Source organism: Nansenia antarctica (genome assembly GCF_963989245.1).
Source record: "Nansenia antarctica genome assembly, chromosome: 15".
Classification (NCBI taxonomy): Eukaryota; Metazoa; Chordata; class Actinopteri; order Argentiniformes; family Microstomatidae; genus Nansenia; species Nansenia antarctica.
In genome coordinates, this window is record NC_137685.1 from 31,124,562 (window position 1) to 31,177,821 (window position 53,260).

The following is a 53,260-nucleotide window of genomic DNA, read 5'->3' on the forward strand; positions in this document are numbered from 1 at the left end:
ATCAACACATGCCTGTAGAGACACCTACCTCGCCCGTGACTCGTGAAGTGGTGAAGATGGGACTCCTGAACGCCAGATCGGTGAAGGAGAAAACATCCGTGCTGAATGACTTTATATCCAAACAAGATCTCTCTTTCTTTTTCATCACAGAAACGTGGCAAACTCCTGGGGATTATTCCTCTCTCAACGAACTCTGCCCAGCTGGCTGGAAGTACCACAGCATCCCGAGATGCGGTAAGACGGGAGGGGGCGTGGCCTGCCTATATAAGGACAAATACACCTGTTCTCTGCTGAACTGTCATACTTATTCCAGCTTTGAGGTTCAGTTGCTGAAAGTAGGCATAACCCTCCTCATCATGATCATCTACCGCCCGACGGACAGCAAGACCTTTAAGGAAACCAAGAATTTTACATCCCAATTCTCTGATCTCCTTACTGAAATCATTCCCAGCCATAACAAGGTGCTTATCATGGGGGATTTCAATATCCATGTGGATAATCCCACCCGGGCTTTCGAGTCTGAATTCCTGGACCTGATCGAGTCATTTGGTTTGACTCAGCATGTTTCTGTCCCCACCCACAGTGGAGGACACACATTAGATCTGGTCCTCTCAATCAACATCCCCATCAGTGACGTGGAGACCATGCTGGCTCATGCTGACTGTGACCATAAGGCAGTTCTGTTCACCTCATCTCTGTCCATCCCTCCCGCTACCCAATCCTCTGCTCACCTCTCTCGATGCATTAACGCCCAGACAGCCCCAAGGTTTTCCTCTGCCTTCATGGCCGCCCAAAACACCAGGGCAGGGGAGGCACCATCTGACCCAGAGGAACTCACTTCCATGTTCAACACCTCCTGTCACTCCATCCTCGACTCGATAGCCCCGCTTACCCTGAAAAAGCCCAAACCCAGGGTCACGGCTTGGCTCAACGACACCATCAGATCTCAGAGAAGAGCGTGGAGACAGGCGGAACGCAGGTGGAAAAAGGACGGGCTGACCATCTCACTCGATATTTTGAGGGAAAAGCAGAGGACCTATCAGAAGGTTGTAAAGACTGAAAGGGCTAAGTACTTTGCCACTCTCATCTCCATTAACTCACACAACCCCAGAGTGTTATTCAGGACGATCAACACCGTTGTTCACCCCCCCCCCTACCGTCATCCAGGATCCATCCCCGGCTAAGTGCGAGGAATTTTTATCCTTTTTTTCTGATAAAGTCACCAATATCAGAAAAAACATCCCGCACTCCACCAAGGACTTAGCCACCACACTGGGATGTTCATCCACGTTCTCCAGCTTCTGTCCCTTCACTCTACCAGCCCTATCCAAGATGGCCGCTGTACTGAAGCCGGCCTCATCGCCTCTGGACCCCATCCCTACCCCCCTCCTCAAAGAGGTGTTCGACACAGTAGGGCCACACATCCTCTCAATAATCAACAGCTCGCTGGCCACTGGCATTGTTCCGCCCACCCTCAAACAAGCAGTGGTACAGCCTCTCCTTAAGAAACCCAACCTGGACCCTTCCAACCTCAGTAACTACAGACCCATCTCCAAGCTCCCAGTCGTGGCCAAGCTCCTGGAAAAGGCTGTCCTCAGCCAGCTATGGCCCTACCTCCAACAGAACAACATCCTGGAGAAGTTTCAGTCTGGCTTCAGACCTGGCCACAGCACTGAGTCGGCACTTTTAAAGGTTTGGAACGACCTCCTCCTCATCGCAGACTCCAGGAAATGTGCTGCCCTGGTCCTCCTGGACCTCAGCGCAGCTTTTGACACCATAGACCATGCCATCCTCTTTAATCGACTCCAGCAGGAGGTTGGCATCACCGACACCGCCTTGTCCTGGTTCAAGTCTTACCTCAGCAATAGAACCTACGCCGTCCACATAGCAGACAGCTCCTCCAGACAAGCCAACCTCACCTGTGGGGTCCCTCAGGGCTCCATCCTCGGTCCCATCTTGTTCTCCCTCTACATGCTCCCCCTCTGTCTAATCCCTCAACGCTACCAGATCTCATTCCACTGCTATGCGGACGACACCCAGCTTTACTTATCAATCAACACTGACGACCCCGCCGATCTGATGCGCCTGATGGACTGCCTCCACGATGTGAAGGAGTGGATGGCCCAGAACTTCCTACAGCTGAATGAGAGCAAGGGGGAAATCCTCCTCATCGGCAACACCACCGCCATCACTCAGCTCAGCACCAACATGGGAAGCCTGTCCACCCTTGTCAGACCACATGTCAAGAACCTCGGTGTCATCTTTGACTCCGAGCTCAACCTTAACCGACAAGTGAGCTCCGTCGTGAAGTCATGTTTCTACCAACTACGTATCATAGCCAAGATCAAGTCCTTCCTCACCCCCAGTGACCTGAGGAGGGTCGTCCTCATGCTAATTTCATCTAGGCTCGACTACTGCAACTCACTCTATGCTGGACTTCCTGATAAGACCATCTACCGCCTGCAGCTAGTCCAAAATGCCGCTGCCAGGCTGGTGTCAGGCACTAAAATGAGGGACCACATCTCCCCTGTCCTCATCTCCCTTCACTGGCTCCCAGTAAAGAAGAGAGTGAAGTTCAAGATCTGCACCTTTGTCTACAAAGCTCTCAACAGTCTCGCCCCACCCTACATCAAGGACCTCCTGGACCTGTCTTCCACCTCAAGGCCCAGGCTCAGGTCCGACGCCCAACTCAGCCTGAGGGTCCCCCGCACCAACCTCAAGAGGAAGGGTGACCGTGCCTTTGCGGTGATAGCACCGACCCTGTGGAACGCGCTCCCTTCCGCCATCAAGTCTGCCCCCACTCTGGACTCCTTTAGAGCCAAGTTAAAAACCCACCTCTTCGTCAATGATGTTCCCTAAGTCTACTCCCTATTTGTTGTAAATTGTATCCCTTGAGATGTTCGTTTAAGTAGTCTGTGTCTGTTTGCTTTCTGTGTTCCTTGTCCTTGTCCTTGTCTTTATCTGTTCCTTTACCCGGGCTGCGCCCCGGGCCGATGTAAAAGTTGGATGGGGGGCGCATTATAAATACAATTAACATTAACATTAACATAACAGTCGAGAGGACATTTGACGTCACAATCAAATGTCCGCTATAGAACCCCCGCGCCAGTTTATCAGGCCAGTTTAACTTCGGTATCAGAAGGAGCAAGACGTGTGACACAAGGTAAGCGCCTGTGTTAGCTACTTGAGGCCGAAGTTAGCTAGTTACCATTGTGTGTGGTGGCGCCGGCAGGATTAGATTTTTATGTAATGTTTCAAACTAACGGGTTGAGTGATTGGCTGAACGCAACGTGAAAGAGTTGCGTTAAGCGCGTTTATTACAGAAAAAAAAACAACCTTTAAAAAAATGTGTATGCACAGTGCGTACAGGATTCCGGCTGCCGGCGCCACTGCACTCCTATGTCCTCGCCACTCAGTGGTCAACAGTAAAAATGACATCCAGCACAGACATAATGGCTGCAACAGCTGACATTCCCTGAGACAAAATAGCAAGCAATGTGTATGCAATCATGCAGTGCCATGGAAGTTGAGCTCAGCTCTCACAATGTGGCGTTCTTCTTCAGATTTGTTTTAGGTGCTGTAAAACCATACCTTCAGCTGTAAAGACATGGGAGAACCAAATAAAACAAGGTTCGCGTCCCTTCAAGAAGAACTGTGTTTCTGGAAAGAGCAGGCAGAAAAACACCAGCAGAGGTAAGGAATTCCATCAGTGAGACAGAGTCTGGATTTTTGCCAAGCACATGGTTTGAAAGCACCTTCTTGTGATGAGGTAGCCCTGTCTGAGACCTATAAACTGTGACTTTGAGGACGTCCTCTTGGCTTAATGGGAGAGATGCTTGAGTCTTTCACGTGGGAGACCAGGGTTCAAATTCTGCCAGAAACACACAGATCAAAGAATCAACTTCATCTTAGCTATGTTGAACTGTAGGACATCTTTGACAGTTTTGTGTGTGTGTGTGTGTGTGTGTGTGTGTGTGTGTGTGTGTGTGTGTGTGTGTGTGTGTGTCTGTGTCTGTGTCTGTGTCTTCAGGGCTGAGGAGTCTCAGGAGGAGCTGCAGGAGTTTCAGCAGATGAGTCGAGACTATGAGGCGGAGCTGGAGATGGAACTGAAGCAAACTAAGGCACGAAACAGAGAACTGCTGTCCAACAACAACCGCCTGCGTATGGAACTGGAGACTATCAAGGTAGAACACACACACACACACATACACATGACTCACATTTCACGTTTACCGTCCTTTCGAGAGGAGGCTCCCAGTGACACAGAAAAGACACAGTCACAGAACCAACCCCCCCCCCCCCCCCCCCTATGCTCTGCTGGCTATTAGCTAACCTCTAGTCCCCCTGACCCGTGGGGCTCACGCTGCTCAGCAAGACCAGGGCCCACGACCCCGTCTGACCTCTCCTGCGACTGTGTGTGTGTGTTGCCTAACATGGACTCAAAAAAATGTATGATCGATTTATTGTCAGGACCTAAGGATCACACCTTTTTCGCATTTTAATATGACAAATATTATGACAATTGCATGTTTGTTAGTTTTTTTCTTCGTTGTATGTGTTCTGGAGTGACTATAGAGCAGAAAAAAAAATCTCATTCTCTTAATGTTTTCTCTGTCAGGTATATCATGGGTTTTTAATGAAAGCCGTGACCAAATGTATAATGTTGTATGTCTGTAGTTTGTCGGAAATTGTCGCATTGTTTTGTAAAGGACAAAAGTCTTTATAAGGTGGCCAGATGACTGTGATATATGATTTATATACATGCTGCAAGGATGCCAAGTAAATGAACATACACCACACAATCATTATTCATGACGCTATGTAAGTACCCTAAGAGTAGGCTGAAGCTACAAAGATAGAATCGATTGCCTCAGACAAGTATCCATCCACGTTGTGGTTCAGTCTGATCAGTGAATAACTTAACCGGCCCTCGTTTTCACATTGAGAATATCTCTAGAAGGTCTTCAGTTTAGCCATTTTAGCCACATTGTCAGTGTTGCTACAGAATTGTCTGTGTTTCATTCCAGAAGGTACTACCTTCCCACCCAGTGGCGGACTCAGGCTGTTCGAAGGGCAGGGGCGAAAAGAAAAAAAGGGCACCTACTGCACAACATGGGACCCCATCAGTGCACATGGTCAAGTTTAGACCATTGGAAGGGCAGCTAATAGGGCACATCCTCTAAATTTGCCACTCAAAAGGGCATTTTTGCCACTCAAAAGGGCACTTAAGATAGACGTTTTTCAAATGTGGGGGCACCAGGAGGGGCACCAGGAGGGGCCCCCCCCCTGAGTCCGCCAGTGGTTACTGAGATAGGACAAACAAATGTAACTGAGTATCTGGTGATAATATGTTCCCTGTAGGAATGAGTTATCGGGTCTTCAGAATGTCTCCTAAACAAGCAAATTGCCATTGGGGGCTTCAGAACTTGAGTAGAAAGCAACCAAATCAGGATATAAGTGGTCGATAGAAATACTATTTAGTGTTTCAACACAACATGCAATTCTGGAAATTTGCTTTTCAATGCTTTTCATGGTCTTTTCATGGTCAAATATATTTATTACATTTCCATTTTTTCAATTGTGTTACAAAAAAGTGCAACCGCCGCATTTTGTAATAACCTGCACAATATGTAATACATTACATAATGAGGCTAAGGTTATTACATTTTGCGTTCAGGCGATTTATTACATAATGTGCAGGTTATTACATAATGCGGTGTTATTACATATTAAAAGTGACTTTTTATTACATTTTGGGATTTTATTACATAATGTGCAGTTATTACATAATGAGGCTTAACAAGCCTGTTGAGGTATTAGCCTTTCCCGCTACCTGGAAGTCTGTGCAGAACTTTGTCGAACCGCCCCAGCCTCTTCCCTGTGGTGTTTCCACAGCCCCCAGAGCCTGTGGCCATCCCCTCCCACAGGTGGCTGCTCACTGTGTATGGCAGAGACATGATGGACAGAATAGACCACATAAAGGCGAAGATCACCTCCACCTACGGGACCATTTTAAAAATGGACTCCACAAAGAAGGTAAATATTACAAATGTTAACATTTATGTTATGTTAATTGTTAATACCAAAGCAGAACATTTCAAAGCCTTCTTCACTACTGATGTGTATTCTCATGATGGTGTTTATTATGTGTCATTTCAGATCACCAGGAAGCTGGCTGGAACAGCGAAGGGGACCGCGTTGTGGATGTCCTTAGTGAGCAATGAGGTGGGAGAGGTCCTGATCAGTGTCCTGACTGCCCAGGAGGGACCTGGGCTGGACCTGATGGTGGCAGGCCTCATCCAGCGCTACAGCCAGGCCGGTGTGGCTCCTCCACACCTTCTCTATGTGGATTGTGGCTGCTGTGTCGACACAGGAGAGTCCAAATTGAAGGCCAGGTTCAGCGGATGGCCAGACCTCGTCGCCCAGCTGGACATTTTCCATTTTATGCGGCGCTTGGCAAACGGTTGCACAACCGATGCCCACCCCCTTTACCCCATCTTCATGTCCCGTCTGTCTGTATGCATCTTCGAGTGGGACCCCACGGATGTGGCTCTGTTGCGTCGGGCCAAGAGGGAGCAGCTGCGGCAGGAGGGTCTGCCAACTATCACAGACGCTATAGTAGACAGGCAAATCACCAAGGCTGACCTGGGACTGTACTGCAGGCGGAGGACCCGTGGGGAGGAGGCCACCATCCGTATGTTGGACCACCTGCTGCAGGAGCTGATGGGAGACAAAGGGAGGGACCTTCTTGGTGTTCCTCTGCTTGACCGGGTGCGAATGGAACACATCTGGAGAGTCCAGAAGAGGCACGTGAAGTGCATACAGGACCTGCCAGGCGTGCCTCTCTACACAGAGAAGGGAACCACAACTAAGGGGGGCATCGTGCTTACTAAGTACCAATGTGCACGAGGTTCCAACTCCCTGGAGTCCTTCCACCTCCACCTCATCAGTGTACTCCAAGTCAATCGGCACTGCTTTACTGCTTTTCCTTGAGGTTGTCTTGCGACCGTATGTATACTGAGGTGCCATCCTGCACCCCTCTTGGGTCCCAAACTCATCAGTCTGACCCAACTGAAAGGGCAACAAGTGTCTCTGTCAAACACATACATACACATAAGAGCGCAGTTGGAAACTTTGTTAGGAGGCTGTTCATGTAATTATTACACATGTTGGGCATTTCATGAATTCAAAGATACCATGAACATATCAATATGAATGCATGCAAGGAAATTCTAAAATGATTTAAAATAAAAAAAACATACCAAATACTTCTACTACAATCATTTAAATACTTGTGGCACTTGTGATTTCTGCATAGACAAGCCCAAGTTTGGAGGCAGCAATAAGAAGAGACAGAAATGTCGTCTACGTCAGTGTTGGAGACAAGCCATGGTGAGGGTTGAGAAAGCACCGTTGTTTAAATTATTGTATGTGTTATTGATTATAGACACAATTCAAGCTGCGAGTGTATGTAGACACAACACAGGTACAGGTGAGAGTGTACCTGTCCCTGTAGAATCTTTACAGCTTCCTGCTTCCCTTCCAGGTGACGATGTGCAACCTCCAGCTCACAACGCAGCAGCTCCGCCTCCTGCCAAAACAGTTAGTGGAAGTGTTGATTTAAAAACAAATGTTTATGACACATTTACAGATGTCGACATTGAAACTGTAGTGTATGTTGCTGGTAAGATGTCAATATGACTATCACATTGCACATGTCTCCTGACCTAGCTTCTTTCATACTCTGCACATTAGATACTGTATCTCACTGTACATAGCTCATAACTATATTACCTCTAAACTAAATCATCTATATATATGAGCATATTAGGCATAATATCAACAGCATATTAGGCAGGTGGTCATAATGTTGGCTCATCAGTGTATGTGCTCTATGTGTATACTATATACTATAGCATGTGTTCATAAAGTAGGCTGTTTACCACATGAGAATGGAACACACAATATCAAACCCTCTGAATTAACCTACTGTGACACACTTACACAATACTGATTTCTCAACCATATATTTTTTCTGACTAGTGGGTGTTTTACTTGCAAGTGTTACTTGTGAATGTTTTACTTGTATTAAAACTAATTAAACCCCCCCTCCAAAAAAGATAGATAGATTTAGATCTCACCTTAAGTCAGTCTTGCTATAGACTCTAAAATGTTCCCATAATAGAGTAATATCTTTTACACCTGAAACTGTAGAGAAGGACGATGTCCCAGCCAGACGGCGTCCTCCACAGACATCGGTGCTGACACCACCCTCTGCTGTGTTGTTGAAAAAAAAAGGGTCAGATTTCTCCCAAATCCAAATGGAGTCCTGCTGATCTTCAGGGAAGTGGGGCGTGGGGAGCGGTATGATATAAAAACTGTCTAAAATAAAAAAACTCATGGAAGCTATTCAACTGGGCCCTGCTCTGTGTGTGTGTGTGTGTGTGTGTGTGTGTGTGTGTGTGTGTGTGTGTGTGTGTGTGTTTCTAGGACTGTCCATATAAGATGACCAGTGAGCCGCGAGGTGTCTGTCTGATCATCGACAACGACCAGTTTACAAAAGAGTCCAAACTGAAACCCAGACCTGGATCAACCCAGGACAGTGGTGAGCAGACCTCTTAATCAAAGGTGTGGATTATATTGATAATAACATGAGGGGATTTAGGAGAATCATAGCAACTAGTTTGAAACCTGAACAATTAATTTAATTATTTTAATTTTTAAATTAATAATAAAAAAAGTTATGCCTGTTTTGTGTAACCACGAGGACATCGATGAGGACATCGCCTTAACTAAATCTATCAGGGCAAGAGAGAGAATTCTGGAGGAGAAAGAAATGGAGGTGAAGGACAAACACTGCCAAGAAGAGCCAGGGAGGTGGCTTCAACTTTGACTAAGCTTGGCAGCTTGAAAATGAGTCGGACGATGACGACATCGCCGTAACTAAATCTACCAAGGCAAGAGGTCAAGAGAGAGAATTCTGGAGGAGAAAGAAGAATACCTTTACTTGATAAGATGCAGTGGAAATGAAACTGTGAGATAGGACAAACAAATGTAACTGAGTATCTGGTGATAATATGTTGCACCTGGTTGCAGCAGTGAATCACTGGGCTCTTTAAAGCAGACAAATAAACATGTTTTATGCCACTTTTAACTAAATAATAAAGTGAAACCTTACTTTAAACATGGTATGAACAAATTGGCTACATTATCAGAAGTTGTCAAGCTGCCTTTTTCGTGCCTCCCGTCAACACACCAGGGTGATGTCGTGGCAAATGTGTGGCCATGCTCGTACGACTTTCTCGTTGCACAACGCTTAAACACTGTAACTTTTTTTATCGACCACACTTCCAATGACACTGTCCGTCATTGTTATAATTGACAGAGAAGCCAAAGTGCTCCCATACATGGGATTTAAATGACGAGACAGGCATTTCGAGTTCTTCTCTGTCGCCAACATTAGCAACACTCGCTGGGCTGCACACTTGGGCTGCGTTCGTAAATTTGCTCTGAGAGCGCCGGAGAGCACACTGGGTCCGACGTCATAAAGGGACAAAGTAATTTGATTGGACAAGAGGCGTTCCATGAATGCTGATCAGATTTCAGAGCGAATTTACGAACGCAGCCTTGTTGTTCTGGATTGTTTTCTTCCATTATCAACCTATCATTGCGCTTTAGAGTAAAACAGAGCACGCAACTGTCGTCTATCTTTTCATGGCAACTCACATTGTGATTTACAAGGGATATTAACTAATATTAAGTAATATTATTACTTGGTTACATTTTGCAATTGATCCGCGGTACACATGCGTGCCGACCCGTGGGGAGCGATCCGTTACACCCCTAGTAGGGCCAGGGGAGGGATATTACTATCTACCCGCTAGCAGTGCGTTATAGAGATAAAGTTATTTCTACTTTAGTCTCTCACACTCAGGCACGCGGGAAGGTATTTTGACTGGGGGTGCTGAGGTGCTGTCTATATACGCTACAGGGAAAAAAATTGCCAGGGGAAAAAGTATAACGATTTCTCTCCCTCCCTCCCTCCCTCCCTCTCGCTGATTGCTCGTTCGCTCACACGCACACAGTGGCATAACGACGGGCCCCAATGCACGGGCAATAATAGTTAAGCACGCACGCACCCGCACACTACAAAGACGTAACGTTAAATATTTTACCAACAATGTGTTGGAATTTACAGTAATTTCCACTCAGCTCACAGTGTCCCACAATGTCCACAAACATGATGTTGACCATTATTACAGACAGCACTCCATGTCGATTGTTATTGCCTCTTAACGGAAGCCCTTCGCTGCCGAAGAATCGGATGGATCTGAATATCAGTTCTAATACGTTTCTGGCCGTCTGTTGCTCTTTCTCAACAACGTCCGACAGTAGAGCATTAATGGGAGTGTTGTTAAGCTCAGCATCTTCTTCCAACTCCACTTCAATTGTTCTGGCTGATTTAGCATTTTTGCTAAAGAACTCAGAGATTCCCTAGCAAGATATGACCATGTGATCACTAACATTAAAACGAACAAACACATTTTTACATTTATTACAAAAAACACATTTATTTTTATTCCCAAAAGCAACAATAGTTATTATATTGTTTTAAATTATTGTTTGAATAATATTTTTATTTTTTAAATTCAGGCAGGAGGAGCTCCTTCTGCCTGCCGCTAGGGGGTGCTGCAGCACCCTCAGCACCCCCCTTCCCGCGTCCCTGCTCACACTGGGTATTGCTACCCGTAACCGTTCGGAGTATTCCTACTCGCAGAACAGGGAGTATTACACGCGTCGTTCAGAACGAGGAGTATCGCTACTATTTTCGTTCCGAGCAAGGCGAGTGTGGCTACTCGAATCGTAACACGGGGTATCGCTACCCCGAGTCAGAGTATTCCTACTCTTCAACAGAAGTATTTCAACTCCTGTGAACGTCAACGAAAGTGCAGTTTAGCAGCAGAGCGCCCGTCGGCACGAGTTTGGCCGCTCGTATCTGTGGACTGTTTAGCTCCAGCCACCCGCACAGTTGTTGTCAGCTCCAGTGAGAAGCGAGAAAAGGTTTTTGAATGACGACAGACGCCGTGTGTACGTATTATATAGACGGAGGGTCCCGTCCCTCGTGACACAAGCGTCGCCTGGGCCAGCCAATGGGCTGGCGCAGAGTAATTCAGTTTCTGATGAGGTCACGCAGGGAGCGTTCCCATAGTGAGATACGAAACGAATACTAGTATGAAAGAGAAAAATAATAATATACCTATCCACTCTAGCAAAAGACACCCAAATATCCACAAAAATACCAGTTCATGTCATTCTCAAGCTCCTCCAACCTATATCCCTCCAAACATCTCAATAGTATTACTTGTTTTCATTGTTATATCAAGGCCATTCCAAATGGACACCCCACAAACTGAGATGCACCTGCCCCGGAGCGCTGCACGGACAACAGGCTGTTCTACATTCAATTTCCCTCCTAGACTACAACCCCCATCTCTGATCATGAACATTATTTTATTTTTTTTGTTTTATTTTTTTAAGTTGCCAGGGACCTTATTTTGTGTTACTTTAAACATGAATCGTGCAGCTCCGAATTTAATGAATTTGGTTTTATTCAGATTTAATGATAGCTTGTTTGTATCAACCCAGCATTTTAATTTGTACAATTCCTTCTTTGCCACCTTTAAAAGCTGCTGCAGATCATCCCCATAACATAAAATATTTCTGTCATCTGCCAAGACAACCAATTTGACCCCTGTGGGACACCACAGGTAATATTTAAGCACCTTGATTTGTTCTGGCCTATTTGAACAAATTGCAGTCTATTACTAATATAGCTTTTAAGCCATTCAAGTGCGACCCCTCTCACACCATACCTGTCCATCTTTTTAAGTAGAATCTCATGATGTATTGTGTCGAATGCTTTTTTAAGGTCAATGAATATGCCCAATGCATATTTCTTTCTCTCTGTACAAGTTGTTATTTGCTCTACTAGCTCCATTAATGCCATGTTAGTAGATCTAACTGTTCTAAAACCATACTGATTATCCATTAATAGTTGATGTTTTTTTAATGAAACTGTCCAGTCTTTCATCATATAGTTTCTCAAGTTTCTCAGTCTTTCATCATATAGTTTCTCTAACCCTAACCCTAACTGTTATAATAAGGATACCGGTCTGTAATTGGTGAAGAGGTGTTTATCTGTTGAAGTTTTGTTCATACATTTGTTTACCATATCAGTATATCAGTAAAATATTTATATTTTTTCCTATAGTTCCCAAAGATATTGAGTCAGTGATTCTCTCTCCACAGTCCTCCTCAGCAAATCTCTTTCCAGTGCCATTTATTTCTTTAGCTAGTTTTGGCCCCACATTAACAACATATATATTTTTTTTCTTCTTGTCATTGTCTGTAAAATGTTCCACTTTGTTCCTTTAACATTATTTTTTATTCTCATCTAATAATTTGTTATACTAATCCTTCTGACATATTCTCATAATACTAATTAGTTTGTTTTTGTATTTCTTATATTTAACCCCTGCCTCCTTTGTTTTATGCTTTATAAATACCCAACTAGAGTTACATAGGACATGTTCCCCGGGTCCTATGTTCCCCGATTTCTTAGCAAAAAAAAAAAAAAGAGGGTTCTATGTTCCCCACTTTCGAAAAAGGGTCCTATGTTCCCCGCTTCCGAAAAAGGGTCCTATGTTCCCCGGGTCCTATGTTCCCCGCTTCCGAAAAAGGGTCCTATGTTCCCCGGGTCCTATGTTCCCCGCTTCCTCCTGTGTCAAGCGACCCCAGGTGTTGTTATGTGGTACTGCATGAGAGTTTGACGTGCGACCCCAGGTGTCGTTATGTGGTACTGCATGAGAGTTTGACGTGTCTATAGACATGGGTCTTAAGATGTCTTGGAAATATGAAGAACACAATGAATGTCATAGTATTGTCTCAGCATTTTATTATTTAAAAAACAACATACACAAATACATAATCATACTGTGGATTACTAATTGATAAAGACATTTACAGGAAATTGCAGGAACTATTATAAATAGGAACACAATTATTATGTGTACAACATTATTATATGAACAAAATGATTATATGTACAAAACCTGCACGTCCCTTTCTGAAGGATGCAGAATCTTGGCCTAAACAACAAGAGTGTGAAATGAATCTGATCAGTGGGATATACTTAGTAACCAGGGGGATATACTTAGTAACCAGGGGGATATACTTAGTAACCAGGGGAATATACCCAGTAACTGCAGGTATTATTGAGCTCAAGGGAATCAAACGCCAAATGTCAGTGACAAACACATAGTAGAAATACGCACTCGCGTTTAAAAGATAACAACATGGGAATCGGAAATGTAACAGTCAAATGAAAACATTTAATAATGAGAAAAACTGTGATTTCTCCCTGACCTGTCAGTGATGTCATGTTGTGTGCACACATAGTGTAACCCCTCTACGTTGTCCTCCACCCAACGCTGGATGAGAGGTGGGTGGCGTGGGTCTACCTCCAAATACACACGACTGAGAGAGGCAAAACAAGACACACAATAAAGTCATAACAGAAAGCAAACAATTTTACCGTCATTAAAATTGTCAATTCTAAATGGTCAAGCAAATATGTTCAAGTCAAGACTAAAAACCCATCTTTTTAATATTGCCTTTAAATTACTAAATAATTAAATTAAGATTATAAAAACCCATCCTTTTAATATTGCATTGAAGTTACTAAATAATTAAATTAAGATTATATAATGATTAAAGCACTTTGAGCTGCAACGTTTGCAGGAAAAGCGCTATACAAATAAAGTTATTATTATTATTATTATTATTATTATTAATAATTCAAAAATACATCCAATACATTCCCATGAATGCTCCAATAAAGACATGTATGTTTCACAAACAACCTCAATCCCACACATCTGGATAGCCTCAACGCCACACAAACTGCCGAACGTAAGTGCTTTACCCGTGGTTGGATAGAAGCTTTGGAGCCAGAGTCAGAATCTGTCTGATCACCAGCATCCCATCACTGCCTCCGTCCAGCGCAGCATGGTCCTCAAACCTTCAGGCAACAGAGAGCATGTCAGATCAGAGTCCCCCGTTCCAACTCTGAGGCGCAATTATAACAGAGGGGCTAAGGTGTGTCTGTGTGTAGGTGTAGGTGTGTAGGTGTGCCTCACCTGAGGATTTCAGGTTCAAGTGTTGTCATATCCTCAGAGAACAGGTACGGGGGGTTGCTTACCAGAGCTGAGACAGGACTGCACATGCTCACAATCGCATCTGCATCTAGAACATAAGTAATACGTTTAAGTTGTCCACAACAACCACAACAATATCAGCACTCCTTTGCCATCAAGGTTCCAGTTACCCCTCATCACATCCATATGATGAACCTCCAGTCGGTCCCGGAGCCCCAAACTGTAACATAAAGACAGCGATCATTTTAAGCACATACTCAAACAAAACAAGGGCAAATGAATCTAACCAAACTAATTCTGTTGTTTAATATATATATATACAGTATATATATATATATATATATATATATATATATATGTATATACATACACAGGTGCATCTAAAATTTAGAATATCATGGAAAAGTTCCTTATTTTCCGTAATTTAATTCAAAAAGTAAAACTTTAACACATGAAGTGAAATAAATATAATATTTCAAGCCTTTTTTGTTTTAACGTTGATCATTATGACTTACAGCTCATGAAAAAAAATCCAGTATCTCAAAATATTAGAATATTACATAAGACCAAAAAAAAAAAAAGGATTTATAAAACAGAAATGTTGACCTTCTGAAAGGTATGTTAATTTATGCACTCAATACTGTTTTTTTTTTTAAATACTTTATTGCAGGACTTTACATTACATTTTACAAGTTCATTTCACACACTTTACAAGTTCTTCACTTGTTTAAGTTCATCCTGCATCATTTTTTTATTTTTTTTTTATTTTTTATAGAGAGAACAAGAAATAAAGAAAATAAAGAATAGAGACTAGAGAGAAAATATTAAAAAAAAAAAGAAAAAAAGAGAGAAATTATAGGGATAGAAATAGAAAAGTAAGAGACAAAGGGAGGGGGTGGGAGGGGTGGGATCGGGGAGGGTTGGGGGGGGGGGCTTCCTTCCTACTCATTCATTCGGTCCATTTACTCCAGTTCATAGTGAATTGCTCTTCACGGCCTCCCACGTTGCAAGTAATTCTTTCCATTTCTTTTATGTCTTCAACAGTTTTTTTCCAATTATTAACGGATGGTGGGTTTAAGTCCAACCATTTACGTGTGATTTGCTTTAAAGCCGCGATACGTAGTATGGTGTACAAATATTTATCTCCCTCTCTGTATATATCTAATGGAATAAGACAGAGTATAATATTGACTGGATGTATAGGATTTTGTAAGGTAAATGTATTTTTTATTTTTACTTGAACTGCCTCCCAAAACCTTTTCAATATAGGGCATGTATAGAAAATGTGTGTGTGATTGGCTTCTCGTTCCGTACATTGCACTCAATACTTGGTCTGGGCTCCTTTTGCACAAATGACTGCATCAATGCGGCGTGGCATGGAGGCAACCAGCCTGTGGCCCTGCTGAGGTGTTGGTTAGGGAAGCCCAGGTTGCTGTGATAGCGGCCTTCAGCTCGTCTGCATATCCATGGAAAGTTGACTGGAAGGGAAAAGTGTGGTAGGAAAAGGTGCACAAGCAACAGGGATGACCGCAGCCTTGAGAGGATTGTCAAGCAAGGCCGATTCAAGATCTTGGTGGAGCTTCACAAGGAGTGGACTGAGGCTGGAGTCAGCACTTCAAGAGCCACCACGCACAGATGTATCCAGGAACTGGGCTACAAGTGTTGCATTCCTAGCGTCAAGCCACTCCTGAACCAGAGACAACGTCAGAAGCGTAAAAAAGGAGTACAGAAGGAGAAAAAGAACTGGACCGTTTGGACAGTTGTCCAAAGTCCTCTTTACAGATGAAAGTAAATGTTGCATTTCATTTGGAAATCAAGGTCCCAGAGTCTGGAGGAAGAGTGGAGAGGCACAGAATCCAAGTTGCTTGAAGTCCAGTGTGAGTCAGTGATGCTTTGGGGTGCCATGTCATCTGCTGGTGTTGGTCCACTGTGTGCAGCCGTCTATCAGGAGATTTTTAGAGCACTTCATGCTTCCGTCTGCTGACAAGCTTTATGGAGATGCTGATTTAATTTTCCAGCCGGACTTGGCAGCTGCCAACAGTGCTAAAACGACCAGTAACTGGTTTAATTACCATGGTAGTACTGTGCTTGATTGGCCAGCCAACCTGCCTGAATCTGAAGCCCACAGAGAATCTATGGCAGGGGTCGGCAATAGGCGGCCCGCGGGCCATTGCTGGCCCATCACCAATAATATTTGGCCCAGCAGAATATTTGGAGAATCCACTTTTTTTTTTTTTTTTTTTTTTTACAATATCCGACCGACAGTCCCACATATAGCGCCTATAATGTCCGAATAGAGAATCTACCTCCACCTGAATAATGCTTATTGTACTTTTATCCATGTTGAGAGTGAATGACACAGGGACAGACAATCAGGCAGCGGGGTGCACCGAAGCGCACTGACGCTGAACCCCTCATAGTGAATCATAAGTAGGTGGACAACGTGTAGTGCTGAAATAGCCGTGTGTGGTTTGAAAAAAATAACACCAGCTCAGTAAATAATTCAAACGTAATGTTTACGTATATGTGACTGCAACACACATATGAACAGTAACAAAGCAAATTCAGTTTAATATTCTGAAAAACATTGACAACAAAATCGGTGAAAAAAAGAAAAGAAAGAAAAGTAATCCGCTTATGCGAGGGGTGGTGGTGCATAGGCCTATGCTCCTGAAACGACAGAGCAAACACGCTATTAGGGATAATAATTACAATGAGCCATTCATTCAAAATATACAAAATACAATTAGGTTATTAAATACAATAACGACAGGCTTGGTACTCACTTAATGTGAAAAGTGGCATCTCCCATCGGTCAGTATTTGCTTGATATCTGGTTATATGGACGTCACTTTAATCCGCAGGCAGTTCTCAAGTTTTTTTTTGCATCAATCGATTCCTCTCGTGCGTCTTTATCACATTCATTGAGGAAAAGGACGACTCGCATGTATAGAAAGGGAACATTGTGAGCACGGAAGATGTGAGTCTCACAACGGCTTTGCGTTGATGAAACCAGGTAGGATGAACATTATAGTTCGCTGTCCATTCCTCTTTAAATGCCCTGTTTTCACCGTCAACTTTCCTCTTTACACCTTTGGAGAGTGACATGATGTTTCTCTTGCTAGTTAGCAGGTTAAATGTTTAGCTAACTTCACCCGGCACGCAAACAACCAATCCAATAATAATGTGACCTTGTCTGGGAGGAGGGGGGAATCATTCAGAATGAAAGTATGTTAAATAATTATTAGAATAAGCTAGGCTGCGCTACATCGTCAGTCCACACATTTATTATTCAAAACTATGGAAAAGGGTGAAACTACGTTTCAACGTTGTTGAGAATCACAACACAAACTTGCTAGTCAAGCCAAAATACTGCAACGTAATGGATTGGACTGCTACCTAGTTAACTACAACACTACTTTACATTGTTACCTAGTTAACTACAACACTACTGTCGTATATTTCTGTAGTATGTATGATCTATGTATGAATATGTAGTATGTTTTAGACACACACACATACCGGGGCATGCAGGGACATGATGCCCTCTAGCAATGAGGGTTCTATGGCAACCAGATGACCAGCAGGGACCTTTGGGGGTTGGGCAGGGACACACATACACGCTGGCCCCTCCCCTCTGGAGCGGAACGGGGAGAGAGAGGGAGGGAGCGCTCTCTTCCCACCCGAGGTCCATGAGGAACGCATGTAATGTATAAATCTGCCTGTAACTGATTAAATTGTCTTAAACTAACTGTTCTTTGATTCATAACCAATAAGAATACACGACAGTAATGGCGAGCAAGCAACGGAGATAATATAACTTAATTTACAGTATTTTGCAAACTTCAATCTAAAGAAGAAGGTAGATTTTCTGCAGAGATCTCTCTCTAGTCGATTGGTGTGTTTAAAATAGACTGTAAATCTCAGATAAGTTATAGTCAAAAGAATCTGTGTAACGGTAATCTTGTTGGAATAGAAGCAAACTTTTCATAATCTTTGATGGGTGGGTGGTGAGAGCCGGACTTTGAAGCCCGTTTTTTTGTAAAGTATAGTGTTTGATGTGATTTGGTTGTATGGTATTGGAATATCGTGCGTGTCTGTGTAAAAGCATATAAATTGTTGAATGAGAATTAGTTTGGTAACTAATAGTTAAATTGCATTGAAAAGAGCATTATTGTTATAGACTAAGAAATCGATTCTTCAGAACTGTGTCAGAGAATCTATTCTTAGACGCCATTTTTCTTTGTCCTTGAGAAAGGACACACACAGAGGCCATCTTTATGAGGGAAACGTGAACGTAGAATATTTGAATGAGATAAATAATAGTTTAACTGGATTGAAAGATAATCTGTGTCGTGAAAAGTAATCGTTTATGAAAACAAGTTGTGTTAAAGAGATTGTTTTAAGCAGGCCCCAATACGGCCGTGGGCTTTCAAGAACAATAAAGCCCTTCCCTCTTCCTGCTTTGCAAAAAGCGCAGACACACAGTGGAACATTCCTTTAGAAGGGAACCTGAGTTTGATAGATTTCAGTACTCATCTCTTAAAGATAACGATAAAACCATACACATAGACTAGTATTGATAAAGATATAGATATAGTGAATTGATCAGCGGGGTATTTTAAATAGTTTAGAGTTACGGTTAAAACATTCATAGCCTCCATTTTACATGGAAGAGTTGGCGCATGCGCAATCGATGCGCGTTAGCCGGAGCACAGCTCCATCTGCTGGTCAAAATACGACAAGACATTTTTAAAACATTGGCTCTCTGTAAATTGATGAAATACAACCCTCCTTCATTGATGATGTTTGTAGATGATTGTTAGATATTACTTTAATTAATTTAATTAATTACTAATTGATTGAATTAATTATTCAGATCATTTCATTTTCTGTTTCACAGAACTTTGATCAATTGTTTTGTGATAATCTAATAATAACCATTTCTTTGTGTCGATAATAGCTAATTGACTTTACAGGTTTACATCAATGAAGTGTCAATGAATAATTCTAACTAATCATTCATTCCTTTCACTTAACAAGTCGATTTCTCTACAGATTGTAATTAATAATTAATCATTCATTCTTTTCCAAATAACAAGTCGATTTCTTTACAGGTTATAATTAATATTTGTAATTTACATATTTTATTTTAGTTAGGTCATTTCCACAGTGTTTGATTAAGGAATAGCAGAATAGTACATATTTGATAGTTGAGCAGTAAAAGGGTTTTTGTGGATCAGTGAATACTTAGGTGTGATCAGCCTTTGTGATTTAATAATTGTGTTGACCAGAACTGTAATTAGTATTGAATGAGTAATCAAGTGACACATATTCATAAACAATTAGGAAACACATTTAAGTATAAAGTACTTACACAGCTATTAGATTTAAGTTAATACTGCACTGACATACACAAGAGGCAAGTCTGTTATTCTGAAGTTGCAGGGTTTTTGTGGGGATGGTTAATACAGTTATATTGGACTAGCATTTGTTTAGCAAACAAGACAAAATAAGGTGGGTTGTAAGAAGCGTACACCTTATCTAATATAGAATATTGTCAGCATATTGAGCAAAGTAGAATGGGGTCGAATTCCACGAAGCTGTTAAAAGATATTAGTGAACATCGTGGAATGTTGGCTACGTTATCCCCTATGGCTGTAGTGGAAAAAATGAATCCTCTTGTTAGGGAAATTAGCAAAATGTCTACGAAATGGAATAGCCGTTGGGCATACATTGAACAGCCGTGGCCGAAAGAGGGCAGCCTTAATTTACAATTAATTGCAACATTGGAGATACTTATCAATGGGCACAAAGCACATCAAAGAGGAATGATTAGATCAGAGAAACGCAAGTTAGAGTTAGCTATTTTAGATCTATTTAAGGTAGAGGGACAGAAAATAGCTCAGATGGAACCGGAAAAGAAAAAAGAATTGGCCAGGACACTGGAACAGAAATTGAACATTTCATCCTCAGACCTGTGTCCTGCCTCCAGTCCCCCTCCATATGCTAAGGCACTGGAGGATCATTCCCAGAAGAAGAAGAAGGAGCCAAGGGGAAAAGGGGACGACAGGAGTGACGAGGAAGATGACAGCGAAGATGGCAGTGAAGACTCAAGTGATGACGACAATGCAGATGGAGGCTACAACGCGCAGGTCAGGAAGATGATAGCCACAGCCGAAAGGAAAGGTGGGAGAAGACGCCCGGAGAAAGAGGGAGATTGTCACCGAATGTCATCAAATACATTAAAGAACTGTCCAGTGCTGATTCGGGGTAACAAGATGGAATATCATCCGTGGCATCATACAGATTTGTCTGAAGTGATCGAGAAACTCCCAGTTCTTCAAGAGGGAGGACATTCGTGGACGCGAGAGGTCGACGTGATACTGACAGGAACGCAGGCCGCGATGGGAGACCTGAAAAGACTCTTAGCTTTTATTGCAGGATTGGATACAATGCAGGAAATATTGATGAAGGCAGGACTTCATAGATATATCAATACATCAGTTTATGATCCAGAGCTCTTCGCAGCAAACAGAGGCAGGCTGTGGAAAGCAATCAGAGAGACCTACCCTACTCACATTCACCCAGACAATATCATTGTGAAGCCACTGGGGGGGGATGAGAATCCCAGGGGTTATGTTGCCCGTGTGCACACTCAATGGAGAAGTGTGACAGGGAAAGACGCTGAAGATAACCCCTTAGAAAAATCCATAATCAGGGAAAAAATACAAGAAGGGCTTCCTACCCCAGTTAAGGATAAGCTAGCAGAAGTGGTGGGGCTACGACACATGAACAAAGCTGTTTATATAGACCACGTAGCTCATCAAGTTGAGTTATATCGAAAGAACATTCAGATACAGAAGGCACGAGACGAAGAATCCCTCAGAATATTGACTCATTTGCAATTGACTGAAAGCGAGAGGAACATAGAGGGAGTGCAGGCTTTAGCCCCACAGCAACAGCCACCTGGAGTGCAGACTGCTACTTACCAGTCCTACTCACAGGGGCCACAAGGGGGGTATCCTGCTACTTACCAGTCCTACCCACAGGGGCCACAAGGGGGGTATCCATACCCACAAGGACCACCAGGGGTGCAAGCGGTTCCATACCAGATGTACACACAGCCTGGCCAAGGACCACCACCAGGGGGATGGACAGCAGCAGGGAAGGAGATGCTAGAACCATGCCAATGCGACCAGAATGGACATCTAGCCTGTGCCTGCTGCAACAGGCCCCAGGGGGGCGCAGGGGGGAGCCAAGGAGGAGGATATTGGCCCCCTACTACACCTGCTCCAGGAGTGATGAACCCTTACGGAGGCCCAGCAGCTGGCCTATAGGGGTGCCCGGAAGATCCGAGTGGGAGGTGCCAGCTGGTGGTGACACAGAAGCCTGAAGGCGCCACGCACCTCCCTATGTCTAGAGAATATGTGAAGACAATCGGATTTGAGGGAATTAAACAGCTGATTCCTACAACTGAGCTTGTAGACTTAGAGTACAAGGGACAGAGAGCAACTCTGTCAACACTTGTGTCAGAACACACGCCAACAGGGCTGCTAGGGAGAGATGCTCTATGCCAATTGAACTGTACAGTAAAATGCACACCTGACGGCTGTCAGGTGACGGTGCCATCCGGTGTTCAGATTCCATCGACAGCCAGAGTGATTAAGCATAGAACAGACCTACAAGCTTTGCCTTTAAAGGGAGCTGATATAGAATATTGGGTTGATGGGTCTTGTTACGGGGTAGGAGAAACGTTGTGCGCTGGGTATTCCTTAGTTAAAGCACAGAATTCAAAGTTTATTGTAGAACAGGCTGAGGCAGTTCCTCAGCCTTGCTCGGCTCAGTTGGCTGAATTGATTGCCCTCACAGAAGCATGCAACTTGGGAACCGGACGGAGAGTGACAGTGTACACCGACTCTGCCTATGCACATAATGTTTGTCATTTTAATGGAGCTGTATGGAGGGGGCGGGGTTTTAAGAGAACTGATGGTACGCCTATACAGCATCACGCACAGATCATGAAGCTGTTACAAGCCATGATGAAGCCAAAGGAATTAGCCATAGTGAAGTGTGCCACACACAGGTCTGACTCATCACATGTCACACAAGGTAACAGGGCTGCAGAAGATGCAGCCAAAGCCATTACAGGAGCAGACAAGGCAGGTAAAGGTCTTCTGGTCACACATGAAAAGCAATTACAGGGCATGGTCACACTTGAGGATTTATTGATGTTACAGAGTAGAGTAACTACGTTAGACAAGAACGTTTGGCTAGCAAGGGGGGCAAGTCAGGATGACACAGGTCTATGGAGGAATCATGAGGGGTTGGTTGTAGCACCCTCAGATTTATTAGGCATGTTAATACAGGAAGCTCATGGATTAGCACATGTGGCTAGGGGGGAGGTAAGACGCAAGATCACCAAGAAATATGGGTTTTGGAGTCCATATTTGATGGAACAGATTGACCATGCTTTAGGTCAATGTGGGGTCTGTTGGAGAAACAACATCAGAGTGGGTACACCAGTGGTGTCTGGGCATATCCCTACCCCAATAGGGCCACGGGTGGTGGACAGGGGGGTGGATGTACAGAGTAGGCAGGATGTTGTGCCAACAGGTGCCGAGGTCCCCAGAGAACCTGAGAAGGAGGAGCTACGAGGAGATGCTGTGGTGTTGCCAGAGCCAGTGGCAATGCCAGTGTTACAGCCAGTGACATTACCGGCAGTGCCTGAAACCGAGGGGACAGCGGAAAGCTGTCCAGATGCCAATGAACCAGAAAACAATGAAGCAGAGAGTGTTGACAGTCTGGAGGTCCAGCCTGGGGGTGTCCAAAGCCTGGACACCTGTGCTACTGGGGATGCTGGCGAGTGCCTGCACCATGTTTCAGATGATGCTGAGGGCGACTCCCCAGACCTTGATCAGCGTGGGAGGGGACCAGGCGGCTGCCTGAACCTCAATGACACTGACGGACGACGACCAGTTAGGAAAAGATTAAAGACTATGAATAGGGTAGTGAAGCAGCAGATCAAAGGGAACGACGGGAATGGACAGCAGATGATAGCATGGCTGGAAACGGTCTTAGGGGCATGGGAAACTTATTTTGCTAAGATAGGAGCACCCATTATAGCAGACATGATTTTTGACTTTCTTAGGAGACAGGGCCTCATTGACTGTTTTTGGAAAATCAGTCACTCAGTCCACGTTAATGAACTTTTCAGAAGACTAGTCCTCACCTGAGGTGAAGATCTATGCATTAATGCATTCCCTTTGTCCTATGCTTACTGTTGGAGAATTATGTGTTATGATAACTGAATGTCATTATTTGTGTATTGTTTGTTTGTTTCTATATCGTGTGATTGAGGTCAGTTGAGAAGTGATGTGGTGGTTATACAAAGCTAGGAGAGAGGTTCTGTTCCTAGCGCAACGAAAATGGAAAGCTCCTGACTATGAAAGTGTTATCAATCTGAGACAGCGGTAAAGGCTGTTCTCCAACTGGGTACAAGTGCTAGTAACCTCTGACCCTGACGCTTCAAGGACAAAGAAAACATCGGTCGTTGGAAGTTTCTGTATTGATTTGTGCATGATGAACTGTGTTTAGTTTAATTGTGATTGTTATTTTCAAAATTCTTTTTATTATTGGTTGTTTTTTATTTTTTGTTTATGATATCTTTGGTTCCTAATACTGGTCCTGGGTTGGTCTGTGTTATTGTGCTTCTTGTGTTGTGTGTTGGTGTAGTTTTTCTGTCTGTTGTTGTTTATTTTTTAATTTTTAATTTTATTTTAAAAAAAAAAAAAATTTTGGGGATGTTTTATGGGGTTTTGTGTTTTTGTTTTTGTTTTATGGTAGTTTAGTTTCGGAACACCCTCTGGGTGGTCCGAGGGGGGATGTGTCGTATATTTCTGTAGTATGTATGATCTATGTATGAATATGTAGTATGTTTTAGACACACACACATACCGGGGCATGCAGGGACATGATGCCCTCTAGCAATGAGGGTTCTATGGCAACCAGATGACCAGCAGGGACCTTTGGGGGTTGGGCAGGGACACACATACACGCTGGCCCCTCCCCTCTGGAGCGGAACGGGGAGAGAGAGGGAGGGAGCGCTCTCTTCCCACCCGAGGTCCATGAGGAACGCATGTAATGTATAAATCTGCCTGTAACTGATTAAATTGTCTTAAACTAACTGTTCTTTGATTCATAACCAATAAGAATACACGACACTACTTTACATTGTTACCTAGTTAACTACAACACTACTTTACATTGTTACCTAGTTAACTACAACACTACTTTACATTGTTACCTAGTTAACTACAACACTACTTTACATTGTTACCTAGTTAACTAGAACACTACTTTACATTGTTACCTAGTTAACTAGAACACTACTTTACATTGTTACCTAGTTAACTACAACACTACTTTACATTGTTACCTAGTTAACTACAACACTACTTTACATTGTTACCTAGTTAACTACAACACTACTTTACATTGTTACCTAGTTAACTACAACACTACTTTACATTGTTACCTAGTTAACTACAACACTACTTTACATTGTTAGCAGGCTCACAAAACAAGCTGTGTTAGTTGACTAGCGATGTGTACATTTTTCGAAAGAAAAGTCAAAGCATTAGAATGTGTCACATTTTTTAACAATCAATTACTTATGAATGAATTAATGGAATGAATGAATGGTCTTTATTGTCATTGCTACAGTACAGGTACCAAACAACGAAATTTAGGAGGGGTGGCTCCCCTGGTGTTAGAAAAATAAATAAAAATAAAATAAATAAATCGGGCCCGCCATCTAGTGGCTCAAAAAAATTTGGCCCGAGGCCAAACCTAATTGCCGACCCCTGATCTATGGGGTATTGTCAAGGGGAAGATGAGACACACCAGACCCAACAACGCAGACGAGCTGAGCTTTATGAAAGTTTCACTTTTTGAATTAAATTACGGAAAAGAATGAACTTTTCCATGATGTAAATTTTTTAGATGCACCTGTATGGCTGTATGTCTATATATATATATATATATATATATATACTGTATATATATATAGTAGCAAGATTACCTGTCTGCATTTTCTGATGTCAGACGCACAGCATCCTGGCTTTTATCCAAGGCAATTGCTCTAAGCTGAGAGAGAGAGAGAGAGAGAGAGAGAGAGAGAGAGAGAGAGAGAGAGAGAGAGAGAGAGAGAGATAACTAAGATTTCACTGTTGCTTGAGTGGAGTGAAGCTCTGGCATACCATATGAAATATTTCGATTTAATTTTAATTTTCTTTTTAGCTCACCTCCGGGAGGCTGTCCAGCAGACTGAGGGAGATGGCACCTGAGCCACAGCCCACTTCTAGGCACCTAAGGCCTGGCTCTCCTCTAACTCCAGTCCTCTGGTTCATCTGGAGGTCTGTTAGCACTAGGCCAACGAGCTCCTGCACAGACAGACAGACAGACAGGCAGGCAGACAGACAGACAGACAGACAGGCAGACAGACAGGCAGACAGGCAACCAGTGAGTGAGTCAGACAGACGTAATAGTTTATGGATGCATTGTAGCCTAATTTCCGTGGCTGTTGGGAGATGATATTGAGATGACAGTCCCCCTGTATTTAGCTTTCGCCTCCCCTCACTTCAGTCTCAGGTCGTGGGATGAACACGGGAGGTCTCATCTTCAACGTCAGATCCCTGAAGTCCCACTCCTCGATCACGTACTGCACCGGCATCCTGAACATCAAACGCATTTCACATGGCATTCATTAGGGCTGACAGAAAACCGATAGGCCACGTAAACGTATTACTATCGTAAATGTGGAATCAACAGCAGACGTAGGCTGTACCTGGAAAGCCGTCTGGTACAGAGCTCCCACATGTGCTCTGTCTGTTCACGTGTCAGAAACTCAGTAACCCTGTTCTGCCCCAGGCTCTCTAACTGTGAGGAGTGAGTGAGGGAAATGGGATAAAGAGGGTAAAAGATTGTAAAGACTTCAAAGATTGTTGAGTGGGGGGGTTGTACTGTATTGGCTGTGAGAGGCAGAGAGACTGAGAAAACCCCGAAAAGATTGGCAGTGGTGGGACGTGTGATTGAATGAAAAAAGATGTATTGGGAAATATATGATATTTGGGAATAGAAACTCACAGTTTTAGCGCCAAGCAGATGTGCAACAATGTACTGGCTGGAGAGAGTTGGCTCCGAGACGCCCCTCTCCTGGAAGTGCTTTGCCCACAAGGCCACAGCTGCCTGCACAGTGAGTCTGCTGGCTGGGGGTAAGGCTGGCACACATGATGCACTCGCTGCCATGGAGGTACACAGCCTCTAAAAGAGAGGCGGGGGGGGGGGGGGGAGACAGACAGGCAGGCAGACAGGCAGGCAGACAGACAGGCAGACAGGCAGACAGACAGGCAGACAGACAGGCAGACAGACAGGCAGACAGATAGACAGGTAGAAAGACAGATTTGGGGAAATTAAGTCATTGAGGATGTTTATTTGACTGCATCATATTTAGTTATAGCCTATGTATTCTCCCCAAATGGTATGGTAATAGTAATAACAAGTGACTATTGAATTCAGTGAGCTATGCCTTGTTCTTCATTTACCCTTCTGCACTGTCTGACTCCTTTCACAACAATGTGTATTACTGCATTGGCATTTCGTGAGTTTAGAATGATAAGGTTCTATCTCCGTTTAGAATGATAAGGTTCTATCTCCGTTTAGAATGATAAGGTTCTATCTCCGTTTAGAATGATAAGGTTCTATCTCCGTTTAGGGCAGTTCAGAGATATTGAGCGTCAAAGTGTTTACATTCCATTATGTTTTGTGAGATGGAACCTTTGTATTTTATTAATTACTAACTCAAAAATGTCAACATTTTAAAAATAACACCACACAGGCATTAATAAACACCTAATGGATCAGATTATGTAAAAAAAACTCAATTTTGACAAAAATTGAGATAGAACCTTATAATTCTAACGTCACGATTTGCGTCCTCTTTTATTTATTTACCTTGTGTCCATTAAAGCTGCCTTTTAGGTGGCCAAAGCGACTATAAACCCCATGCAAGGATCTTCGTATCCACATCCCTGTTATAAGACACACGTGCGTCACGTCTGTGCGATGCTATGGCAGGAGGAGGTTTACAGAAAGACTAATACTATTATTGTCTGAATATGTAGTGCAAACATATCTGATAATGCACTAACTGAACCAGTACATAGAGAACTGAAGGACTTCAGTTAAACTATGTTTGCGACGGGAGCTGTAGGCTCCTACTCTCTCTGGGATGACTGCACCGTGTTTCAGAATAAAAGTTTTATAGAAACATTGAGTGTAGAATTAGAATATTGTTATGCTTTCAAGGTATCAATTATTTACATTATTTGTTTTCTATTGTTGGTAAATATGTAAATACGTAAATACATTTGATTTAATTAAAAAATATATTATATTAATATTATTAATTATTAATCTCTGAGTATTAGATAGATAGATAGACTTTATTTGTCATTGCTACAGTACAGGTACCAAACAACGAAATTTAGGAGGGGAGGCTCCCCTGGTGTTTAGGAAAGGAAAAAGAAACACATTTTAGAAAAAGCATAGATGCATAAAAATCACAAGAAGGTAAGGAGCTGGTTTACATCAATAGAGGCTATGTACACAATCCACTGTACTATACTGCACAGATAGTCAACTAGGGTTGTCATATTTCACAGAAAGTATTTTTTCACATTATTTTAAAGTGTCACAGTTTGCAGGCTTGAAAATGTACATGTTTGTGCCTCAGCACTAGCTGCCATACAATCCGTCCGGACTGTCCTGGGCCCAGAACTTAGGCCTTTTCTGTGTTCAGGGCCTTGACGGCCCTGTGGTAGAAGCTGTCCTTCAGTCTGTTTGTCTTAGCGGCCGGGGTCCTGTACCTCCTGTTCGAGGGCAGCTTGACAAAGTGTTCGTGCCCAGGGTGGGTCGGGTCCTTGGAGATCTTGGAGGCCCTCCTGAGACAGCGTGTTTTGTACAGCTCCTCCAGAGAGGGGAGGGGGGCGCCGGTGATCCTCTGTGCTGTTCTCACGACTCTCTGTAGATCGCTTCTCTCCACTGCCGTGCAGCTGTGGTACCAGTTGGAGATGCCGAAGGTGAGGATACTCTCCACTGCGCCGTGGTAGAAGGCCACCAGCATCTCCTGCTTGCTGTGTTGTTTCTTGAGGCATCTCAGGGTGTATAGCCGCTGTTGTGCCCTCTTGATAATGCCTTTAGTGTTGTCCTTCCAGGCCAGGTCATCCCGCATGTTGTGTCCCAGGAATCGGAGGTTTGAGACTATCTCCACGCTCTCTCCGTCGATGAGCAGGGGCAGGATCTCGGACTTTTTCCTCCTGAAGTCTACGATGAATTCCTGGGTCTTTGACTTGTTTAGCAGCAGGTTGTTAACCTTGCACAGCTTGCTCAATTGCTCTACCTCATCCCTGTACGCCGCCTCGTCCCCCCCCGAGATACATCCCACCACGGTGGTGTCGTCTGCAAACTTTACGATGTAGTTGCTGGGGTGGATGGGGGTGAAGTCGTGGGTGTAGAGGTTGTAGAGGATGGGGCTTAGCACGCAGCCCTGGGGTGACCCAGTGCTGAGGCTGAGGGCTGTGGAGGTGTGGGGGCCCACCCGCACCCTCTGGGGGCGGTCGGTCAGGAAGTCCTTGATCCACGCACATATAGAGTGTGATAGACCCAGGTCTAGTAGTTTGGTCACTAGCCTGTCTGGAAGGATGGTGTTAAAGGCGGAGCTGAAGTCCACGAAGAGCAGTCTCGCGTAGCTGTTTCCCCTCTCCAGGTGGGATAGAGTGGCGTGGAGAGTCGTCGCTATGGCGTCCTCTGTGGACCTGTGGGCTCTGTAGGCGAACTGGTATGGATCCAGGTTGGGCGGGAGGCGTGTGAGTATGTGGGCCCGGACTAGTTTCTCGAAGCACTTCATGATGATTGGTGTGAGTGCCACCGGGCGGTAGTCGTTTAGGCAGCTCACCGTGCTTTTCTTCGGGACTGGAATGATAGTTGAGGTTTTCAGGCAGGGTGGGACGGTGGCCTGGGACAGGGACTGGTTGAAGATGTTGGTGAAAACCCCGGCCAGCTGGTCGGCGCAGTCTCTCAGCACCCGTCCCAGGACGCCATCCGGCCCCGAGGCTTTCCTGGGGTCCACCGCCTTCAGTACGCGTCTCACCTCGTGCTCTGTGAGGGTGAGGCTGCTGAGAGCTGGAGAGAGTGGTGTCTGTGTTGTGGTTACCTCCGTTCGCCCCTCGTCGAACCGGGCGTAGAAGGTGTTCAGCTTTCCCGCCAGCAGGGGGTCGTCCTCTGCGGCTGTGAGCCTGTTGGCTCTGAAGTTTGTCATCTGCTGAACCCCCTGCCACATCCGCCTGGAGTCGTTGCTCAGGAGGCATTCCTCAATCTTCTCTCTGTGCTCTGCCTTGGCCGCTTTGATGCCGCGCTTTAGGTTGGCCCTGGTGGAGCTGTACAGCGGTGTGCGCTTCCCTGCGATGAAGGCGTTGTCCCTCTCATTTAACAGTTTTTGGACCTTCCCAGTCATCCATGGCTTCGTGTTGGGGTAGACCCGGACCCGTTTGTCCACGGTGACTGAGTTGGTGCAGTTCACTATGTGGTTCAGAACCGACGACGTGTACTGTTCCAGGTCCTCATGCTCATATTCCTGCCATAGGGTGTCATTTAGGCAGATCTGCAGTGGAGCGGACCCTTCTGGCCAGGTTCTGACAGTCTTAGTGGTGGTGGGAGCACTTTTCCCCATTGTGGTGTATGCAGGAATCAGGAGGATTGACACATGGTCAGACATGCCTAGATGAGCTAGCGGACTAGCCTTGTAAGCACGTTTGATGTTGGTGTATACCTTATCCAGTGTTTTTTCTCCTCTCGTTGCACATTTTACATGCTGGTAGAACTTGGGTAGTACTGCCTTCAGGTCGACATGATTAAAGTCCCCCGCTATGATGTGGATAGCCTGTGGATCAGTACTTTGTTGGCTACTAATGACGTCGTATAGTCGCGCCAATGCTACTTTGCTGTCTGAGCTATGTGCAATATACACACATGTAATTAGCACCGCGTTAAACTCCCTAGGCAGGTATGTGGGTCGGCATTTAACAGTGTATTGGAGAAAGGGAAGGTTAAATAAGCTTATGCTTCTTCCTACTCCTTTTCGGACATGTTAAGTTAATAGTGTTTTTTGCTTGTTTTTTGTTTTTTGTTGTTATAACTATTTTCCTTTTGATTTTGTCTTTGCTATTTTAATTTTTTCACATGTTCGGAATAAAGCTTTCATATCATATCATATTATTCTCCGCACTCTTATTTTGAAACGAGCCATGCTGACACTGGAACGCAGCCATCACAATAAAGCGCAGCGGAAGTGTCCACGATGCTCTTGAACACGTCAACATCCTGGGTCGTGCGACACTAGCTGAGCTCTCAGAGACCAATACCATGTGTGTGTTTACGCTGTGATGTCTGGTTAGTATCATAGATTAGCTGATCTTAGATCGTAAACAACAGGGGATCTATGTTTGTGTAGACGTAGTGTGCACACAGGAGACACATAGCTTGCTTATACTGCTTGTGCAAGGCGAGCCATCTCGCTAACAGTAGCTAGATTACATTGTAAACAAGCCCTCTTCCTCTTCCTCTTCCTCTGCTCTTCCTCTACCAGGCTGGACTGTTATACCATCTAATCAACTGTTATAACTTCGCCATGAGGATGTCTAGTCGAATTGAGTGTATATTTTTCAGTGAGTTTCATCCCACACTGGGACCAAAGATTACATACCAGGTAGGTGTACAGTGACATATCGTGACGTTAGAATTATAAGGTTCTATCTCCATTTTTGGTCAAAATTGAGTTTTTTTACATAATCTGATCCATTAGGTGTTTATTAATGCCTGTGTGTTGTTTTTAAAATGTTGACATTTTTGAGTTACTAATTCATAAAAATACAAAGGTTCCATCTCACAAAACATAATGGAATGTAAAAACTTTGACTCAATATCTCTGAACTACCCTAGACGGAGATAGAACCTTATAATTCTAAGCTCACGGTACAGTGACATATTTACAATGACATTTGGTGACAAGCTTTCTACACCCCTTACTCACACTGACTTGTATGTATTGTTGTGTTCTACTCTTTATAGGTTCCTGAGGAGTACATCTCCCGTGAGCTCTTCGACACAGTCCAAGTGTACATTATAACCAAACCGGAACTGCAGAACAAACTAATAACTGTGTATGTACACTAACATCCTCCGTACACTGTATCTGTATGTTGACACTGACACTCATTCACACCAGAGGAGGCACGTGAAGGTAGAAATCGGAAGATGGGTTCATGGAATCCCATGCATTACAATGAGCCCGTCCTCCGATTTCTACCTCCACCAGCCTCCCCTGATTGATGCTGTACTGTACTCTATTGCACAGCCAACCGTCCAATCTCTTATGTTCTCTGATCTTCTGTATGATCGGTGTTAGAACGGCCATGGGGAAGAAGCTGATCGGTTGTCCGGTGTGCATCGAGCACAAGAAATATAGTCGTAACGCTCTGCTTTTCAACTTGGGCCTGGTGTGTGACGCGCAGACCAAGACCTGTGCCCTGGAACCCATCGTCAAGAAGCTCTCTGGGTACCTCACAACACTGGAGGTAGGGGGAGAATTACCGTAATCCCTGGAGACTAGGGGCATTTCCATTACCATTACAGGATTACAGGCCTGCAAGTATTGAAACGCCTCTTTTTGCAGCTGGAAAGTGGATTCATATCCAACGAAGAGAGCAAGCAGAAACTTCTTCCCATCATGTCCACCTTGTTAGAGGAACTCAACGCCACCGGAGCCTGCACCTTACCCATCGGTATGTCTTTGCATTATGCACTCAGCATTGTGTGGTACACAAGAAGTCACATGATCGAACCTCTCACATGCATGCACGCAGGCAGGCACGTGCACACTGACTCTCTCTCACACACACACACACACACTCTCACACTCACACTCACACTCACACTCACACTCTCACACTCTTTTATTCCCTCTGGTTTCAGATGAGTCGAACACGATCCACCTGAAGCTCATCGAGCAGCGCAGAGACCCCCTGATCGTGCAGGAGTATGACGTGCCCGTCTTCACTCAAGGCAAGGACCACTTCATCAAGTCCCAGTGGGACCTGACCACTCAACAGGTAGCCACTCTGCTGCTGTTCGGCTCGATGCTCTAACTACTCAGCACAGGCACGCCTACAGCGCCGACACAACACTCATCATTTCATGAGATGGAGTGTTGTGGTATTGGCTTGCCGGAACTTGCAAATACATTCAACATGAGTGCCCTTACCTGTTTCAGCATCACTTATCCTACCTTTGAAAAGTTCCACGTCATTTTCAGCGTCGTGACTTTGTTCAATGACGGGTATAAAGTTAAATCTGTATGGATATTAATATTACCTGCCCTTTGAATAAATTGTGGTGCCGGAGAGAAAATCTCAGATGGAGAGTAGGTGGATATTTTCAAAGCTGGGATGTTGAAACAGGTAAGGGCTCTCATGTTGAATGAAGTCGCAAGCCAATAACACTCCATGTTATGAAACGGTCTTGCGTTGGAGCTAGCAGACCTACCTAATGGAGCCAAGATCACTGCATCTATATAAAGCCCGAAGTCTGTCAAAACGGGCTGATGAAAAAGGTGTTGGATTCTGTTGTAGATTCTGGCGTACATAGATGGGTTCAGGCATATCCAGAAAATATCCGCAGAGGCGGATGTGGAGCTGAATCTGGTCCGGATTGCTGTGCAGAATTTATTGTAAGTATTGTTACATGGCGTTGAATAGATTTGATGGGAAAACATTTATCCATGAAACACTGACGGCTAAAGGTGTTCTCTTTCACAGGTATTATGGCGTGGTAACCTTGGTATCAATCTACCAGGTAAACCAATCCTCAATAACAGTACATTCACTGCCTACCGTGCACGTCAGTAACGTCTAAGATTTGTATATCAGTGTTACTCACTAATTACCTAGACTGCCACGGCTTAAGCCCAGTCCTGGACTAAATCACACTTTCAGCGTACAATCTCAATTGAAGATGCTTTTTAGTCTAGGATTACGCTGGAACTTTGTCTGTGAAACCGGCCCATTGTGCGTTCTGTTTCTCCAGTACTCCAACGTCTATTGCACAACCCCTAAAGTCCAGAGCCTCATCGATGACAAGTCGATTCAGGAGGAGTGTCTCATCTATGTCACCAAGCAAGGTAAACTGGTTAACCAAGATTTGGGGCTTAGAAATTTGAGATCTGTGCCACTAGAAACTGAATTTGAATTACTGACATTTGAATTTGAATGGCTCAATTTGAATACTTTAATAAAAATGAATTTGAATCACATAATTTGAATTTGTATTGTTTAACTTGATTCAGTTTTTCGCCAAAAAGTTGCCAGCGGAGAAAAACCTTAGACGGGATACTGTCATTTGCCTACCTTATTATTACCAGGCAGTGACAGTCTATGGCTGCAAAAGGCACGGTCGCCTCTAAGCTTTAGCAAATATATTGTGGTTTACTTAATACTGTTAATACCGAGGACCCGGGGAACAACGGTACGCTCCCCGCGGCTGCTATCAGACTGGCCGCGGGAGTGAGTGTTGAGAGAGAGAGGAGACGGCAACCCTCGCCCGCCATAGACTGTATCCCTACTCGTCTCTCCTGAGCTCGGTTGTAACGTGAACCGTGGAATACGGGATATGTTAGATGCTTTACAGTAATTCCCCAAATGACCAGAAAAGGAAGCTAGATTTGTCGCTGGTCGCTTTTGACTAATTAAGTCGCCAAGGGGCTCTGGAAAGTCGCCAGATATAGGGACAAAGTCGCCAAGTTGGCAACACTGGGAGTGCGTTCTTTAAACCCTCTTGGGTACGTTAATGAAAGGTGCTGATTGGCCGAAAAGGAGTTAGGTCAATCAGCGCTCGATTGCTCTTCCTTAAGGACCCAGATTATGGCCAGAGATATGTGCCACTAGAATCTGAATTTGAATTGCTGACTTTGAATTTGAATTGCTCAATTTGATTATTTATTTATTTTTGAATCACATCATTTGAATTTGTATTGTTTAACTTTGAAAAACGGAATCAAGTTTAACAATACAAATTCAAATTCATTTCTTAAATTAAAGTACGGTATTCAAATTGAGCAATTCAAATTCAAATGTCAGTAATTCAAATTCAGTTTCTAGTGGCACAGATCTCTGCCCATACTTATTGCCTTTCTCAGAATCTCCAGGAAAGATTGATTGTATTTTTGTTTGAATGTGTGTTTTGTTCCAGGACTGAAGAGGGCCTATCTGAGGGACGTGTTCCAGCTGTACTGCGGTCTGACTCCTGGTACCACGGTCCGGGACCTCTGCTCCCGCTACTCCCAGCAGCTTCAGAGGGTGGATGAGAGGTAGCTGACGGAAGTCACTTCATAGCGTTCATACCAGGGAAGGCCGGTGGAGGTAGAAATCGGAGGACGGACAGGCTCATTGTAACGCACGGAACGGTATGAGGAACGGTATCGAACACAGTGGACTGAATGGCGGGAGAGAAAAGGAGCCAAGCCACAAGATTGGCAAGTCAGTGGACCAGTGGAGGCGTAGACGTTTGATACCGTTCCTCATTCCATTCTGTGCGTTACGACGAGTCCTCCGATTTCTACCTCCACCGGCCTCCCCTGATTTCATATGTGGTCGGAGAAGTAGACGGTGATGATGTCATCTTTGTGCTGGTCCCCAGGAGGCTGATCCAGTTTGGGCTGATGAAGGGTCTGATTCGCCGGCTGCAGAAGTATCCCGTGAAGGTGATCCGAGACGAGAGGAGCCGTCCGCCACGCCTATACACCGGTTGCCATAGCTACGACGAAATCTGCTGCAAAACAGGTAGGTTTGAAGTTTTTTTTTGCCGATGCTTTGACGTGTGTTGGGCCGGCACATCAAAGGTTGATAGTGATGAGTCTGTATCGGAGGATGACTGGTCAGAGAGGACGTGACATTTTTTAATTTAGCAGACGCTTTTATCCAAAGCGATTTACAATTAGAAATCACAGGGACAGTCTCCCTGGAGTAACTTAGTTTATTCAATGGCGCACTAGTGGTTTAGTGTTCTCTGGTGAGATTTGAACTCATGACCTTCTGATCACCAGGCCAACTCACTGTCCACTAGGCCAGTGGTTCTCAAACATCTCCTCGGGGACCCCCAGCCGCTCCACATATTCGATCTGTTCCACCACCAGCACACCTGATTCAACTAATAAGTACAAAGCAATTATGATTATTTGTACTTGATTAGTTGAATCCGGTGTGCTGGTGGTGGAACAGATTAAATATGTGGAGCGGCTGGGGGTCCCCGAGGAGAGGTTTGAGAACCACTGCACTAGGCCACCAAACCGTATATATGTTACGGTACATGTGGGAATACGGTACATGTGGGAAAACTAGGGTTAGGATTAGGTGCTAGGGTTAGGATTAGGGGTAGGGTTAGGGTTAGGGTTAGGGTTGGGGTTAGACATGCCAGCATGTACCAAGTCACCCTAGCACCTAGCCCTAACCCTAGTTTTCCCACATGTACCGTATTCCCACATGTACCGTAACATGTATACAGACACTGCAGTCTTCTAACGGGATGTGAATCTTGTCTTTGCAGGGATGAGTTACAAAGAGCTGGACGAGCGCTTGGAGAACGACCCAAACATCATCGTCTGCTGGAAGTGATGCCGTCAGCACCATGGGAGGCCGCTGGAGGTAGAAAAAAACTGGCTCATTGTCATGCCTGGAACGGAATGAGGAACGGTATCACGCGCTTGTCCTCTGATTTCTACCTCCACCAGCCTCCCCTGGCTGAGCAAGACTGATCATGTCCAACAGAGCCATGTAGAGCCATGTAGGGTCCCGTACTACAGAGAGAGCGGGAGCCCTTCTGCTGGCTAGAAGCATCGCAGAGCTGCCTTAACCAAAGACGCCACCTCCTTCACTCTGACTGGGAGACATGTAACAGGAAGTCTGTATTCAAAGGCAGAGACTTTGGGGGATTTGTATCCTGTTATGTCGGCCATTTCGCTTCTTATCTATGCATCAGGTTTTTGCCATCCGGTCCAGACTGAGGATATCACATGGCTTCATTAGGAAACTAAATGCTAATGAATGTATACAAGCCTTACAGAAGCGGAGTATGATCTGATGATACTTGTGTGATTTTAACAAAACTACTGTATGCAATATTGCAGTGAAAATAAACGGGGTTATTGGGGTTGAGTGACCCACTTGACCCTGTTTGTTTGTCCTCAATCCTCTTATGTAGTCCTCGCCTCTTTGTTAAAGTTATTAACTTACAGTACCAAAGATAATACAGGTAGCAAAGATGACGCAGGTAGCAAAGATAATACAGGTACTAAAAATAACAGATAGCAAAGATAATACAGGTGGGTCATTTTTTTTTATACGGTGCCTTTTCCGTCCCCAGTACAAATCATGTTGTATTTTGTCTAAATTTGGACAAATACTAATTCCATTAGGTTTTTCATGTATAGTCAATTGTTATTTATTATGAATACAATGATATGGGCTTCTAAGTTGTTGTTTTCTACATTTTAAAAGCTTTAAAGGTTAAAGATGTAAATGGGATTTGGCATGTCCCCAGTGTTGTTCATTCAACTTCAATCCAAAAAATAACTATTAAAAACATGTACATTTCCAAATATGTTATTATTATTTCATTTTCCTGATCAATATCTATTGAAATAAAATATAGTTTTTATCTTGTTAAAAAAAAAAATGTACAAAAAATTAAGGTTGTATGCTTGTCCCTGCGATCACTGTCCACCCTGGTATGCTGTGTTAATGTCCCTTTTAAAAGAAAACCATATTTCTCAATCACATCACTCTCATGAGGTGACATCACATCAGTGGAGGGGATTTCAAATGTGGTAAGCTGTGTGATTTTCTACCTCTTTTACCATCTGATTTGTATGTTTTTATCCAGTGAGTTTAATGTGGTTGACCATAACGTGTCCACCCTGTTATGCCTAAATATTGAGGAGATCAATCAAATTGAATAATTTCAAAAAAAGTATTTAGTGCAAATTAGATTCCTCATCAAGTATTCATGGTCATTCTAGGCATTATGCTAACACAAGCAGGCTAAAGGCTAACTTTAACTCAAAATGTCCACCCTGTTATGTGTCCACTCTGTTCTGGAGACACTCGCCCTATTCAACTACAGAGGGTATTCTAAATAAAATACAATTTAGGTGCCTGAGCTCGACCACTATGTTTTTCAGCAAGCTAGATATGTCCTTTATATAATAGAACATTAAAATATAGATAAATCAACAAGTTATTTTTCACAAGTTATGAAGTCCAAATGGCACCGTATTAAAAAAAATACCCACCAACGAAAATAGTGTCCTCTTATGTACCTGCCTGCTGAATAAAGTGGGGTTCTGCTGCCCCCCTCTGGCGGTAAGGTGTAGTGTAAGCGCGTGAGTGTACAGTAACCATGACAACCAACGACAACAACTGAAGAAGTGAACACCTTCCTTGGCAGTTATCGTAACTCGCTCCTTTTATTTCTAAACGTCACACGTTGTTTTACACATCGCTTTGTTATTTAACAAGTCTGAGATATGGAGTCAGTTACTTCGTCAGTTATTTCGCCTGGAGAGGCAGAAGGATTCGTCCGAAGTCTGCAAACTTTCTCTCTGAAGGAGATGGGCTCTCCCAGGTGTGGAAAGCTGCTCAGCATCGCAGGGACACACTAGCTAGCGGCTAGCTGGTTCGCCTCTAGTCTAACTGAACTTTACATTTTGAATCTGTCAGCGATATGATGTTCTGTTTGTAGCTCATTCCGTTGTGTTTCTTGATCGACAGGTGGTTCAGACAACACGAGTATATAGAAAAGCTCAACATGCAGGCGATACTGACCGCACAGGCCACCACGCAGGACGAGTTCATCAAGGAGCTCCTGGTGTCGCACGGGAAGGTGAGAGGTCAACATCTCTCTGTTTAGTAGGGTCCAAAACCATCTGTTTGGTAGGGTCCAAAACCATCTGTTTGGTAGGGTCCAAAACCAGCTGTTTAGTAGGGTCCAAAACCATCTGTTTGGTAGGGTCCAAAACCAACTGTTTAGTAGGGTCCAAAACCAACTGTTTAGTAGGGTCCAAAACCAACTGTTTAGTAGGGTCCAAAACCAAAATTCCGTGACCACTCTCTGGCTAACATATTTTGATGATTTATTTGACATCTAGGGACCTTTTATTAAAAATGTAGCCTCCAGGTCCCTCCCAAAAATCCCGGTTTTTTTTTGCCAGAGGGCCAAATCCAAAATACCTGTAACCTTTAAGGCAGGTGAATAGGGTAAAAAAATTAGCTAATAGCTATCACTATGAAACTTCCCCAGTTAATCACTTACATTAAGACAATTGTTTTTTGTATTACAAGTTTTCTGTGCAAATGAGGCGTTACCTAATTAAATATGCGGTAATTTGCATAACATTCAAGAACTTAAATCTGAACATTGGATAAAGCCAGGTTAAAAATTCTTGTTTCATCTTGTTGACATATTAGAGTCAAAGGCTTGATTAATTTGTTTGTTAAATTGGATGCCCGTTAGTTGCCACCAGGGTATCAACTATTATGAATGTATAACAAGAGACGTAATTATACTTCAAAATAAGCTCTTTAATAGCAGTAACTTGAATAGTTATAACAGAACAATTTAACCACTTTAAACATATGTGATCACTCTGAATCAGAACATTCTGCCTCACTAGATTCTGAATCCTCCTCTCCCTCCTCCTCATCTCCCTCCTCACTCTCATCTTCCTCCTTGTCTTCAGCTGGCCCTGGTGCAGGTAGATTCATTGGGAGAGCAGGTTGTGTGTGGCGCACAGGACGACAGTGACCACCCACCAGCTCCCAGCCATGTCCGAGGGGCGAGGGGTGGTGCTTCAGGGAGGGGTGGCGCACTAGATATGCCAAGTAGTTGGCACGGAGACAGTGTTGGCGTTCTGCATCTGGAGGGAGACGGATGAAGTCCAAGAGTTGTTTTTCATTCTCTTCCACTTCTCGGCACGGGCCTCAGCCATGGTGCTGCTCTTTTTGTGGCCATAGATGACATCTTGTGTGAACTGGAAGAGCTCCTCTACCACCTCCTCCTCAAGGTGAAGGCTATCTCCACACCGTGAGAGTTGCCGTCTTGCCACAGGGCTCTTAGCCACCTTGTCATACACCGACAATTTCCTTGTTCCATAGAAGCCTGAGTTGGCATCACAGCCTGTAATACAATGTAGCTGCACAATACAGTCTGCCATCTCCTCAGTCACTAGGCCACGGCATACAATTATCTCCTGCTTTCTCTTGATATAGAGCATACCTGGCAACTGCTGTGAGATGGCCGCTGCTGCGACATAGGCATCGGTGTCAGCTGCATCTATGACAACAGGGCCACTGTAGCCTGACTCACGCAGAACTGCATAAGCAGAGAAGAGAATGGTGTCAGCCTCAGACTGGTCAAAGATGTAGTTCTGCATTGGTTGTTGTGTTGACAAGTTGGTGCGATGAGAACCAACAGAGTAAACAATATCTACATCTACAGTCTGTGCAAGGTCGGTCAGGTAGCTGCATATTAGTTGTTGCAGCCGCACCTTGTTGCTGACGCTACACAGCAGCGTTTTGAACACTCTGGCAGAGAGGAAGGGGTCGCCCAATTTCATGTAGGTGTTGGGGACATGTGCCTTACCCTGTACCCGCAGGTCTCGCTCGTCATCTTTCGTTGAGTATGCTCCATCATACGGGTCATTCACACAGATGATACGGTCAGCATCACCATGGCGGGCAAGGATGATGGATGACACCTTGTGGACGTCGTCCGACCACTTGTATGGGGTGTCATCTTGTGTCATCTTGTGTCTGTCGATCTTCTGCTGATCCTCCAAATCATGCCCATGTCGACGAGAGCGATGTAAGGTCCTTTCAGAACTACAGATTGGAGAGAGAGCTTCTGGATGAGCTTGCTCTTCTGCGTCTTCCTGTATGTGCCATTGGAGTTGAATAAGGCCATACACTCCTCGACAACACAGTGTTCCAACAACTCTGGGAGATTCACAAGTTAACTGACCTCAACCAGGTCGATCACTGCCTTGAGAGCATCCTGCTCCATCTCAGCAGAACCTTGGGTTCCTCCCCGGGTTTCTTCGTGCATGGCCCCTTGGCAAATGTCAAGCGTTTGCTCAATGGGACGGATGCATGGAGGGAGGTATTCTTACTGAACACTCTGTCTCGTAAAATGCTGGTCAACTTCTCCTCTCCTGCAGCACGGGCTGAGTTGAAGTCAGCAATGAGCTCATCAGAGGCAGGCATGGCTGACTAGGGTGCGGAGGGTGGGTGAGGCCGGGTCGAACGGGAAGGAGTCAAACTCATGCATGCATGCGACCAGGTCCTGCACACACTGCTCATCCTCTCGCATCCGTGGCCACATTGCATGTGCTTCTTCTTGGCTTCTTTTCGGTTGGCCAGCGCGTTGTGAGCCGCCCGGATCTGGGTCACATTGTTCATATTTCTGGAGTGCACTAGCAGCTGCTTCTCATTCTAGAGGATGGAGAGCCAGCCAGACTTCATTTTGCTGCCCTTGTTCATTGTACACTCATGTGCCAGGCCATGTAGGACTAGGGGTTGCCTGAGTGAAATCAGTCTGAAGGAAGGCGACCTGATCAGCAAGGAGAGCTAGTCAGCATTGCCCAGAAGTCAGGCAGCCACCTCCCATACCTATTGTTATCGTACGCTACCATTATTAATTATTAATCAAGCCTTTGACTCTAATATGTCAACAAGATGAAACAAGAATTTTTAACCTGGCTTTATCCAATGTTCAGATTTAAGTTCTTGAATGTTATGCAAATTACCGCATATTTAATTAGGTAACACCTCATTTGCATATTTAAACATACAATTTCAGAAAACTTGTAATACAAAAAATTATTGTCTTAATGTAAGTGATTAACTGGGGAAGTTTCATAGTGATAGCTATTAGTTATTTTTTTTTACCCTATTCACCTGCCTTAAAGGTTACAGGTATTTTGGATTTGGCCCTCTGGCAAAAAAAAACTGGATTTTTGGGAGGGACCTGGAGGCTAAATTTTTCATAAAAGGTCCCTAGATGTCAAATAAATCATCAAAACATGTTAGCCAGAGAGTGGTCACGGAATGTTGGTTTTGGACCCTACTAGTTAGAGCTACATACCCAGCCATCACCTTGTCTTGAGATGTCTTAAGATGTCTTAATTAACCAAAATATGACATTTTGTCTGTCAAGATTGTCTTAAGTCGTCTTAAGACCTAACCTGAAGACATGCACTCATGCACTCACTTAAGACATGGAGCATAAGAGCCATATTTTCTGTGTCTTGAAGACACAGAACATCTTGAGGTGTCTTAAGACACTGAATATCAATGTCTTAAGACAGTCAGGCGATCTTGTTCCAATTGGAATAATTCAAGTATAATAATGATAATAACACTAGTAGTGTGCTTCCAATGATGGGGCCCGTTTGAATACTCTAACAATGCGTCCTTCCTTCCTCCCCCTTGAAGTAACATACTCAATTAGCTTGGATTGGGTTTGGTTTAAACACGCTTTGCACAGCATGCATTGCCTTCACCCATCGAGTCATATCAGATCAGTGATTTCATTCAGTCTAGAAAGGAAGGAAGGATAAATTATAAGACCACTCATTGCCCTGGCTGGTTCCATTGACAACATTCATTCTCCTTTTCCCTCTTCCCCAGATCCCCACCTTGGTCCATGAGATGATTCTGGTGGAGGTTTGGAAACAAAAAGTGTTTCCTATTCTTTGTCAGCTTCGGGACTTCAATCCGAAGAGCACGTTTCCTCTGTATATGGTGGTGAGAGGAGAAACCGTGTCTGACCTCTGCTGTGATCATATTACAGTGGAGGCTGGTGGAGGTAGAAATCGGAGGACGGGGCTCAGTGTAATGCAAGGAATGCACCACCTCCTACCTCCACTGACATTCTGTATTCACATGCTGATGTCGTTGTTATACTGACAGTTCATTCCATTGTTTCTTCTGCTCTATTGTCTGACATTCAGATTCACCACGAGGTTTCAATCATAAACCTTCTGGAAACAGTTATGTATCATAAGGTGAGCAGTAGTTTACACATGCCTCAGCACAACACTATCAATGTTTGCAGTTTGCTTTTTTTTTTTTCAAACATCTCGAGATCATTGTGAAGCTCTATGTATATGTTATATGTGTACTTTAACTGTGTAAATTACAATCGAACCATCAGTGAGGTGCAGGGTTGGCCGGTGGAGGTAGAAATTGGAGGATGGGCTCATTCTAAATGCATGGGACGGAATGAGGAATGGTATCAAACACACGTGTGTATCATAGGATGCTCTGAATACAGTTTGTGTGTGGTGCCATGGTTACAGGATTCCTGTGAGGCAGCTGGTGACTCGGTCCTGGACCTGGTTGATTACTGTCACCGCAAACTAACCCTGCTGGTTGGCCGAGCCTCCAAGGACGACACCCCCAAGCAGGACAGACTTAATGGAACACCGAGTGCAGACCCATCCTCCATACAGGTGAAGAGTGTAGCAGTGTTGACTTCAATTCAGTTGAATAGAACTATATTCATCCCATAGGAGCAAATCACACGTGATATAACAATAATCACGTGATATAACAATAATCACGTGAAAACATTTCAATAGTACATAACACCAGTGATTCTCCTTCTATACCCTATACTTAACCCTAACCCCACCTCCTCCATGTTGGACTGGTAATCAGAAGGTCTTGATTTCAAATCCCACCTGGGAACACCACCACTAGTGTGCCCTTGAGTAAGGCACTTAGCCCTAAGTTACACCAGGGAGACTGTCCCTGTAATCTAGTTATAAGTCGCTTTGGATAAAAGCGTCTGCTAAATGGTAAGAATGTCAAATGTAAATGTACCCTGCTTAAGAAAACATCTGAGGGAAACACAACATAAAAACACGAACACAACGCTGAAAAATCTGCCGTCTGGATTCCAGGCAAGTAGAGCATTGTTTAACCCAGGATAGAGGTGGTCCTTTGGTTGTAAGAGCTCTACTGTGCTGTGTGTGTTTGATGCAGGAGTTGCAGGGGCAAAATACGACACTGGAGTTTGACATCTCCCTCAAGGCTCTGTCTGTCCTGCGCTACATCACAGACCATACTGACAGGTATGGGATTCACTGGGACGTGTCCGTTAGGGATTTATGGCGCTTTTCCATTGACCGGCTCGGCTCGGCTCGCATATGAAAAGTTCCGGGTAGGATACGTTATCCACTATATACGAGACCAGGAACGAGCGGCGACAGTAGGAGGATTTAAGTGTCATAAGAGCACTTCACTTTAATAAGTGCCGGTATACAGCTCAATGGGGGAAAATGTGATAAGGATTATATCAAATTAGAGAATGTGACTTAGAGAATGTGACTTAGAGAATGTGACTTAGAGAATGTGACTTAGATAACGTGACTTAGATAATGTGTTACATGGTGGGACTTGAAGCAGTCAGAGATTTGCATTGTACTGATTTGGTGAACCTCAGAGCCTCTTCCTCCCTCCAGCAGTGCTGTAGTTCACATTTCAGACGTGACAACGAACACACAAGTTTCCTCTCTCGTCTCACCAGATTTCACCCACAGCTTGACAGCACATTCATTGAACAACGTGGTCCTTTTTCTTGATTAAATTGTATGTATGCTCCCTTGTAAAAGAGACCTTGATCTCAGTGGGACTCCCTGCCCCAAAAAAAAAACAACAACAACAACTAATCTTTAGATATATAAATTGTTGTGATAATAGTAATGTTGCTGATGGTGATGGTTGCCCTTGTTGTTTTACAGTATCAGTGTGATCAGTAGGATGCTGTGCACTCATAACCTGCCCTGTGTCCTGGTGCAGCTGGTAGAGAACTGCCCCTGGAGTCGCTACACTGCAGGTTTGTCACACACACACACACAAATGCATGCACATGGTCACATGTTAACGTACTTAAATCTGCGGATAGTCTAAGTGCATGCACACGCTCAGACACACGCACACACACACACACACACACACACACGTCACTGAACATCAATCTGGAAAATAGATCAAAAGCCAATTTTTGGTTTGATAACATGAAGTTAACATAAACATGATCTTTATAGCCACTACAGAAACAACTGATACACTTTGATACCGTTTTTTTCCATTTCCATTAAACAATGAATTAAGCTTGCATGGCCCTTACCCTACATATCATTATAGCCGTACTCTGTCTCCCCCTACAGGCGAGGTGGAGAAGTACATGATGGCAGGTGGCAAATGGCAGAAGATTCCACCGGAGGACCGTGTGAAGATGACGAAGCTGGACGGCCAGGTGTGGATCGCTCTGTACAACCTGCTGCTGAAGGAAGACTGCCAGAGGAAGTACGACTTCCACAACTACAACAAGAACCAACTGATGAAGGTAAACAAGTTCTCTACTGTAGATAAGGTCCCACGTGTCTATTGGTCTATCTTTATTTTGTATTTTTATATATTTTATTTGGATTATTATTCAATTGTCACTTTATTTTGTTGTTGTTGTTTTTGTGGTCAGAGCTTCTGTAACTCGTGAATTTCTCTCAGGGATCAATGAAGTATCGATCGATCTATCTATCTATCTATCTATCAGAACCCTTAGTTACCTTCATCTCCCACTACTAAGATATATATATATATATATATATTGTTTGCTATATACCAGGGGAGACTGGTGGAGATACAAACAGGAGGATGGGCTCATTATAATGGAACGCAAACATGTGTGCTTGATACTATTCCCTGTTCCATTCCCTGCATTACAATGAGCCTGTCCTCCCATTTCTACATCCACCAGCCTCCCCTGCTATCGGCTCAACTGTGGTAGTTGTGTGTAGTCGTGTAACTGTGTGACACACCCTCGTTACACTGCCTCACTTCACTTCCAATAATGCACGGCTACATCCTAGCGACCCCTGACCCTCAGCTTTCAGAGCTGTATCTCAGGAAGATGGTCAGTGCCAGATGATTGTCCTCTGACAGTCTTATCTGATCTCTTGGCTGATTACAGGACAGATGAGGTTAATTCAGGCTCTGTTTCCACTGAGGGGTTTCTTCATAGGATTATTTCCAAGGTTTTTCCCTTCTTCCTGACTGTGCAGGGGAGGCTGCTGGAGGTCGACGGGTTCATTGTAATACATGTGTTACAATGAGCCTGTCCTCTGGTTCCTACCTCCACCAGCCTCCCCCGTCACTGAGAGCACAGCCATAGCTTACCACTTGACTGAGGAGGAGATAATTATGACATCTAAAAGCTTTGTTCAAGTCATTACTTTTATATCGTCAAAACAGACCACAATACTAAAATGCTTCCTCGTATTGAAATCTAAACAGAGAATATAACACTTTCTTTTTTTGTGTGTGCAGCTACGGGGTTTCCTGACGGAGGTTTTGATCGACCAGCTTCCCAACCTGGTGGAGCTCCAGCGCTTCCTCAGTCACCTCTCCGTCGCAGACCTCGCCCCTCCGAAAAAGGACCTCATCTTGGAACAGGTGAAGATTATACACACACATTTGAATACTTTATTTGGTTCCACAAATTATATTATACAAACAGGGAATCAAATATTTCGGGGCTAAGCAGCACTGAACACTCAAGGGTACACATAACACCTCCTTCTCCACACGGCCAAGCTGCCAATAATAGCTGAGACAGAGAAAAATTTGGCAACCTGTTTGGCCTTTCTTTTAGACATTGCAGCAATTCTCAGACCCCTCATGGTGCATTTATATACATGGCCCAGACTTCCAAATACAAGTATGCTGAATTTGCACTTGTACCCAAAGCTGGTTATCGTACCAAGCAGTGGTTGGTATTTGATATACTTGTCCTGGAAAGTCTGGTCCATGTACAGGTCAAAGGGGCAGCCTACTTCTACAATCAGCACCTCCTTGTGGCTGGTGTCAACAAAGACAACATCAGGTGTATTTGGGATGTTGGCAAAAACATCATTGGCAAAACCAAACCACTCTGGTAACACTCTGGCATGCTTGTACATAGCTGCGCTAGATGGTAAGATGTTTTGTACTGTATCAGACACAATGTCCACAATACGGTCATGACGAGCTATGTACAGGTGTTTGTATGCATTACATCCATTTGTTATGTGTGCAATGGACTCTAGGTGTTGTGAATCCTGATGGTTTAAACAGAATGGACTGTGAGTGTGGGGATACCAGGTGGACAGATTGTACTTGGTCGGTAATACCTGCAGTCTTGCTTTGATGGTGAATTTCAGAACATCCTCACCAGCAGCGACGTTCTTAAACACTGAGTGTGAGACTGAGTGGTCAGCGAACTGCAAACAGGCTAGCTTTCCCTGTAGTCTGAGTCCACACCAGTGCTGCCTGATCTCAGACTGCTTCAGGCTGAGCAGAACCCTCCTTGCAGAGTCTCTGTGCAGTCCGACAGTCTCTTCCTGCGGTGTTGTGATGTCGGCCTTCACAATCACACAGGGGTCTGTGATCACCTCATCAGAGACAGGGACTTCAGTCTGTGTGTTAAGTTCTGTCCATCTTAGCTGAACTCCAGTCTGGTTGCAGAGGTCATTGAGATCCGGCCAGTCAGACCAGACCCCGAAGCCCTTGGCTTCACACACACACACACACACACACATCCCTGTATATTATTCAAAGGAAGTTTTCTTTACGTGTAGATTCCAGAGATGTGGAACAACATTGTCGGTGAGAATTCTGGGAAGTGGAAGGCTATTGCCAAGTACCAGGTGAAGGAGACATTCAACCCCTCTGAGAGTGACCTGAGACAGCAAGCCTGCAGGTACAGTCATACAGAAACTGGTCAGACTGCTGCACTGACTACAGCAAGAGACCAAAGTACAGGAGCAAGAACGAGAGTGTGGTTTAATACCTGTAATGTGTTACTGTTTATACTCTCTTGAAACAATAAGGAAGGAGATGCTGTGCTTTATCGTGAATAAAGTCACAGCTGAGGGGCGGCGTTAGGCCCGACGTGAGGCAGACTTCACGCACGATAAAGTACGGACGTATTTATTTAGTGATAGATTGCGGTGGTTTCTGCCCTGTGGTCAGAAATGTAGTTCTCAAAATGACCACTATTGCCAAGGTAACAAGATATACAAATCTTCGCAGTTTTGAGTGTTCGCCCAGGGATATTACTGTGATATTAGTATGGTAAACAGGACAAACACAACAGTTTTACTTCTTACTTTAATAACCATGCCTTCAAACGCCTCTCTGCCACTCAACAATGCCTGTTCTGATCAACCTGGTGTATAATTAATGTATTATGTATTATTAATTATACATTTATAATTTATCATCTTAATTGTCCCTCCTAAAAGACCTCCTCATCTCCACTAACCCATGTCTCTACTATAAAAAATATAAATAAATAATTTCAAAAATAATAAAATAATAATAATAATTTCAAAAAATAAGTAAATAAATAATTTAATTCTTCCTTCTTTTAGCATTGTAACTGCCAATGGCCCCTGGTTTTGCCATAGATTACCATTTCTTATGATGACTGATGGACGATTCACTTACATAGACAAATGTCGCTTTTGATACAAACATGTAAATGTCATGTAAATCATTGTATTCCAATCCCCTGTGCTAGGTTGGCCCAGACCTATAACCTGGATGTGATGGAGAGCCTGCTTCCTGAGAAGCCCAGGTGTGCAGCTTGTGGGAAGGAGGCTGTGAAGAGATGCTCCCGCTGCCAGGGAGAATGGTACTGCCACAGGTAGGACGGCTGTTCACTTCATAAAGCACCGTACAGGGGAAATCTCTGCTTCAAATCATCAGTACAGTGGAGGCTGGTGGAGGTAGTAGAGGCTGGTGGAGGTAGAGGACGGGCTCATTGTAAATGCATGAAATGGAATGAACATACATGCTTGATACCATTCCCTATTCCATTCCATGCATTAAAATGAGTCTGTCCTCCGATTTCTACCTCCACCAGCCACCCCTGATGCATACAGTTTGTCAAGAGAACACTGTTACCAACCGGTCCAAAACCTCAAACCATGTCACTGTATTTTCCGACCCTGTATGGAAAAAAAGCTTCTGGTTTTATTCCTACCCTGTTGTCAAGGAGGTTCTGTCGTGCATAGCAACCGGAAGAGATTTTAAGTCTTTAAGCTGCTCTGTTTTTCCTAGGGAATGCCAGGTGAAGCATTGGGCCAAACACAAGGTCGCCTGCCAGCTGATGAGCGAAACCACTGAGAAGCTCCACAGAGACTTGAACTTTCAACCCTGAGAGAGACGTTATGGAAAACGTGACGGAAGAGTGGACTGAATGGCAGGAGAGAGAAAAGGAGTTATAAGATTAGCAAGATTGGCAAGTCAGTGGACCAGTGGAGCCACACATGTTTGATACCATTCCTGATTTCTTTCCATGCGTTACAATGAGCCCCTCCTACAATGTCTACCTCCACCAGCCTCCCCAAGTGTGCATTCCGTCTGGGATGGGAGCCTGCTGCATTTTAGATCTGGCTCTGTGACCAGGATTGTTCTACTGACTCTTTAAAGATGTGATGACTTTTATGTAAACTTTTTTTTTTTTTCAACAATATATTTATTGAGTTTTTTGAAAAAGATAAAACAAATCTTGAAAATAAATAATTAGCAATAATTATATATGTATATACTGTACATACAAGCAGATAACTCACCAGAATTGCCATACACATGTAGGCCTATATATACATTGATGGAGAGGCAATCATATAACTGAGCTCATATATACACATACAAAATAAAAGGGAGAGAAAAAATAAAATAAAGGTAATAATAAAAACATGAAAACTGATAAAAAAAAAAGTATATAATAAAGAAAAGGGTACATTGCAACAGATACATTAATTATATCCAACTCCTACTCTACTCCTGGTCAATTCACACACCTGTTCAAATGGTTTATTACAGAGTTTACATTTGTTCACGCCCAGGTTCGTCCATCCAGTGTGATAAGTCCTTGTCCTCCAGATATTTTATGAATGGGCCCCAAATACTTTGGAATCTTTCCTGCCTGTCTTTGAGTGTGTATGAAATTTTCTCTAATGGTAGACACCGAGACATCTCCCTAAACCATTGCACAATACTTGGTTTACCTGTGCTTTTCCACGTTAGTGCTATTGATCTTTTGGCCTGTAAAATACACATATCCATAAAGATCTGTTCACTGCATTTCATCCTGTGTCCCTCTGGGTAAATGCCAAGAATAAACAGCTTAGGCTCAACAGTAATTTTAATTGACATAATGTCCTGTATTATTATTCCAAGTTCTTCCCAGAATTCTTGAATTCTTGGACATTCCCATATACAATGAAAAAATGTACCCTTGTCCTCTCTACACCTGTTACATAAGTCTGGAATGTTGGGGTTACATTTATTGAGTTTTTCTGGTGTTATATATACTCTCATTATCCAATTGTACTGTAGAAGCTTTAAACGAGTGTTAGCGGTCTGGGTTTGAGCTCTTTTGCATGCCTTGTTCCATTTTTCCACTGATATTTCCTCTTGAAGGTCACTCCTCCATGCTTTCAATTTGGGTTCTGAAGATTCTAGTGATCTAGCAATCAACAAATCATATACATCCGAAATAATTCCTTTTCCGAAAGGATTTTTAATTAACACTTTCTCCAATGAGGATAGAGCGGGTATGGCCAGGGAGTGATTTTGATTAGAATAAATAAAGTTCCTGAGCTGTAAGTACTTAAAGAAATGCTTGCGAGGGATAGAATGTTTGTTTACTAGAATTTCAAATGATTCCATATGCTCATCCTTTGAGTCGAATATGTCATTAATTTGTGTTATTCCTTTGTCAGCCCATAATTTAAAGCCCCCGTCTGCCCTACCTGGCACAAAGTAATTATTGCCCCAAATGGGACTATAGCGAGAGAGAACAGGTGTTTCCGACAAGTATTTTTGTACCTCGTACCATACAGAAATCATGTTTCTCAATATAGGGTTCGATGTTTTCCTTTTTTTCGGATTATCAGAGTATATATATGTCGGCAGTTGGAGCCCTATAGAGTTACACTCAATGTCTTTCCATGCTGGTGAAAGTAGTCCTTCTGTCGAGTAGTAAAACCTCATAGTTCTGATTTGAGTTGCCCAGTAATACCACAACATGTTTGGGCATTGTAGGCCACCTCTGTCTTATGTAAACCTTTAAGAGAAATGGTGTCTGCCTTGAGTTTACATGTATGCACATGTTCCCTGTTACATGTATGCACTGTTCCCTGTTCTTCAAAGCCTATTGTGAACAGGCCTACACAATGGCAGTTTTAGAAGGGGGATGATGAAGCTCGCTGGACTGTGGAACGGAACACATCGCCATAATAGTGATTTTTTTTGTTATGCTTGTTGTAAATAAAAGTTCTATGATGCATTGAAATGACATTAAACTAAGATAATAAGATGGTTATCATCATTTTCCAAATCTTTATTAATAAGTTATTACAGAAACAGTAAGTGACATTTTCCGAGAGCGAAATCTGTTGTGGTGTTTAAAAATGGCGGTTAGCGATGAAGTCTATGAACATGGGATGACGATTTCCATTGACCAATCAACGGTGTGCAGCGTCACACGTCACACGCAGCCTGGTAATAAAGTACCTTTCGCTACCCCTCCCGAACGGGAACTAAAAATGGCACGACGGGTACTGTGGCCTGGTCCGGCTCAGTTGGCAGTGGAGAAAGGCAAAAGAACAGGGCCGGGTCGGCCCTGTAGTGGAAAAGCGCCATAAGTAGGCTATGCAAATACGCTTGAACCTTGACACTTTTGAGTGTAAGTAAGTGTGTGAGTTTATTCTGTTATTTATGCTATTATATCTAGTATTGTGTTGAGAAGCAATGGAAATGAATCAAGACATTGATAGAGTAGGCTAACTTACAGGTTCTATATGCAACAGAACAGATCACCCAGCATTGCTAATGAAAAGAATCAACGAATGTAATTGAACGAATCAACCAATCTAATACCAATACTTGCTCAATAGGTCTTAAATTATCTTAAAAGTGGTCGTGTTTTCGGGCAAAAAAGTGTCACCTTTTTGGACCATGACCAGTTTGCACCCCTGGTCAAAGCACATGCATCTACCAGAAAGAGACTACACAAGTCTGCACACGTTTGATGTTCATGGGAGGTGTGCAAGGAAGAAACCCTTGCAGTAAGGCCAAGACTAAAGTTTGCCAGATAACACGTAGACAAACACACACCATGACTTCTGGAACAATGTGTTCTGGATGAAGTATTTATGCACAGTAACAGAAGACTTGTTTGGCACAAACCAAAGACAGCATTTGAGCACAAGAACCTCATACCAGCTGTGAAGCCTGGGGGTGGAAATGTAAGCAACTTACCATGAGAGGAAGGGGGTTGTGGCACGCTGGTACAGGGTTGTGGCACGAGGCGAAGCCCCCGCCCTCGAATGGTTAATTGCTTTTCTACAAAAGCTACCACATAATATAAAAAATACACAGTCGTAACATTATAAAAAATACACAGTCGTAACATTAAATTCATTTATTTACAACCATTAATCATTTCAGAATACATATATCCTTCTGCCACAGAATATAGTCCCATTAACAACATTAACGATTGCATTGTAGGCTAGGGCCACATTCACTTGCCTTTGAGCCAACTTGTTCGTGATTGGTGCCTTGGAATGCCACTCCAGATTGGTAGACTGATATTGGCTAAACAGTGGGCGGAGTCAGCACAGGTGTTCTTAATCAGATTGATTGGGAGGCGCATTGATACTGGAAATGCGGTCGGAGCTGAACTGAAGGGAGTTGGGGGTATTTACCACTGTTGCTAGCCAATCAGAATCCAGTATCCAAACATGCTGTTGTAGAGGTAATTGCTCACCATCATAGTATCCAAACATGAATTCTATATTGTATCACAGGGTGCTTGAGGAAAATGTGAGACCATGCAAAACTGAAGCTAAAGCAGATGTGGACCATGCAACATGACAATGACCCAAAACATGCCAGTAAATCCACCAACGAACGGCTCAAAAGGAAGAAATGGAGAGTTCTGGAACGGCTGAAGTGAAAGCCCGGATCTGAATCCTATTGAGATGCTGTGGGGTGATTTGAAACTGGCTGTGCATGCAAGACAAGACACCCCTCAAACACCACACATCTGGAATAATTCTGCATGGAGGAATGGGGAAAAACTGTGTCAGAGATTTAATTGAGGTTATTTCAGCCAAAAAGTGCAATACCAGCTATGAGGAAGGCAAGTTAGTTTTCATTGTTTTTTTTAACACATTTCACTTACTTTCAGAATGTCCTTTTGGCCATGTATTTGTTATTTATCTCAATATATCCCGTGTATCAACAGCCAGTCCAGGTGTGTCCCAATGATCTAAAGCAGCAGTATCCTCCTCTTTCTATCTACATGTCCTTTATCCTAACTCGTGACGTTAGAATTTTTTGTCAAAATTTAGTTTTTTTACATAATCTGATCCATTAGGTGTTTATTAATGTCTGTGTGGTGTTATTTTTAAAATTACATTTTTGAGTCATTTAAAAAATGACATTTTTGAGACATTTTTTAGTTAGTAATTCATAAAATACAAAGGTTCCATCTCACAAAACATAATGGAATGTAAAAACTGACGCTCAATATCTCTGAACTACCCTAAACGGAGATAGAACCTTATAATTCTAAGCTCACAAACTGACCTGGAAACACAGGACAGAAGACAAGAGGGAGGACAACTTTCAGCTGATGGTTTTAATCTGTTCAGGTCTATAATGTCAGTGCAGAAGAAGAGTAGGAGACAAATAGATAAGTAAAGGCAGCACTCAAGTTGAGGCCCTGAAATAAAAACGGTCAAAATCATCCCCCTT

At 43.6% G+C, this 53,260-nt stretch overlaps 3 protein-coding genes across 4 annotated transcripts; 2 read left to right on the forward strand and 1 right to left on the reverse strand.

Moving 5' to 3' along the window:
- Positions 1–13,033: 13,033 nt before the first annotated feature.
- On the reverse strand, positions 13,034–26,525 carry LOC308171322 (MTRF1L release factor glutamine methyltransferase-like; the record flags this gene model as incomplete). Its single annotated transcript, XM_080546155.1, has 10 exons — positions 13,034–13,148; positions 13,426–13,536; positions 13,985–14,080; positions 14,199–14,304; positions 14,387–14,436; positions 25,300–25,364; positions 25,523–25,660; positions 25,858–25,951; positions 26,065–26,156; positions 26,364–26,525. 10 exons carry the CDS (start codon positions 26,523–26,525, stop codon positions 13,064–13,066), a joined length of 999 nt encoding a protein of 332 aa, XP_080402281.1. The 3' UTR covers positions 13,034–13,063.
- LOC308171056 (GATOR1 complex protein NPRL2-like) lies at positions 25,518–36,800 on the forward strand. Of its 2 annotated transcripts, none has more exons than XM_080545929.1 (12): positions 25,518–25,633; positions 30,922–31,041; positions 31,404–31,495; positions 31,741–31,909; positions 32,008–32,116; positions 32,307–32,443; positions 32,963–33,060; positions 33,149–33,185; positions 33,417–33,510; positions 34,578–34,695; positions 35,025–35,167; positions 35,931–36,800. In XM_080545929.1, the coding sequence occupies exons 2-12, from the start codon at positions 30,964–30,966 to the stop codon at positions 35,996–35,998; spliced, it is 1,143 nt and encodes a 380-aa protein (XP_080402055.1). In that variant the 5' UTR covers positions 25,518–25,633; positions 30,922–30,963; the 3' UTR covers positions 35,999–36,800. The 2 variants fall into 2 exon arrangements, with proteins under 2 accessions (XP_080402055.1, XP_080402054.1); XM_080545928.1 differs by lacking the exon at positions 25,518–25,633 and adding an exon at positions 30,657–30,725.
- Positions 36,801–37,908: 1,108 nt separating this feature from the next.
- Positions 37,909–48,647, forward strand: LOC308171323 (zinc finger MYND domain-containing protein 10-like; the record flags this gene model as incomplete). Its single annotated transcript, XM_080546156.1, has 12 exons — positions 37,909–38,006; positions 38,153–38,264; positions 42,068–42,184; positions 42,391–42,444; positions 42,739–42,891; positions 43,427–43,515; positions 44,185–44,279; positions 44,614–44,792; positions 45,773–45,898; positions 47,062–47,183; positions 48,006–48,131; positions 48,548–48,647. The coding sequence occupies 12 exons, from the start codon at positions 37,909–37,911 to the stop codon at positions 48,645–48,647; spliced, it is 1,371 nt and encodes a 456-aa protein (XP_080402282.1).
- Positions 48,648–53,260: the final 4,613 nt, after the last annotated feature.

Bases quoted from the DNA above. Each gene is read 5' to 3' on its own strand.
- LOC308171056 (XM_080545929.1), top strand. From the start codon at position 30,964: ATGAGGATGTCTAGTCGAATTGAGTGTATATTTTTCAGTGAGTTTCAT. The intron at 33,186-33,416 runs GTAAACCAATCC...CTGTTTCTCCAG, and splicing joins CCTTGGTATCAATCTACCAG to TACTCCAACGTCTATTGCAC. The intron at 33,511-34,577 runs GTAAACTGGTTA...GTTTTGTTCCAG, and splicing joins CATCTATGTCACCAAGCAAG to GACTGAAGAGGGCCTATCTG.